At 38.8% G+C, this 65,236-nt stretch overlaps 3 protein-coding genes, 3 long non-coding RNA genes and 2 pseudogenes across 6 annotated transcripts in view; all 8 read left to right on the top strand.

The window, feature by feature from the left end:
- The first annotated feature begins 5,318 nt into the window (after positions 1 to 5,318).
- Positions 5,319 to 9,179, top strand: LOC111346202 (neurexin-4). The gene is made up of 4 exons (XM_088758193.1): positions 5,319 to 5,807; positions 6,143 to 6,396; positions 6,767 to 6,878; positions 7,413 to 9,179. Exons 1-4 carry the CDS (start codon positions 5,708 to 5,710, stop codon positions 8,051 to 8,053), a joined length of 1,107 nt encoding a protein of 368 aa, XP_088614319.1. The 5' UTR covers positions 5,319 to 5,707; the 3' UTR covers positions 8,054 to 9,179.
- Positions 9,180 to 18,702: 9,523 nt separating this feature from the next.
- LOC148733074 (uncharacterized) lies at positions 18,703 to 19,479 on the top strand. The gene is made up of 3 exons (XR_015999542.1): positions 18,703 to 18,804; positions 18,995 to 19,164; positions 19,275 to 19,479. It is a non-coding gene; the product is annotated as an uncharacterized LOC148733074 (long non-coding RNA).
- Positions 19,480 to 19,873: 394 nt separating this feature from the next.
- LOC148733073 (uncharacterized) lies at positions 19,874 to 21,252 on the top strand. Its single transcript, XR_016000369.1, has 3 exons — positions 19,874 to 19,888; positions 20,367 to 20,450; positions 21,087 to 21,252. It is a non-coding gene; the product is annotated as an uncharacterized LOC148733073 (long non-coding RNA).
- Positions 21,253 to 27,902: 6,650 nt separating this feature from the next.
- On the top strand, positions 27,903 to 29,642 carry LOC148733072 (uncharacterized; annotated as a pseudogene).
- Positions 29,643 to 30,431: 789 nt separating this feature from the next.
- LOC148733071 (uncharacterized) lies at positions 30,432 to 32,793 on the top strand (annotated as a pseudogene).
- Positions 32,794 to 36,445: 3,652 nt separating this feature from the next.
- On the top strand, positions 36,446 to 40,810 carry LOC148733070 (neurexin-4-like). Its single transcript, XM_088758982.1, has 4 exons — positions 36,446 to 37,034; positions 37,401 to 37,654; positions 38,022 to 38,133; positions 39,269 to 40,810. The coding sequence occupies exons 1-4, from the start codon at positions 36,935 to 36,937 to the stop codon at positions 39,898 to 39,900; spliced, it is 1,098 nt and encodes a 365-aa protein (XP_088615108.1). The 5' UTR covers positions 36,446 to 36,934; the 3' UTR covers positions 39,901 to 40,810.
- Positions 40,811 to 48,903: 8,093 nt separating this feature from the next.
- On the top strand, positions 48,904 to 49,470 carry LOC148733069 (uncharacterized). Its single transcript, XR_016000368.1, has 3 exons — positions 48,904 to 48,918; positions 49,056 to 49,235; positions 49,327 to 49,470. It is a non-coding gene; the product is annotated as an uncharacterized LOC148733069 (long non-coding RNA).
- A 15,024-nt stretch (positions 49,471 to 64,494) lies between these two features.
- LOC111345848 (neurexin-4-like) overlaps positions 64,495 to 65,236 on the top strand; it is a 5,537-nt gene continuing 4,795 nt past the window's right edge. Inside the window, exon 1 of the mRNA XM_088758981.1 lies at positions 64,495 to 65,089. Within this exon, the coding sequence (XP_088615107.1) occupies positions 64,990 to 65,089 (100 nt within the window). The 5' untranslated portion in view covers positions 64,495 to 64,989. The remainder of the gene's footprint in view (positions 65,090 to 65,236) is intronic.

Raw genomic sequence — 65,236 nt, 5'->3', positions numbered from 1 at the left:
ACGGCAGGTTTGCCCATAGGCAGGGCATTGGCGATTTACATGATGATACCCACAGAATAGGCATTCTGGCCACTTTCTTGAGTTTAGTCCTTGATTGTTCTTCCTTTCTGTTTTAACCGCGCCAACTGTCTCCTCTGTTCTGCTGGTAATCATCTTTAATTGCTGACTGGTCTGCTCTCCGGCTTTGCATATATCGATTGCGTTAGACGAAGTCAAATCGTTTACTCGTAAAAGGCGTTCTCGTACTTTGTCATCTCGGAGCCCAAGGATCAAGCGGTCGCGTAGAATCTCTTCCGGTGTGATTTCGTTATGAGAACAGTTCTTGGCAACCACACGCAACTCGGTCACGTACGCACTTATACTTTCGCCTGCCTCTTGTTTGCGATTATTGAAACGATATCGTTCGTAAATTACCTGAGTGCGAGGTTCGCAATATTATTCAAATTTGGTTAACACATCCTTATTACAGTCTTCCTTCTGACCTTCAATCCAAACAAACGTATCAAACACTTTGTCAGCATCTTCTCTGATGACCGATAGCAATGTTGACACTCGAATAAGATCCTCTTGCTTGTAAATTCCCGCTGCAATTTCATATCGTTGCCAAACTTTTTTCCACTGTTTCCAATTACTAGCCAGATTGTCATCCACTATCAGCGGTTTTGGTGGCGGCAAATTCACCGGAGGCAGCATGAACGGAGTAACAGCCGCGGGTGGCGTTTCTTCAGCTTCAGCCATCACGAAAAGGCAAGATGGTGGCCAAATATGTTTTACCCTTCAGTCGAGTGTTCACTCACCAACACTTCTAGTTTTTTTTTCTCTTAAATCGCCCTCAAGCGAAGCTCGATCCCACTCCTGACACCATGTTGAGTTGTGACGACCATAAAACCACAGAGCTCTGGGTTAAAAACTGCAACAAGACTTTTAAATGACGAGTTGGGGTTTTTTCGAGTTACATCAGTGTGAGGTGCCGCGTGGCACGACGGATTATGTGACTTTCTGATCACATGACTACAGTCACGCGTGTCACGCCACAATGCAGTGTTGGAATACTTGTTTATTTCAAAGGCGCTGTATTAGAGTTAAAACTGGAAAACCACAACCTTTACTGAAAATTTTGTATTAGCCAACGTTCAACAGATTCATATTTACACTACTTCTTTCCCAGAGCTTATCATGCCATGTCAAGTTACTCGTGCCGCTATTAAGAGTGCATTCTCATATTCACATTCATGTATTACTCGTAGCGGTCCAAAAGCTCACCTCTGGTACTAAGACCATTCATTCTGCGTATCTCGAAGCTCAAGAAAAGCCTAGAGTAATCACTGCACCGGTTGGGATTTATTGGGTGGACTGCTCGCATGATTCGCATATATTCCGTTCTAGTCCTACTCTACTGCGGTAATGCAATGAAAATGGGTAGAAAGATAGAAACACCTCTAGGGAATATTCGCGGCAATTTCAAGTTATGTGCCCGTTTTGTTTACAGCGTGCATTTAACAAGGTTCACACATGGAAGTTCTCTGCTAGAGTACAAAAAACATAGATCAAAGTTAGAGAGGAGTCCTTGGGCAAAGAAAAAGAAAAAAACAGGCCAAGAGAAGAGAGAAATGGCACCATCTTGTCAGGAAAAAACAGTCCAGGCTGGCATCCAAATTGCTAACAAAGAAGGCGCCATCAACTCTCATTTGTCGCAGAGAGGGTTAAAAACGAAGTTTCCTGTCAATAAGCAAGTACTGGCCTTGATACAAAAACATAGGCAATCGCTTCGAATCGTATGAAATCATGAATATAACTTCTCGAGGCAACTCATTTCATTGATTAGGATATTCCTTAAGCTGTCTGTCGATTCGCTGTTTTGCTTTTCAGCAGTTTCCTCAGTTACCTTTTTGCCGCGTGTTTTTCCTCTACTAACTTTGCCCATTACTTAACGTTCAACAGAGCGAGATAAAAAAAAAACAAAAACAAAAACAAAAGACAAAAACAAAAACAAACAAACAAACAAAAAAAAAAAAACAAAAACAAAACGAAGGGGACTGTTATGCGATACTTTTCACGGGAAAATCTTGATCCATTGTCATTGACGCTAGGAGGTCCCGTTTTCCCATTGGAGGCGAGATAATCTCCTTGTGTGGCGCCAGTTGCTTACAAACCTTTAAGGCGATAGCAAACGACTGCAACATTTGCTTCAACATCCTTTCGATTTTGTTTAATGGCAATTTTGAAAGCGTTTGTTACCCCCTTTCCACCGCTTCGAAACGTATTAAAACGATATTGAATCGATGTTGAAAGAGTTTAAAAGCCTTTAAACTTTGCTTCAACATCCGTTCAACATTTCTTTTGTTTTCTGGAATGTTCGGAATGTTGAAGCGAAGTTGAAGTCAGTCTTTATATACCGCTGTGTCTTCGATCGCCAATTCCTTCACCATGTTGTTGAAATATAATAATAATGGTAATAATAACAATAATAATAATAATAACTTTATTTAAGGAGGGTAGCACATGACAGTAATTCAACTGATGAACTAGTCGCACTCGATAAACAACTGAAACAAATAATTCAAATTGAACATAACATTATTAAGAATCCTAACTGGCCGGAGGCAAACCAGTTGGCTATTTTACAAGCAGGGCCGAGGATTTGAACACGGAGCTACCGTGAAACAAATTCGAAAGTGGTCAGGGCGGGACTCGAACTCGGGAGCGCCGCCGGATTGCGAGTCCGACACGCTGACCACTCGGCCGCGCTGCCTCCAAATAGCCCCTTTCATCCCTTCTTCTGATCCATTGCCTTGTCTTTTCCCTTCGGGGATTTTTATCCTAATCATTCAAAACTTCGAAAGCTACAAAAACCGCTAATGACGAGCGAACTTTGTTGTAAACTTACGCGCGATCCATTGTTTCATTTCAAAATGGCGCCCTTGGATGTGTCTCAGGCGTGCAAAGAACTGGGGCATGAAACTAATTACCAGGCCACTCGCTAAGTTTTTTTGAACGAATTGTTGACACCGTTTGCCCATCCCACCGTTCAACATCATTCAACCACTTTTCAACAGCGTTCAACAAAATCGAATGGATGTTGAAACCGTTTGCTAGGGCCTTTCTAAAATCTTGATTTGATTTTGAGAGGAATACATTCACTCTGAGCGAATTTAAAGGGTAAGTAGATTTGACGAAATTTCGTGAAATTTCGCCAAAACATTACAGGGATAATAACGAACGAAAGTGTGTCAAGGAATAAGATATTTGACATATTGTTCACATGGTGTCCATTTACGTAGCAAGTTTTACATATTTTTCGCTGCTACAACTTTAAATGCGGATATCCAGACAAATAAGGTTAATGCCTTTTTTATGCGTATTTTACAAAGACTTAGCGCCAGTCTCCCCAGGCTGGTTTACTATCAACCCTGGCTGTTTACTATCAACCCCCTCCCCTTCCCCCCTCCCTCTCGCTTTGTCACTCGTCACAAATCTTCCATCCGTTCAGTATGGCGACCGAATGTTCGCTGCGCTGAATCTCGCGCTTGAAAACACAAACTACCGTCTGCAAGTAGGCCAGATCTAAGCTTAGTCTGTCGTCCTTACTTTTCGAGCGCCTCATTCACGGAGCTCCCGCGGTGCATCGACGTGCCTTCACTTCATGGAGCTAGTCCCGCGGCGCGGTAACATCAAGTTTATTTTTCACTGACTTATTTTGACTCGCGCAACGCAACCCGACGCAAGAAGGCGGGAATGCTCTTAGTCTAGATTTACCCGTATTATAAGTTACATCAGTCGAAATTTTGACTGAGCAGTGACATATTTCAAACTGCTGTGTATGTAAACCATTTTCGTAAGAAAAGGATGAACAGAAAAACGAACAAAATGAAGGTTGGATTTTTCGAACCTAGTCATTATGAAGAGAATATTCTCTTGTCATTACTTAATGATTCCATGAAATCTATAGGCTCTTTGTTGCACTTGCAAAGCCGGGCAGCCAAGTAAAAAAAATAAAATATGAAAATCTTGCCATGAAAAGGTTGTGAGGAGACCTCAAGAAATTGTAGATATTACGTCGCCTACAATTTGAGCAGGTGCGAGTGAGAAGCCTCGGGGATTAGAGCGGTTGCGGAAAGGCCTGAGCAAAGACTGCAGTTTTAAAGCTCACCAGAGAACTGAATTAGCGAAACTGAAAAAAAATTGGAATGGAAAATGGGAACTGTAGGGACCCTCATTTTACATTTTTAGCTTTTAAAATCCAACTCCCATGGTTGCTTCATGTGTATCTACTTTTTTTTTTATATATATATATATATATTCAACTTCATTTCATTATATTGTTACAGGATGACGAGGCTTAGGGAAAGAAGACATGTCAAGAACTGTATTATCCCTTAGTGACCTGTAATGCAAATTTGAGTAATTAATATCTTTTCTGTTTTTTAATGAAATAAAGCTATTGAAATGTGAAAATGTATTCGTCTTTAATGTTGCAAATCGCGAATTAAACCAGAACATTGAAACAATTAAAACCTACGTTTGTATCTATGTTGGTACCTCAGTTTAACTTCCAACAATGATCGCTATTTAAAGCTTTTCTTAATATTTCAACTGACACTCTGGAGTCAATAAGTAAAGAATGATTAACGCTAAGTTCTCAGTGCTAGCCAGCAAAGAAATATGTTAGAGAAAATGGCAAAATTGAGATTCAAAGAGTTAAATACTCCCGTCATGGATGCTATTTTACTTTTTCTTGCGCGAAATTTATTCAGTAAAGCTAAGTGGTTTACTCATTTCTGGGCTCGCTTTAATTGCACCTGCTAAGATCGTTTATTCACCTGTAAAAGAGCAAATAATCGACAGTTTTCAAAACACTCCTAAGATTGACGAAATAACACAGACTGCAATTGTTGTTCGAAAACGGTAGAGATTTTCCTGGGATGTGAAGCTTGATAGACATTTTTGGTATACACCTGTCGTAGTTTTTTGAAGTATAGGTGGTTTATTGCTTTTTACAACGTTGTAATCGAATATTCTTGCATATTTCTTTTGAGGAATGTCTCCTCTATATAACTTTGAGCTCGATATCGTGACTGCAGTTTCTTTCCTCTAAGTTTTATCTGGAGTTGTATTTCCATCTTGCCATGGTTGTTCTGGTAAGTGTCTATTTTTCCTTTTCTTTGCGCTATTCCTAAGGCAACTTTGTGACAACAGTTCTTAGCTTTTTTCAGTTCCTCCAAATAGATATCAAACGAAGTTTCTTTACAATTTTAACGGATCTCCACCTACTACTAGGCCATGACCATTAGGCTCCGGTTCCAAATTCCGGCATTCCTTATTTTCCAAACTACCAGTGGCATATGATAAAAAGATTTAAACTTCGGAAGAAGCGGAAATTGCTTGTGGGGCTTCACCAAAATAACAAAAGTAGTCCGGCAATCTGTCAGGTATTGTCATTATTCGTGTGAGAAGGAAGCTAAAAGTCTCATTTACGTCGGCACTTTCAAGATGTTTTGGTTATATCAATTAATTTGAAATTGTAAATTGGCCACCGCGTAAAGAGTTCAAAAGCTGACGTTTCGAGAGTTAGCCCTTCGTCAGAGCGAAAGACGAAGGGCTTGTTACCCTCACCGACGCAGCACCACAGTTTATTAAGAATAAAACTTTCACCCTTTATTCATTTTGCTTTCAAGATGTGACTGATTCAACATAAGAAAATGTGGAAATGATGTCTTTGCATAAATTTGACCCTGAGACGCCGTTAATCTTCTCTATCTTTGTCATTTTCTCCGGAATCGTGTTTCCCTTTTGTGGAGGATGCACAGGTAGGGACCTACCGTGGAAGCAGTGCCATATTAGCATATTTTTTTAATTGTTTTGGTTTAATTTCTTTAGCTTATTTCACTCCTCGTCGACAAATCCTTCGCGAGTTTTTCATATTTTTGAATTGGCTCGTCTTATTTTTACGCTCGTAAACTCCAAGCTGAAAATCGAAATTCATATGCATTCTGTATTTCAAACCTGCAAATAATACTTTTTGCGAATGTTCATTGTTAATTATATGATAGAAAATGAAATCAACAGCCAATACACACGTTTGGAAACCTTGGTTGTAAGTTTTCTTTAATTTTGTCTTTTTGTTTTTTGTATTTTTTTTCAGCTGACGAGTGTCGCATCATCCTGTTTGAGGAACCGATAGCAAATAGGGCAATTAAGGGGCATGTGATTAGGAGAAGTGAGGTCCTCAGTGAGGGGAGCTGTCGCACGATGTGTTATATGGAGCCAAACTGTGTCTCCATAAATGTGAAACCTATAGACGCAGGAAAGTACAACTGTGAGTTGAATAACGCCACGGTTGATGAAAGTAAATTGACCTTCTTTAAAGAAGTGGATGCTTACTACCTGGCGATTGAGGTACATGCTTTGCTTAAAGTTAAAGTTATGTTTGACATCAGAAGAATTCAAAGTCGTGCTCTTGCTCAGCACTTTACAATTTTAGACTAGGATTTTTTTTGTTTCTTCTTCATTCTTCGCCTTGATCCGAACTTGACCTCAAACTTTCACGTCTTATTCGATATTATATATCGAAAATAATTTTTGCTTTTTTTTCGGAGGAAACTCAACCATATAGATGTATAAGCCTGGCCATACACATTATTGTGTATGCAGTTTATCGTGCTTCATTAGCTTGTAAATTTTTATTTTTGTGTGGCGAATATAAGTAAATGAAAAAACATGCTTTTCCTCTTTTTTGATCAATGCGTTTTTTTTTTATTTTGAACAGAATCCCTGTAGTAGCAGCCCTTGTGTCAATAACGGAACTTGCCAAGTTGGTTTCACCAGCAAAGGGTTTCGATGTGTTTGTGTTCCCGGTTACGCTGGAGCAAACTGCAGTGGTACTACACTGATTTCGCGATTTTGAAAATTTAGTTGTCCCTGATCCGTGATCAACATTTATTCCCAAAACAGAAGAAAAAATCTGTTGGTGGACACAAAAAGTCACCTACATGTGAGCCTTCATAGCTCAAACCACGAAGAAAGTCGATTCAACCACCATAGTCACTTGACAGCAAATTGAAAATATGAACCCTGTCAAATGGAGTCTGCTGGCCTTTGTCACTGAAAAATAGAAAACGTATTTTCAATTGCAACCATACAATGGGCTTTTAATGAGAATCACTTTTAGGCTCAAGTTTGTTTCTACGAGATTGGGTGTACTGTGGCCTCTCCTGCTAGTTCATAACGCGTAATCCCCCATCCCAGGAATATGTTTCCCTGGCATTTTCTGATACCCACCTAAGCTCCAAAGTGGAACTGTGAAAGTTCAGATAGCTGAATCGAAGTCTTCCGTGTTATTTTAACTAAAAACCTCCTTAGACAGCTCAGGCGACTTGTTACTCATCTCATCAGGGTTTCATTTCTTTTCACAGTATTATCAAGATCTTGCAGTGACTTAAAGAGGCTCGATCCTAAAGCGAAAAGTGGAATCTGTCTGATAGATCCTGATGGTGAAGGAGTATTGCTGCCTTTCCTCGTCACCTGTGACATGACTGACAAAGACGGAGTTGGTGTGACTGTCATAAGTCATGACAGCGAAAAAAGGACTTTCGTGGATGGTTCTGAAGACCTGGGGTCCTACTCGCGAAGTATATTCTACAAAGGAGCGAACATATCTCAACTGGTGAGTCTCATCAACGTTTCCCAGGGTTGTGAGCAGTTCATTAAGTACGAGTGCCTTGGTTCTACATTGAGGGATGGCTTTTGGGTTTCACGCGATTCTGTGGTGGAATGGACCTACTGGAGTGGTGCAGCACCTAAAAGTCAAATGTGCGCATGTGGAAGGAATGACACATGTGCACAACCAAGTAGAGAAGAAGATTCCCGCCGGGCCTACTGTAACTGTCACGTGAATGACGGTAAATGGCGTGAAGATAGTGGTGTCCTTACTAACAAGACACATCTGCCAGTTAAGCAGCTGAGGTTTGGGGATACAGGTGAAGACAAAAGCGAAAATTTTGACGAGCAGGGCTACCATACCTTGGGAAAGTTTAAGTGTCATGGAATCGCCTGATTGTATGGATTAACAAAAGCTTTAACTAATACTAATAGTCGGATCCAATCGAAAACTTAAAATGAAGATTGAGAGACACTGCTATTGAGAAAAGAAACTCACGTGTGACATTAAATTTTGACGAGCAGGGATACCATACCTGGGGAATTTAAAGTTTAAGTGTCATGGAATCGCCTGGTTTTAAGGAATAGCGAAATCTATATGTGCACGATCCTTCGCAGTAAAGCACTATTTGAGTAATAGTGAAAATCAGACCTGAAAAAAATAGGTCTGATTTTCACTATTGCTCAAATAGTGCTTTACTGCGAAGGATCGTGCACATATACGTTTCTTAACAGCATTTCATACATATGTTTCATATGTTTGTTGTTGTTTGAATAGCGAAATCGTTAACTAATTTTAATTGTTCCGTCTAACAGAAAACTTAATGACAACAATTGCAAGACAGTCAGTGATTCTTATGAAAGGTTTATTTAGTAATTTTTTTAAACTTATTTTGCGTTGCAATATTTCAAGAGGAATATCACAACGATGATTTGAGAAAAATAACTCACAGTACCCCTTTCAGTTATTTTATTTATTTACTCAGCGGCAATATTTAACCAGGCTGGCCCAGTTCAGTTGCAAGCTGGTTTGAATGGGGCTTGTATAAAGAATGTAAATGACAAAATATGTATTGAAATGTATCACTGAACTGTCAAGGGATTATAAACTTATAGTGCTGGTGTAAAACTTCTGCACCGTAATCGCGATGAATTCTGTTAAGACTGACTGCGCAGCGATTTTATGTGTTACTGAATATGTATCTCACGGTAGGTAAATAGGCAGTGCTATTGGTGTTACGAATAATTCTAGCGGCTGCATATATTTCAGTTTTTTAGATCTAGTTTTCAAGACTAGAATATTACTCTTATCATCGTAGATTTAAAGTTATAAATAATTGAGCAGGAGGACATACAATTCAGCAACTTTTTGAAAAGTTCTTGAATACGCTAAAATGTTGACTTGCAAGGCAGCATGTTGGCTTTTTATAACACTATAACACTGACTGCAGTATTGATATGTAATGGCTGACATTTGTAAAAGCTGAGCAAAAAGTTTACCAATCAAACTTTTGGTGTCGCATGGGGGGGGGGGGGGAGGGTGGGGATATTGCTATTTCCTTGATTAAATACCAAACTTTCAGGACATGATAACTCACAAAGAAAACTATAGTCATCATTTGAGACAATTGACGTAGATCTTGGGAGCCACAAGATAGCTAAGCTTCGGTATCCACTTCTGAAGGTTAATGTTCTAATACTTCTTAAACTCTTTCTTTATATTTGCTTCTTATCTTCTGGACCAGTTTTTTCGAAAGGGGGTTAACGTAAATGTGGGATTAAAAGATGACTCTGGCTTTAATTTCTCGTATAGCAGAGTGCGTATAGGAGCCAAAGCTTTGTTGAATCTTCTCTCGATGACTCAAAACTAACAGGAAAAAGATACAAAAGAAAAAACCACTGACCAGAGCTATTATATTAGATTAAAAATTTACACTAACCCCGGGTTAGTCGTGTTTTGAACAACCCGGTCCTGGTGTATAAATTCCACTTACATGAGATATTAATTTAACTTCAGTTAATTAATCCTTTGATCATGAATCTCATCTAAAAATTATTATAAGGACTTAGACGACTCTCGGTCTCGATTTAAGATAGGACCAAAAAAAACTAATCTTCCCTATCGACTTCTATTGTAATATTTTGAGTAGATCCAGTTGTTTTAAAGGCCGTTTACACGGCAGAAAAATCGTGTACCGACGTGTCAAAAAAGTAGTACGGACCGCATAATTTTAGCCGTTTACACGGATGATGTTTTACCACGGGTCGGACAAAAAGAGGCATAAGGATCAAGTTAGCAAGGTTGCGTTTACACTGCAGTTTTTGGGGGACCGGACCAATTTCTTGCATGGGACTACAGTATTTGGTACAGCTGTGTGCTGTTATCTAACATGCATATCATATTTACTCGAATGAGCGCTGCGGCGCTTATTTAAAAATTGTACCACACAAATTTACTTTTTCTATATTTTTATTCAACGGTACACTTTCTATCTGTCAATTTTCCAATGGACTGATGCTAAACTGATAGTAAATCTAGAATTACGAGGGAAATTCATCCGGTGAAAAAACCCCGAGCGTTTCATAACCCGAGCAGAGAAATACAGTCACTTTGAAGTAAAGAATATCACATTTAAAGAATATAAATTGCTGATGCTGTGTTAAAATTGTTTTATAGTGTTTTTCCTGGTTATACGGAATTCCTCGAATAAGCGCTGCATCGGGGGTACGGCGCTTATTCGAGTAGATACGGTAATTCTTGTAAACAAAATGGCGACGCGTGATGCAAGAAATTTGTCCAGACCCGTACCCATCCCCCAAAAAATGGTACGGATTGTTTACACGGGCAAAAATGTCAGGTCCGTACTCCTTTTTTGACAAGTCCGTACCCGATTTTTCTGCCGTGTAAACTGCCTTTTAGTTTCGGTTGAATTAATTATCATCACAGGCAACTTTAGAGCTATCGATCTAATGACAAAGAAATTCCAATTCTGTTAAGCTCTAATTTTGCGATAACTTAATTGAAAAGCTGAAAGCATTCTTATGAGCGAATACTTTGGAAAGGAACTTAAAGTTCTTACGCAACGTGGGAAGAAGACTTTGTGTTAGTAGACAAGAATTACAAAGAAGATAACATGCCATGATTTTACTGATAACTTTTCACAAAAGATTATTCACGCTTCGGCTTTGAACAAGCATTACCTGCTGGACTACAGTCGGAGCCTGCGTCATCATATTTTGGGTTCTTCAAAGAGTCATGGTCATCGCAAGAGACCTGCCTTCAAATGATGTTTTGCTAAGCTCTAAAAAAGTTATAACAATAAAAAGTCGGCAGGGAATCAAATTAGCCCAGTGAATAAATGGAGTAAGTTTCTATAGAAACTGTAGTGCTGCATCGGTAGAGGTATTACAAGATAAAGTGGTTTTATCAACTAAGTTGATAATGTGGATTGGCGTCCGTAAAGAGTCTCAAAAGCCGCCGTTTCAAGCGTTAGCCCTTCGTAACAGCTAATGAATCGCTTAGGCTGCCTCGCCGTTGGAAATAAGAAACTTGAAGTTGTGGGCTACATTTGTTCAAGTATTTACGCCCAGTGATGTAGGTCACTAACAGGAGGGGAATTAAATGGTCCCATTCAATTTACAAGTGCTCGTAAAATTTGGCTTTTGCTCGAATTGCTCGCAAAAATTACACGGGTGCTCGCTTGCTCGTGCTCGCAAAATTTTTGCAACTGCTCGCATGCTCGCATTCTCGTTAACGAGTGCTCGATTGCCCGAAATTTCGTTAATCCTGCTTTGTATTTATTTTTTATTCATATATAAACGATAAATCAGTTAAAGCAAGAGGTTTGAAACATCCTTACCTCCGGCTTCAGTCTTTCTTCAAAAGTTCAGCCTGTAACTGTTTTGGAGGCGCTGTGTGTATTATCGGAAAAACGCCGCGAAGCTCCATGAAAAGCATTTCGCTTATTGATTTATTCTTTATCATAATTTATTGTCGCAGGCTTTCTGCTCGAGAGGGATACAGATTCGCAGTTCAACTATATGATCATTTATCTGTTGACTTGTTTCTTTGGTTATTAACAAGTACCCAAAAGATTTTATTTCTGTTAATACTGGTTTTGCTTTTTCCCTCAGTAGATTCGCTTTCATTGCTTGAAGCTAACCTTACAACTGTTGTTTCTTTGACCAGTTTCCTTGATATTTTACCTAATGACTTAAACCTTCTTTCGCTTGAACAAGAAAACGAGATTGCAACATGATCTATTTACTAGGAAATTCTGATAGGAAGCTCGACGCAACGGGGGTGACATAATCTCCTGTGGAGACAACATTACTTGCGAACCTTTGTTGATCTAAATTCCCATTTATTTGAGCAAATTATCAGGGTTTGTAGCCTTGATGGATTTTCCAGTGTGTAATGGAAAATATAATGGAAGGAGTCATAATATTTTGAAACAGTGTACTCGGACCGCATTTTGTAGCGGTTTTTTCAACCTTGGAAGCTTCCTAGCCACTAGTAATAATAACTATCAAAATCTGATGCCAAACGGTGGCATATGAAACCCGATTAAACAAAACAACATTAATAACAACCCTCGGTCGTTTGGGGTTTACCAGAAATTCTTTAATGAAATGTTGCTTTAATCATTTTGATTACAAATTAAAGGCCTAGCTAAACGAGGAGACATGTATAGAAACTTAATGTCTCCATGTCGCCCGGAAACACGAAATGTAAGAATTCTTCTCGAAAGGCACCCGCGAAGGTAGAAAGTAATCTAGAGAAATACTACTATTACAAGTACTATTTGACCTTCAGAGCTACTACTAGAGCTTGTCAGATCTGTACGGTTGTAATTGTTTAGGACTAGAAGCCTCCAAATAAATAAAGCTTCATTGCCATTGAATCTTTTTCAGTCGATCAGCGGGAAACCAGTTTGCCGATCATCGAAACCGAAGCGGGAGTAACACTAAATGATGAACTTAGTTTCAGTACTTATATAAGTGATATATGTAAAATGGCATGTAGGGAAGTTGGTGTTCTAGTACTTCTCAGAAAAATGATTACCGGAGAAGCGAAGTTACAATTGTACAAATCAGCAACTCTACCTAACTTAACATATTGTCACATAGTGTGGCATTTTTGCAAAGGGTACAAGAACGGGCATTACGTGCTGTATATAATGATAGAAACGCTACGTATGAGGAACTCCTAGAGAAGGGAAGACTCTCTAGTCTTGAGAACAGACGGTTACAAGACATACTAATTTAAATCTATAAGGTTAAAAATTCACTAGCTCCAGAGCATGTATGTAATATGTTTTTAGCAAGTTAAGCATTATAACTTACGAAGTGATTTTCCTGCTCCCAGATATAATACTGTTAATTTGGATATATCAACAAAGTTGAAATGGTAAATTGGCCACCGTAATGATTACAAAAGCTGACGTTTTGAGCGTTAGCCCTTCGTCTATTCGCTCGGACGAAGGGCTAACGCTCGAAACGTTAGCTTTTGTAATCATTATGGTGGCCAATTTACCATTTCAAGTTTGTTGATATATCCAAATTATTTCGTTACTCCCACCGACGCAGCCCCAAACAGTTTCTTTCGAAACTATCAGCCTATATTCATTTATAATACTGTTAAGTTCATGCTCATCTTAAAGAGGTGGGTATGCATAGTGGCTTTTGCTGTGTGGCTGCCTGGTGTATTGGGAGTGTGCTCCCCTACCCTCTATTAAATTCGTCTTATTTAAATTTTCTAGACGTTTAACTTTCTAAATTCTGTATATACATGCTATTGCTGCTTATATGATTGTCTGTAACAGTTTTATATATTGATGCTTTTTATATATATTAATGATATTTTGAGAATATATCCTTAATATTTTTACATATACACTATTTAATCTTATATTATACTCATGTTATTCATTTATAGTGTCCACGATTAGCTTTTAGCTAAATACCTTGACACGTAAATAAAGTTTATGTATGTATGTAAGCCCAAAATGCTTGTTAGACCGAATGTCACGTTATTTACATTTCATAAGAACTATATAACCGAAAAAGCATACCATCCATTTTAGCGTCGGGTTAGAGAGAGATGAAAAACTTTAGATCGCAGGCTTTGGATCTAGTACATCTTCTTAAGAGCTCTTGAAGTTCCAGAACGTCCACCCTGACTGACTCACGTGAAGCGACGTGACGTAATTTGGCATCAAGTAGGTCACAGTTAGCAGTAAGATGCTGGGACTGGTTAACCCGCCCTAGCTTTGCACCTATTCTTCTGTTTTGGAAGTGTCGGCCAGATTATTAGCTACTACTTGGCGCAAAACAACGTACCCTATTAATAAAAGAGAGATTCCGGCTTGCGGAAAATTTACGAAGTATTCGAAGTGCTCTCTGCTCGCCATCTGTATTTTCTAAAGTGTTTGCTGCTCGAAAGAAAAATTTGTCAACTGCTCGTCCTCGCATAAATAAACACACTGCTCACATGCTCGCAAATGCTCGCAAAGACCATTCGATACCCCTAACAGGTGCCCCTTGTTCTCTGTTTGTGCCAAGACAAGGCCACATTGCAGGAATTACATGGCAATGTAGAGAGCGCTTAGTTTATTCCATTTATAGGCAATTTCTTACAAAATGTAAATACCCAGACTTCCGCTAGATACGCATGCACTGAGTATAGGGCCTGTGCCATCGTGGTTACCTTATTGAAGTCATTCCTATTCCGCGTGGACTTGTCAGTGAAGCGCTAAGAGCACTGCATTGTTATGATAATGACTGTTTATGAATAATGGCTTTTTCAGAAAATTTAGAACGTTTTCCAATTCTTTTGATATGTCATAGATGATGACATATCATTGTCCGACGATGGCATAACAGCAATAATGAATGGTGTATAAAAGTTTTCATGGCATTAGCAGAAATGCAATGGCGCCTCTATATCTTCCTCTTCAAAAATAATGGTCATTTCCTTAATCACACACCATTGATTGCCACGGAAATTATGTGATAAATGAAATGCCTTTGAAAAACCAAGATCTTTCCAAAAAGGACCTGTCCATCAAAAATTAAGACTGTCATATGGGTTCATTGACCTAACAGTTGGTACGTGCATGACGTTGTAATTATTTTTCAAAAGTTTTCAGCCTTGAGCCAAAAATACACCCTCTCTTTCTGTATTTTTTGTGTTTGGCACACTGGAGGTACGTCACTCCGATCACTTTTCATCGGGAACTCTGGGAGGATACTGATAAGTATTTAGAAAACCTCTTTGAATTAACATTCCGTATCGGGGATATATATTACACCTACTGAAATTTAAACAGGTTGTTTCCTTTGCCGTAAACCAGTTTCCACTTATAACAAAGATGAATTCTTCGGTATATTTCAAGATTGCAGCCGCAACTTTCCCTTTCATCATTTCTATCCTATTCGGAATCAGAGCGATATCAGTTTTCGCTTGTTCTGGTGAGTTTGAATCTAAATGTTGCGAATGATTGCTGTTCTGTGTAGTTTCTTATTTTTCATTAATTTCTTTACTTTTAATAATCTAAAAAGAATGTGATGAGGCATTCAACTCATAACTGGAAAAATATCACTTCCGAGGTTCTTAAGACTCCAAAATCACTCAAGGCGGAAATACTATGATTATCTTCCTGCGTTCAGGAGACTGATTGTCTCAACCAATCCTTGATGATTGATGATGGATTTTTTATTGCGTGAATCTTTTAGTTCTTTTTTCACTGAAGACAATTCCGACCTCATTTTACTCCCCGTTGTCTCTACACCAGGATGCAAACTTCTGGACAAAGTTGTTGGAACAACCTTGGTAGAACAGTCTTAACAGCGCATATATTCGTGAATCTTCCAATAGTCGATTATTACTTTTAAGGCCAATTTAAAGTTTTACCACACACATGAATAAAATGTTTCAAATTAAGACTGCAAAAAGCAAAGAAGAGCCCCTCAGTGACATCTCTGACGACGACAGAATTTAATTCACACAATTCAACAAATAGATGTAGAAAACGTGTTACTGAAAATTTGTTTATCCAACAAAGACCTGTCAAATGCGTGAAGAAGGGTTTAGAAAAACGCAGAAGCTCTAAGCTAGACGAAAAGATGACGGTTTCGAATGGAGTTTTTTTCAAATTTTGTCTCCAGTCATTTGGCAGAATCTTCTTCAGTATCAGTCACGAGAACTATGTACGTATAAGTCATAAGACTTTCTTTCAAGTAGGATCTTCATATCACGATAAAAACGGTTTCTACTTTAAAGACTGACAAATTCTCAAAAAAAATCTTCAGCAAAACAAGCAATAGCATGGACTTATGGAAGGTTGTAAGACAAAACACAAGCTACAGGAAAGGGGTAAGACTCTTCAAAGCAACTCTGTTGGAAGTGCTTCGAACACAGACGTGAGTCTTTGGGCAAGGATGTCCTTCCAACTGCATGAATCCAAGCTCGTCGAATCGCTGCATCATTCGAAAAATTGTGGAAACGAATTTCGGGATAGTTTTTCCTGTTTTTAGCTTGAATACTACACTCAAAAGCAACGCAATGCGGCATTTTGCTACCAATTTTACCGAGGGCAAGGGGATTGAGCAAGCATTTTACGTCATCACCCCAGAGAGCCTTGCACGCCGATCAAAATGGCGACCGCGGGACGTTCTAGCTGGTCATGAACGCCTCTTTTGAGAGGCCAAAACAAAAAATCTAAGGGGAGAGAACATTGTTCTGTCTGAAAACTCTACTTTTGGACACTTAAAGAGCATTTTAAGCGATATTTTCGAAAACAGTGGAGGATCTTTTTAAAAACGTGAAATTTTGATCTATAGGGCATCCTACTTACACAATCTAAATGGCTAACACCCACCTAATCTAACTTTAGATCAGTGGGTTCAAGCCGTTTTAAATGATCATCTCAGTCTTTCCAGTAGCTTAATAAATATGCATAAACATTTCGACCAATCAAATCCCTCACTCATCGGTGAACAAGCCAAGGTGATCGCTGCGAAATGCTTCGGTTAAAGTTCCTCTTCCTTGATGTGAAGAATATTGGGCGCGATGGAAAGAAAACCACTGTATCGATTCCGCTGAGAGTGGATCTTGGGAAGCAGCCTCATAAGAGTACGGAGGAAAATAGTCAGGACACCAACAGTCCAGTAGAACAAGATGTCCCTTTTGACCATCTCGAGAAGCAGAAACTCTCAACTCAACAGTAAAATCGTGTTTTGAGTATCTGTACTAACTGGGAAAAGGTACGAGAAAAGTTGCTGAATTCGTACATTGAAGAACAGCATCTTCCAGACAATACTAACTGTGTGAACTGTCAAAAGAGTATCGCTACAACACGATGTAAATACTGTGGCCCTCGCCAGTACTTCTGTGTTGAATGTGCGCGAGCTCTACATGTCAATCGAAACAAGTTTCATGTACTTGAGCAATGGAAGGTGTGTATGAATATTTTGGGCCGGTTGTATTCTAGCTACTTTTAGTGTAACATATCTGGTTAAACTGTACTTTTATCTACTTCTTACTTTCTTTATTTTAATAGGATGGGGTATTTTCTCCTTTGTATGCAGATGAGGCAACTGTTAGCTATATGGCCATACGTGCAGAACCGCAACAGTAAAGCTCTTCAGACTTCTGGATGCCTCAGGTCAGCTCATTTCATTTATAGTAGTTAGAAAATACTAGAATGGTTTTAAAACGAAGCGTTCTTTTTCAATTTAATATGTTCCTTTGTCACATTCTCCTGCGGCTTCCCTAAAATCAAGAACGCTGATGATAATGATACGATATTTAAATTCTCTCAATACGTCAGGGCCAATAATTGGCTGTCCAATAATTTCTAAGTATTGGACCGAGTAATGTCCTGAACGATCCCACGTGCAAGTAAGTTTTGTAATAATATGGCTTGCCCTTAAGTCCAAAGAGAAACAATAAACTTGGCTTGCATCTATCTGTAAGAGCCTTTTCTGACGTGCTGGGAGAATATTGGCCCTTGGAATTTTCTGTAGAGACCTCGCTGCACTTGGTTTCTACTTTCAAGACCTCGGGCCAATATTCTCCCAGTATGGCCCTCGCAGTTGGTTAATAAGGTGTCTACATGGCCCTCAACAAAGTAAGAGGTATGTAAAGCTGTATGTAATGTTGTTTTTTTTTCGTTTTGTTTACTTAACTTCATAAGTTGTTCATTTTATATTTTTATGAATGTCAGGAAATCATCACCTCAGATATGTATAAGTGTGTGATTGTCAGCCGCATGCTGTCACACTCTCTAAATGTCAGTTCTGGCCAGGGTCACCAGCAAATCCCACCACAGGATTCAGCTTCAAACTGACGGAGTTTGTGGAGAAGGTCTTTCTTCATTGTCAAGTGTCCCTGCTAAACATCACAGAAGTGATCACAGAACTCAATCCTCAGCTACAACCAACACATGTAGGTTTGCTTGCAAAGAGTCTTTTTCAGACATATGACCAGACTTTTTTTAATTGATTGATTTTGGTTGGACGGTCTGTTTTTTTCTTAGGTGAGCTCAATTTACAGTATCCTTAATTCAGAATGCTTTGAAGAATTCAGGTATGTGTGGTTATAGGTTGAGAGTATCAAAGCTGCTAATTTGTGGACGTACAAGGTCTACTAAGGTATTATTGATATTAGAATAAATATAATTATTACTACTATTATTACTGTTGTTGTTCTTGTTATATTATTATTATTATTAATATTATTATTATTATTTTTAGTAGTAGTAGTAGTAGTAATAGTAATAGTAGAGGCAGTCACATGAATTACAAGTGCTTCTTTTTATAATTATTATATTTATTTATTTATTATCTAGTTGCCCCGCTTAAATATATAGATGTCAAACTCATGCTTTGCTTTTGTCGCTTTTGTGTTCATATGATTCAAAGATACATTGATTGTTTGTTTTAAGGTGAAGATTCCATTTACATTAATTTACAAGACATATGTCTTGCTGTACATGTACATCTACTGACTTGCTGTAAGAAAATAATTAGTCCTAATTGACATTTGTTGTTTTCACGTGAAGGTATTTCATGCATGAGTTCAAGCATTGTACAAACTACAATGGAAATTTGTACAATGGAGCTTGGTGTCCTATATGTCCAAGGGTAACTATACATTGTAATTTGTTCTGAATAGTAGCTTGCACTTGAGGAATATTATTATGGCATTCATTTTGGGGCACACAAAATGCACTCATCTTTACACTAGTCCTGTAGTTCTGCAGTATTCATTTTAAGTTGTTATTGCTGTTCTGTTTTATATCTATTTTTCTCTTTTCCCCTCTCTTTTGAATAGGATGAGGGTGTACTCATTGAAAGCATGGATGGGTGCTTTGGATTGTGTAGAAAAAGGACAAAGGGCATGTTTTAGGAACACCCAAACATGGAACACTCCTATTTGCAGACCAGGATGATGTTGACAATTTTGTCAACAGTTATGGCAAAGCTGGAGCAGACATGGAACAGGTCTGTATATAAGATGATGCAATGCTCAGATGTTAATTTGAGAACTGTATGATTTTCCTTTTGGCCCTTTGAATTCAAGATCTCTTGTTTTTGTCCCTTTTTTATCAAAGAACTGCAGTAAGCTCCATGCTGGAGAGGTTCTTTCAGCTTTAAGATCAAAAGGCAAAAACAAACTCTTTGACGAGAAAGGTGTCTTTGGGCGAGTATGCAGACATGACTTTCCTAAAGGATTCCCTAACATAAAGCATGGTGAAAGGTATGGAGTATAATTATGTAAATACATTTTACCTTATGTTGTGCTCAATCCTACATGTATTGTTTGTTAGAGAATTACATGATAGAGCCATGATTATTATGAATTTGTTATGCTGACAATTAGCACACTTGTATATACATTATGCAGGAGCGTCCCATGATTCTTTACACTAGTAGCATCACCATTGTATAACTTTGTTATTAATTTGAATGTCATATTATAGGAAATATATTCAATTTGTCTTAGATTTTGTGTAAAAAGATACAAAAGAAAAAACTGGTTATTGATTGACCTTTTCAATAATCTTTTCTCTCTACAGAATATCATACTCTGTTAATGAGCTTAAGAGGCTTAATGAGAAGTCTTAATAAGAGCACCAGAAGCAGAGTAATCATCATGTATGACATCGCTTGTTATTAGCAAACCCTTTGAAGGTAAGTAAATTTTTTGAACATGTATGTGCAGGAGGTTAAATGGTAATTCTAAAGTGGTATTTGATTTTGTAGAACTGTCCAAAGTATAATCTATTAAATTTGGGATGAAATAAAATAATTTATTGGAACAGTCTGGAGTTATGTGAATTGTGGAAATTAAATGAAGATGTAATCGTCAGAGTTATGAACTGAATTTTGAGCAGTTGGTTAATCAAATAAAACTTCATTTTTGCAGCTCACGTTCAAGTCCATTGCCTGTTTCATCACTTCCTCTCGTGGATACTGGCTTGCTCCCAACATATGGGGGTTCATAGCTCAGTGGGTAGAGCATTTTAACGACAATGTCATGGGTTGAAATCCCAATGGGGCCAGATTCGTTTCTTCTTTGTGCGTGGTTAAATTCCCATTATTGCTTACATTTAAATTGCATGCATATCTGTGAGATCACATCTTAACTCCAGAATAGTTTGTTACTTCGGACACAATTTCATTTAGATGATTATATTTCTTAGTGTTCATCTCAGGAAAGCCTCTTGGAAGGTGTTGATGTTGCCATACCCATATTCCATTGCTATGGGCACAAGGCATCATGCCAGGTTAGTAATTATATATCAGTTTAACGGTAAATGGCCTGGTGACAATGTGAAGAAATGTGTGGCAATACCGCGACATTGGTTAAATACAGTTGTAATTATAATAAACATCCCACGCTTACCAATGGATGAACAGTGTGGGATCAGAAATCTGACAGCAGTTTCCAAAATCAAAAGCAAATGATCTCCAAGCGTCAGCTTAGCAAGCGAGGTAAAATATTTAAGCACATGTACATGTTCCCTTTAAAAGAGTGGCCACCCTACATAAACCTATCAGCTTCGGAAAAGACCACCGGCCAGTGAGCCTTTACTCAAGGTTAATTTTACCTAAATTGAAAATTAAATTAGGTGGTTTTAGTGGTTGTTATCTTTTGAGTGTTTGTTTTACTGGAAAGTTGGGGCGAGAATGCAATGTGGGAGGAGGTCTCACGCCTACTGGCTTGGTAAACATATTTCTGCGCTAACTCTCCACTGTTTTCCTAATTCAAGATGGTGCTTTGAACACTCGATTTGGAAATATTCATTCACACTGCTAAAATCTGCCTGCACTGCAGGCTAGTACATGTATTGGCTAACTATCTCATGCAAGGTCCATGCCATATTGATTCTTAGGTTTATCTTCAATGTGATTGTCTGTAGATCCAATACAGTCCAAGAAGGATCAAGGGAACTGGATTGACAGATGGAGAAGGGGTGGAAAGGTTATGGTCCTTTCTGCGTAGGTTTTCCTCTGTCACTAAAGAAATGACGTGCTCACAAGATGACAGATGTTTTGACTGATGGGCTTCTTCACTATGCCCAATATTTGTATCGCAAATTTGGTATGGTTAATTTTATTGAACACATAACTTTCACGTTTCTGTAGGTTTTGCTTAAAAGTAAAAGATATATCAACTATTGACCAGAACGTTTGCTGGACAGCTTTATCTACCCTGTGTTTTCTGTCGTATAAGTTGCAATTCTTCATTTTTTCAATAAGGACGTGTGTTAAGATGTAAGTCGAGGTTGATTACTCTCATGAACACACATTAAACTGATTCCTTTCAATGTTCACAGGTGTTACTCTAAAAGCAAAGTTTGCTAGGGCAGAAACTCTTCTAGATGATGTAAGTGCAAAGCTTGAGGAACTCACTGAAAAACTTCCAGGTATGCATTTTAAACTTTTTTTTTTACTCATTGCATTGAAAAACAGCACAATGAGTTACATGCGTGCGTTTCTGCCCGATTATTGCAATACAATTTGTATTTACTTGTACTAGGTTGTGATGATGATGTGATACAACAGTGGCAAAAGGAAGAAGTGGAAGCGCTGAAACCAAAAGAACACGGTAGTTTTATTCCTCAGCATTTATTATTGGGAAGGAGCCATCGCTGGTGCCTCCGCTGTTACTGCCGGTGTTGCGTCATGCTTTTGATCCTGAGCTGAATCTGTTTCAGCTGATACACTTTCTTGGGCATCCGGTGGTATCTGGAGTTGTCCAGAAATATCCGACCTGACCGGAATAGCCCATGGAACCTCCAAGGACTGGTCCTGATACTCTCTCTCTCTGCACCTGGTTCTGATGCCGACCTGCCCATGCCGTCCCGTCTCACGTGATCGATGTGACGTTTCCACACTCTGCCGTCATTTAATACTACTATGTATGACTTGGGTCCACTCCGCTCAGCTATCGAACCTTGCCACCAGATTTTCACCCAGAAAGTAGAATCGCCCGGTAGAAAATGAGCTTTCCATCCTTGTCTCCTTCTTATACAGTAAAGTAACAGTCAACGCAAAATCTACCAAATCGCTCAAGTTTACGATATTACGACTCTCCAATGTTTTCCCAAAAATTTCTTTATATTTCGAACAAACGACCAGACACGCCGCTTGTGTGGGCCCCCTGTGCTTGCACGTGAGTTTTTCCCCGACTTCTGGCTTCCAGACTTTTTAAATAAATGTGATGACCACGAGCAACAGATTCAAATTTGCAAGAGTAGAGCTGGACAAAGGATACTCCCTGAACTCTTGCCATTTTAAATTACAGCTTAGGTATATCTTACTACGATCAGCGAGGATCAGCAGATGCTAGATGATCCTTGTCGCACAGCGTGTATTTGTTCGAAGGTGTCAGTTATGTTGTCATCAAGAACATTCCTTTTGTATCACATCACTGTGAGCGGCTTATACCGGCACAGCAGACTTGCCACGTGTGTTCAATAACTGTTGCTTTATTCATAAAGTTCTGTTTTTGTTATTTTTTACAATGGAGGAGTGTAAGTTAAAATCATTTTCCTATAAAGGTGAGAAGGTGCGTTCGTATTCAAGTTAGAAGTCATCCGCTATGCTGAAAGAAACTCAAATCCCGGTGCCGTGAAAAATTATACAATTGATCGAAACAGTATTCGTGACTGGAGGAAAAAGCGAGACAAAATAGAAGAATTAAAGTTTAAGAGGTCTGGTGGTGCTAAACGGCAACGGCTAGACTGATGGAGGTGGAAGACATCTTACCTCTAAAGAAATAGAAGAAAATTTGTTAGAGTGGATATTTGATAGCCGTGTCTCAAGAAAAATTATCATGCTTAAAGCTGCAAAGTTCCAGGAAGAAAAGGAGAGAGAAGATCTCAACATTACCAAATTGACGTTTAGCCAAGCCTGGCTTGAGAAGTTCATGAATAGAAATGGAATGAGTGTGAAGTGTCGCACAACTGAATCCCAGAAAAGCCAAGATCAATTGATTGACAAGCTCTGTGCGTATATCCTGAAATTAAGACGACTCCGTATGAAGATGAACTAGGAGTTGAAAAATATTTTTGCCATGGATGAGACAGCCGTGTGGAATGACATGATGTCTAACACAACAGTGGAGAAACATAGTGCTCACTCAGTAAACCTGAAGTTGAAACTCAATACGTAGGCCCTGAACCATTGACGATATCTCTTGGTCAGAACTGATCAATTTCTAATTTCCGCTTTGGTATTCATCTTCTCATCATGAGAAGATGAATACCAAAGCGGTTAAGTACGGGTGTGTAAACAGCGCATGGAAATATGAAAGGGCCGTCACGGCAGCAAATGATTGAATGGGTACTACTGTAGAAGCCTGGAAAAGTTACCCGCAGAGGTCATTAAGAGGTCATTTAAGGTTTGCGCTTTATCGTCTCACCTTCATGGGTCGGAGGATGATCAAATAACGTGTATCAAGCATGGTCCATGCCAAAGTCTATTACCTACATTGCAAGCGTTTCCCCAAGAGGAGGAAGAGACCGATCCTTTCGAGTGCACTACTGTTTCAGAAGAAGAGATGGCTCAAGAAGACGTCGCACACCTTATTTTGGATGAGGTTGATGAGAATGAAGAGGAGGAAATCCTTGACTTTGACATTGAATCTTGACCATAAAGTTTCTAACTTTTCAATTTCACTTTCCGCTGTTTTGTTTAGATTATCAAATTACGAAATACCATAGAATTATAGTATCATAAATTTCAAGGCTTTTTATAGAAAATATTTAAATGCAAGAGATAAAAAATGTAAATATAAGAGGAGTTTTCCAGAGATTTTCGTTTGTAAGTTATGTACGACAAATCAATATAAGTAACCATTCTCATAAAAATTACCGATGACCATGAGACCGAAAGCACATTTTTGAAGAATAAGAATGTTTTCTTTGTTACCCTTAGGCTCCCACAAGTGAATTAAATACTTTTGACAGTGACTTTAATTGTACAACACGTAAGTCTACTCTGTCTCACACCACGGTATTTTTGCTACAGGTGATGCATTTTGCTAAATTAAATACTGTGTAAGCCCCCCCTCTCTTTTAAGCCCCCTACAAGTGTCTCTATTAAGCCCCTCCTCAAACGTGATTGAAAAATATAAGCCCCCAGGGGGCTTAATAGAGGATTTACGGTATTTAATGCTGTTATTTTAATATTTAATAATTGGCTCCGTGGTAGATGATCTACTTAAAGGGCTTTATAAGGTTGATGTATAAACAGAAGGTGACTAAATTGGGATCATGACGATTACGTTTGTCATAATTGGCCACAGAATACACTATGACGATTTGGGGTTCTGAGAGGCCAACAGCACTCCAAGTACCACCCCTTTTAGATATTCTCCTTTGCCCAGGTTTAGCATCTACATGAAGTTGCATTATTTGTATATACAATAGGCTGAGTCCAATTTGGCTGTTGGAGGAATTTTTTGCATCCGATCATTTCCAAAATTGGATAAGCATGTAGTCCTGTTTCTCATACCTAGTCGGTCGTAATTGGACACCACTCAGTTAAGCTGTTATTCTTTAATATTTTAAAAATGTCCAGTCAAGGACTAACTTGGATACTTTAACTATCCAAATTAATCTTCAATTGGACAGTCTTAAAGAATTAAAGAATATAAATATGCTGACAATTTCGGATTAACTATCAGCTATAAAGTCATTTCTCAAATAGTGCCGACTAACGAATGTCGATGACATAAGCTGAAAAACAAACAGGAAATGTGTTTAGCCCGATTGAGAACCTTGTGCTGCAAACTCAGCTCCTTGGTAGAGTTATACGTACATGGCTTGAATATCCAGAAAAACATTTAAAATTGTGCCAAAAGTATTAAAAATATCAGAATAATTCGAAAATATTTCAGGCTTGCTTCGCAACTAAGAATAACAGGAAGCAGAGAAAAAAATGATTCAATATATCTGTCAAGCCATGTTAAAGGTCAGTAAAAGTTTGTCTTACCGGTTGACATGAACGGATCTCACGTGGTCTCCAGTTAAGAGTTAAACCGCTTTCCAAGTCACATTTTTCATTCAAGCTCCATAAACAGCAGATGACATAAACTGGAAGTTACAAGACCTCTTAAATACCATTTTTCCTCCTGCTGTGGTATTAGAATAAGCAGTTCTTTCCATCTTCGAACAACAGTGTAACTCAGAAAGGCCGCCATATTGTGTTTACTTTCTTCCAGATCCCAGTGATTTTTGTGTCTGGTGCGTTAGCACGCAGACACAATGGAAGAGCGTACGGAATTCGAAAAGCACTTTATATGCGCCACATTTGAGCACGAAATATGATGTTTTACTGGTAGTTTACCTTACGTGACTGATAACATGAATTGTACACTGATTTTCAAACAGTGGAATGTGTAACCATGTCTATATGTTATAGTTATAATTTCGGAAACTGTCGGTTGACCAATTGGATTCAAGTAGAAAACCGCAAGAAAGAGTCGGGAGCAATTGAATTCGGGGAAGAAAATATGACGATGACTCAGATCTTTTGATCACCATTTGCTTTTACCCTGGTCTCCTTCGCAGCCGTTGTTTGGGCTCGTCACGCAACGCTCCCTTCCCCACCAACCGGCTGCTTAAACCCGAGCCACATTCCTTTCCCTTTGTTTAGATTTCACGATGACTGCACGTGACAATGCGCGTTTGCACCAATCACACGTCGCCTTTGGTTTCACGATAAAATCAATCAAATTTCAATGTCGTAAGTTCCCCGCGTAAATTCATCGGCGCTTTCTAGAGTTGCTAGTCATCTCAAAAATTTCCCATGGATTTAACTCCGATGAAATTGGTAGAAAGTAGTTCAAGATGCTTCATTTGTTCCTTGATTTCACTCACAAAAGATAAAATTTACATTTCCGGTAAAAGTTCATTTGACAAGAGACAAAAAAGGGGCAAAGACTGCTGCGAACGGACGAGGAGGATAATGTCGGTGAACAAGAGCTCTTTGACAGGACTGTGAACACGATAACACCTTTGTAAATCAAGCTTACGTCTATCACATCTGCTTTGGAAATGCCCTCGAGAAAGTGAGCATTCCTATTGTTAACCACTTGACTTAATTGTAAAAGGAAAATATATAAACTTAAATAACATAAGGCGAAGCTAAAATGGCATGTTAAGAGAAGTAAGGAATTGGTTCTTGACTTACCACTGTCTTATAACATGTGCTTCATTGATAACCACAGCACATAACCTCGCACGGTATAGATCATTTCCTAGCATCGATCGCCAACGATCATTCTTGAGACACGCTTCTGGTGAGCCGAAAACTAACGAATATCTCCCATACTCAATACTAGGGCAGTCAATCTCTGCTTGGGAACTAACTTTTACCGCGCTGACTTCAATACTTTGCAGGTAATTGACCTGATCCTCCATAAGACTTACGAGCGGAGAAACAATAACAACGATATGCCCAGCAAGATTGTTGATGTGATCGCACACGAGTGGAAGAGCCTGATAAATCAAGGATTTTCCAAACCCTGTAGGCAGGTTTACAAATACATCTTTTTTTTTTTTGCAAAAGAATTTTCTCAATGCCAGCTTCTGGGGATCATTTAAACCAGGAATTTGAATTTGGAAGCGGTCGAAACAAAAGCTTCTTTGAGATTAGCCATTTTCTTTGCTCAATGAGCCGCTGATAGAAAAAGAGTTTTGATTGGACGACTAGTCTTGGCGGGACTTACTTAGAATTATATGAGCGAAGTCGTGATTGGCTAAAACCAGGGAAGGGAATGTGGCTCGGGTTTAAGCAGCCGGTTGGTGGGGGAGGGAGGGTTGTGTGACGAACCCAAACAACGGCTGTGAAGGAGACTACTTTTGCCCGTGCTTTGAGGAAAGGAGGAATTTCACACTTGTGGATCACACTTTGGAAAGTTAGTTAGTGTCCTTTTGCTCTTGTAAACTTTATGATCAACTTCTATAACGTAGTTTTTTAAGTATGCCACAGCTTTCGAAGTTTGAGTCAATGTGGTGGAGTAAAAGACTTTAAAGGATGTTTTCAAGTGTTCGATCGATGCTCTCCACGCCAACAGAATAGTCATGCTGCGTATCACTGGGTATACCCTATTTAGAAATGACAGTCAACATGACGTTTTCAATACAAGACCTTATGGTGGAACCACAGTGTACAGTAAAATTCCTTTTCTACCTGGATATCCAGTTTTGCAACAACACTGGTGGTGTTGAAATAACTATAATTAAGGTTACAACAGTTCCACATATTACCATAATAGGCATATATCGGTCACCAAGAGTGTCAATTAGACAAATGTGTGTAACATTGATAGGACTTCTTACCCTTGATATTTTAAGTTTCAAAGTTTTCATTGGCGATTTCAAAATCAATTGGTTAAATGAAAAAGACAAGATTTCTCTTTATAAATCTATTTATAAGAGATCACAGTTACAGACAACTGGTATCATGTTCTACTACTGATAACAGCACCACTATAGACCATGTCTACACTAATTTACCTGAGTCACAAAATCCATGTACACATTTTAAATACTTATTTTTCTGATCACAAAGCAATCTGTGCATTGATTCAAAAATAGACCTTCAAGGTTTTCTTGTCACCTTCACTGTAACTTCCATGTGTTTTTCTTTTTTTCTTAAAAGAGAAAATTCAAAGTTAATGAGTACAAAAAAATTAAATAAACTCAAATGTACACGTTAGATACCAATCATGCACCGTGATTGACATCTAAGGGGTAATCTGCAGATATGTGATATGCAACACATATCCATGTATGTTTATTTTATGATTATTGCTTTTGTGCCCTGTAGTACAAACAGATTGCAGTTTTCTTTGATACCTTTTGTACAACCCACAGTTACTCATACCATTTATTTCTCTTCGCTCTCCAGGTAGACACACCTCAGTTGTAATAGGACTTGAACGACAATGGACAACCAAACAGGATAAATTGATAACGTATCCCCAGTTAAGCACTCTAATAAGACTCGCTATTTTGACATGATTTTTTCAAACAGAAGCGACCAAAGTACGTGGAGTCTGTTTCTCTTCAAGCAAACATCTCGACTTTGAAAGATACAGCAAACAAAAGTTCCCAGTAAAGATTAGCAACGTCACTATTAAAAATGACAGTGTTCTCATGAATGCAAGATTCCAAATAGAGGAACTGAAGGAGGTCACTTTTCTACGAGAAGAGATTCCCTCGACTCTAAACATCTCGATGCTCTCGAATGTCACCAATAACCAACTTATCAATCGCAAAGCCAAAGTGGTCCACTTATCTGGAGTGAAGAAAATAATCACAAGAGATGGCACGAAGTCGAAAGCTGATTGTTGCCTCCTAGATCCATCTGGATCAATCAAACTAACCCTGTGGGAAGACCTGATGTTGCAGACGACAACACATATAACTTCTGTAACCTTAAAGTGAGGAAGGATAATGACAACTACTCCATTTACCTTACTACACCAAAGCATGACTGTTCCATTTCACCAGCTGATCCCTTCCAAGAGGAAGTAGCTTCACCAGGTGATTTGCCAGACTACTTCACCCAAACATCAACAAATGCTGAAGTCCTTGGTGTTCAAAATTTCATGTGCTATCGCCAATGTTGCAAATGTAACAAAAAGCTTCCAGCAACATCAGGGAATGTAGTAAAGCGTGAAACATGTTGCCTCAGGCAGAAAGTGTCTGCTTGCAGCAGTCAGTACCACTTGCAAGCATTGCTGAGACATGATGACATTAATACCACTGTGACATTTTTTAATGATACTTTGCTCAGTGCCTTACAGTAGTTTAAATTTGACACTAAGCAGTCATTAAGTGAAGATATTGTTGTTGAAGCATCCCTAAATACGCCAATGCTCTTTGTTACCTTTGATAAGAAAACTAAAGTTGTGGCTGCAGTCAGTGTTGCAGAGAACTAAACTGCAGCAAGAACCAAAATAATGGTAAAGATCAGAATGCATCCTCTCTATATTACCATTTAACAGGATACCAAAGCCATTGTTGTATCTTTCACTAAAGACAAAAATGTTCATGTTATTATCACTGGGACAATGCTCTGTTATAGCATTCCCCTTCTCCCAGGTGACTTTTTGTATTAAAAAGTATATAGATATATATTTTGTTGAGTTTGTGCATTCAATTGAAAACTGCAACTGAAGTACATTTATGAACAGTATTTTTAATGCTTATATATTGAGAAGAGAAAGTTTCAACAGGAACTCAAGGGTTTTAATGCAGATTACTGATGTTGCCACTTATAATTTTCAATTACAACAGTAACCCGTCTCAGTTGAAACCTTCAGTAATTATCAAGTAGTAGAGCTGTTTGCATTTCTTCATACTCTCCTGTTGTTAAACTTTCTATTTATTTTTTATATTACAGTTATATGTTCATTAAATTTTCTGGTGTAAAAGAAAACAAAACCACAATTCCTAACTTGAATCATGTTTTGTTCTTACTTATTGTGTCAAATACAAAGCGGAAGCGATCGAAACCAGAAAAGAAACAAAAATAAAAAGGTTACACGGAGGGTTCAAAACGTGGAATGCCAAAAGGAAGCTCCAGTATGATAACATATCCAAGAAAAACGAACCCCCAGCAAAACGAATGACACGAGCACGTGAGGTCAGTACATTTTTCTTTATTCGGAAGTCTTAATTTTTGGTAAGATTTTCCTGTCAAGCTTGTCCTAATTATCGGCCTACCTGTTCTGTTGACTCCAACCCTGATTCCCATCAGCAGAATAAAGCTAAGAGGGAGGCCAACCTGCCACAAGGATCCAGACTGGTGGACTTAGAAACCCTTACAGATGGTCTGAAGGAATGCTTATTTTGTCATTACGGTAAACTCTCACTATTTTTAACTGCACTATAGCATATTTAACACCATTATCATATAAAAGAACATAACAAATATTGTGGATGGAGTCTTTTTTTCCTGTTTGTTTACAGTGTATTTTACAATATTTATAGGCCCTTTTTCTCTTGGCAATGTTATTGAAGAACAGCACAGTGGCATGGCAAGCACGTTTACTGTTATATTTAGCCAATGCAAGGCGGAAAACACCATTAAAACATCAAAAGAGCACAGATCTGGTGCACGCGGTCCATTGACCTTTGATGTGAACACGAGAACTGCCTTTGGCTGTTTACACACAGGAGTGGGGAACACCCATTTAAAAAATTTACTTTCAATCCTCAATGTGCCTGCATTGAACTCATCAACTTTTCAAAATCGGGAAAGGGAAGCTGGAAAGGCAATAGAGCTAGTAGCAAAAATAGTTGCCAGCAATTCCTAAACCTTGAACGAGAGAAGGCAATTGAAAATGGTAACAAGCCTGACCAGAACAATTTGGTACCTATTGCCTGTTCTTACGACATGGGGTGGCAGAAACGGGGTCGAGGTTTCAACTCTAAGACCGGACATGCTGCAGTCATGGGCCTTTCAACTGATAAGGTCCTTGACTACACGACAGAGAATAAAATGTGCCACTCCTGTGATGAAGCTAAAAAGGCAGGAAAACAACCAAATGACCACGACTGTAGAAAAATTCATTCAGGCTCTTGAGAGTCAATGGAGCCTTTAGCTGCAGTTGAACTTTTCAATAAGGTAACTAAATCAAATGTCAAATTTTCAATTTACACTGGGGATGATGATTCAATGATTGAATCTCACCTGAAGCAAAAGGTACCCTATGGTGTGGAAAAATGGAGTGATACAGTTCACATAAAAAGATCCCTTACAACACGCCTATACAACTTGAGCCAACGAAGTAAGTTCCCCAACAGTTCAGTGTTGTCACAGAAAGTTGTAAATTACCTTGTCAAATCCTTTACATACTGTATTGCACAAAATAAGGGGGATGCTACAAACATGAAATCTGCAATTCAAAGCACTGTACCTCATGCATTTGGTGACCATACTGGTTGTAGAAAAACACGGTGTCGATACAAGAAAGACCCTTCTCATTATTGTCACAGAGATCTTCCCTATGGCAACGACCTCCAAGGAGATAGCCTTCAATCAGCCCTGAAATCTCTCTTTGATGAATATAGCACAGACATTGTTATAAACAAACTTGCACCTGCAGCAAATTCTCAACATAACGAGTCTCTGAACAGTGTGGTGGGCTCGAAGAACCCCAAAATTCGCTTTTACGGGGGAAGTGAAAGCAATGATTATTGAGTGTCCTGCAGTGTCTCTCAAGTAAATTTAGGTTACAGGTACATTCCTCAAACTCTAGCGTCACTTAACATAGAGCCAGGTCTTTTCTGTGTAGACCATAATACGAAAATGGACATGAAAAGTTCGAAGGACAAACAAAGGGAATCAACAGTTGCATTCAAGCGACGTCGATCGCAATTACACAAACACCAGATTTCAGAAACCTCGAAAAACGAGGGCAAAGAAGGTACCATGTATGAAAGTGGCATTGGGCTGAACCTAAACTCTTCTGCGACAACATTGGAGTTGAACAATTCTGAACTTTCAATCACTGATCTTTATGATATAACCGCTGCTGTCACGAAACAACAACAAGAACAGTACGAAAATGCAGTTCCGAAATACACTTCGAGACCCACAGTTCAAAAGGAAAAATTTGATGACAGTGGATTTGATCACTTTGTTTTATTTGACATCGAGACAAATTCAACGGGAAAATCAGCAGAAGTATGTCAGCTCGTTGCCGTGGACAGGTCAGGTAAACAATTCTCATGCTATATTCTACCAACCAGAGACATTAGATTCTCACGCGTCAAGGTCAACAAACTTACAGTTAAAACTGTCAATGGAATCCGCCGACTTTTCAGAGATAATCGACTAGTAGAAGCCTTTGAGTTATCGCAAGTACTTAGGCAGTTCTTAACTTTTTTGAGGGCCAGCATAGATGCAGCTTCAACTCGATCCACAAAGCCTGTTTGCACAATCTTGGCTGGACACAACGCCGCCACATTTGATATTCCAATACTTCTTCGAAACGGTGGCGAAAATTTTATCGCGGAGCTCAGTTCCATCAGTTCCATCCGGTTTGCAGACACTCTGACACTGATGAAATCACTCATCAAAAGCAAGCACTCTTCCATCCCAAACGCAGAAGGTAAATTTCCAAAGCCTGGGTAGAGTTCTGTTTACGAACATTTATTTCAAACCACCTCCGATGCCCACGACGCCCTAGAGGACGGGATCGCTCTTCGAAGAATCTTGCTTTCGCCTAGGTTGGCTTTGTCTGATGAAATGCAAGTGAAAAGAAGTTCTGTAATCTCTGTCAAGGACGCCGCCGAAGACCTGAAATATCTTATCAACCGTCATCGGAGACTCCTGTCTTTTCGAGGAAAGCTGTACAACCCAGGTCATGCGGATAGCCCAATAAAGCAAAGTATGGCCGAAAAAATTACTGGCAGTAGCCTAAGATATGAGGATTTAAATAATTTGTACCAATGATTTAGATGGAAAGGTCTTGTGTGAATTTTGACGAGACCGCCATTGTCCAGTCACTCATCGCTTCCAAGGGTCACAAACACGACGAGAATAGTCTCCGCAATTTTGAAACACTTCGATGAGATTTCCAAGGATTCTGTGGCATAGTGAATTAAGGTATGTTCTCGACTGACTTTCAGGTCAAAAGCAGTTTGTACAAAAACGTCAAAGATTATGACCGCCCGTGTTTACACATTCGTCCTCGACAAAACCGCGTGGTTCGAAAGTTCACGCATGCTCAAATAGCGATCTTGGCGAGTTCCTTTTCTGATGATGTGATTGTCATTGAGGTGAGAAAATAGAGAGTTCCCCCTCAGATTTCTCGTATCTCCTTCAGTGAAATTCCTTAAAATTTGGCAGAGAAGTTATACCCTTTTAGCTTTCCTTGCTGTGAATTTATTAGAAAAATTTGTACGACAAGTTTTTCGCTCAGTCAAAAAACAAAAAAAAATATTAAAAGCGAAAAAACTACGTTGACAACCCCTATTTTTTTCGATTTTAAAAGTTTCGTCTTGTCAGACTCTACCCGGTCGGAGAATAATAGAAAATTTTTACCGAACGAAATTGAAGAAAATTGAAATCAAAGTCAAACAGACGTCAAAAAATGGCGATATTTGAGTAGTTTTAATTTGGGACTAAAAGCCTTGACTTCAGACGTGACTGTTGTACAGCAAATTTAGGCCCTTGTTTTTTATGTTTCAGTAGCTTTGATTTAAAAAATAGCAAAAACAACGAGAATATTAACTTTCGATTGATGTCACTGGCGCGCGCTTCGTGATCTTACATAACCCTACTGAACCACCTAAAGCGCCTCTCTGGAATTTCAGTAAATCAATTTTATCAGCCCTATTTTCTTCATTTTAGTTCTCGGAAGAGCTAAAACAATTGTGAAAAGAACAGGAAAGTACTCCCATCGTAAATTTGAACTTAGTCGAGGGCGGAAAACAACTAAGTGTTTCCACCATCATAAATTCATTGTCTACATGCATGTTAAGCCAGAATATAACGACAAAGACATAACCCTGAACAATAAACCCGATCGTAAATACTTAATACGGTATTATGCATGATAACTTACGTCAAAACGATGTTTCGTATTTCTAGACAAATTACAACCTTATGTTTCCTGTCATTCCAGCTGTAAACTAGTTGCAAACTGAGAGATTGAAGTTATCAAACCTTTAAAAGAATCACAGGCAAGCTAATGGAGGCAAGAATTCAGTAAGAAAAGATATAGTGAGGACTTTTGGAAATTTGTAGGGACAACCACTCAAAAAAGAGACTTCAAAGATGCACAAGGTAACATTATTGTTGATGATCAAGCTAAGGCCGAGCCTATGAATGATTTCTTTGTTGCTGTAGGTACAGATTTGACCTTCAGTATCATAGCCAAGATGCTGCGGCACTATTTTTATTGCCCAACTTAATGATAATACCTTTTTTATGCGTACTTTACCAAGACTTGGCGCCAGTCTCCCCAGGCATGTTTACTATCAACCCTCTACCCTTCCCCCTCCCTCTCACTTTGTCACTCGTCACAAATCTTCCACCCGTTCAGTATGGCAACCGAATGTTCACCGCGCTGGATCCCGCGCTTGAAACACAAACTACCGTCTGCAAGCAGGCTAGGTCTAGACTTGGTGCATAGTCCTTACTTTTCGAGCGCCTCCCTTATGGAGCTCTCGCGGCGCATCGACGTCACTTCACTTCACGAGGCTAGTCTCGCGGCGCGGTAATTAACATCAAGTTTATTTTTCACTGACTTATTTTGACTCGCCCGACGCGACGTAAGAAGGCGGGGATGCTTTTAGTCTAGATTTACCCGTATTATAAGTTACATCAGTCGATATTTTGACTGAGCAGTGACGTATTTCATACTGCTGCGTATGTAAACGATTTTCGTAAGAAAATGATGAACAGAAAAAACGAACAAAATGAAGGTTGGCTTTTTTAAAACCAGTCATTATCAAGAGATATTCTCTTGTCATCACTTAATGATTCCAAGATGTCACAGTACCCGTAAAAACAATCGGCTGCTATGTAATTGTAATTGCAAATATCTTTCCGCTCAGAACTTTGAATATAAAAAAAAAAAATGCTCTAAGCTTAGTTAATAGTGAATTGAAATCTGTAAGCTCTTCGTTGTTCTTTCAAAGCTGGGCAGCTAAGTGAAAAAAAAATAACATGAAAATCTTGCCAGGAAAAGGTTGTAAGGAGACCTCAAGAAATTGTAGATATCACCTCGCCAGCAATTTGAGCAGGTGCGAGTGATCATGAGAAGCCTCAGCGATTAGATTTGTTGCGGAAAAGCCTGAGCAAAGACTGCAGTTTTAAAGCTCACCAGAGAATTGAATTAGCGAAATTAAAAAAAAAAAATGAATGCATAATGAGAACTGTAGGGACTCTCATTTTACATTTTTAGCTTTTGAAATTCAACTCCTATGGTTGCTTCATGTGTATCTACTTTTTTTTTTTTTAATATATTCAACTTCCGTTTATTGTTACAGGATGACGAGAGTTATGGAAGGAAGACATGTCAAAAATTGGCAATATTCTTTAGTGACCTGTTATACAAATTTGAGTAATTAATATCTTTTCTGCTTTTAATGAAATAAAGCTATTGAAATGTGAAAATGTATTCGTCTTGATGTTTTGCATACTCATAAAGTTGTAAATCGCGAATAAAACCCGAACATTGAAAAAATTAAAAACTACGTTTGTAGCTCAGTTTGACTCCCAGCAGTGATCACTATTCAAAGCTTTTCTCGATATTTCAACTGATACTCTGAGCTAAATAGATAAAGAACGGTTTCACGAAAAAATGAAAAAAAAAGATACAAAATGCTGAATGTAACACTAAGTTCTCAGTGAAGAAATATGCTAGAGAAAACTGGAAACTTGAGATTCAAAGATTTAAATACTCCTGTCATGGATGCTGTTTTATTTTTCATCGCGCGAAAGTTATTTTGTAAAGCTTAGTGGTTTACTCAGTTCTGGACTTGCTTTAATTACACCTGCTAAGACCGTTTATTCACCTGTTAAAAGAGCGAATAATAGATCAGTTTACAAAAACCTCTTAAAATTGACGAAATAACACAGACTTCAATTGCTGTTCGAAAATGGCAGAGTTTTGTCCGTGTTGTGAAGTTTGATAAATATTTTTTGGTATACACCTGTCGTAGTTTTACGAAGTTTAGTTGGTTTATTGCTTTGTACACCGTTGTAATCGACTATTCTTGCATCTTTATTTTGAGGAAAGTCTCCTCTATATAACTTTGAGCTCGATATCGTGACTGCGGTTTCTTTCCTCTGCTTTTTACCTGGAGTTGTATTTCCATCTTGTCGTGGTTGTTCTGTCGGTGTCTATTTTTTTTTTTTTTTTTTTTTTTGCGTTATTCTGAAAGCAACTTTGTGACAACATTTTGTAGTTTTCAGTTCCTCCAAATAGATATCAAGGTTAGTTACGTTGAAAATGATGGTCACAATTTGTTTATCACCTGCTTCTTTCATTTAGTTGAAGAGTCTAAGGAAAAGATGCAAAATAGTTGAGGAGTCGAACTTTCCTGCGCAACAAACAGGTTGCTTTTTCCTAGCTTTGTAAATGACACCTTAATACAAATTGAGATAAATGGAAAAAAGTCACTTTTCAAAATTTATTGAGACAGCAATATTCAGGACATTCAGCCTGGAGGCATATGTGAAAGACATGTATTTGTAAAATGTTTGGATGCGAACGTGCACGCAATAAAAATTATAATCACATGGATTGTTTCGATCGTGGGAGGCCGTTTTCCTTTGGAAAGGAAATTTACGGCCATGAAGCAAAATTTTCAACCGTCTTACAAGTGATAATCGCGTTTCAGCATCCGTACCACTCGTCACCCACTCCGTTTAGGAAAGTTCTAGCTAGGTGCTCGACAGGAAATTTGATCCAGTAATTCATTGATAATTTACCGAGGCAACGTAACGCATATCTTCTCTTGTTTTAGTAGCATCAAAATTGAAACCGATCAACTAGTTTGAATCTGGAGAAGATGAATACCAAAGCCGTTAAGTGTGGGTGTGCATACATCTGTCCATAACCCAGTGGCTACTTTAATTCAAATGAACAAACAGGAACTCTATATACGTGTTTGCGGGGCTTCACCAAAACAATATCAGTTTTCCGCCAGTCTGTTAGTTGTCATTACGTCATTATTGGTGCGGAAAGGAAGCTGAAACCTTCATTTCAACCTTAAAAAAGGTTGAAATGGCGTCTTTGTATAAATTTGACCGAGAGACGCCGTTAATCGTCTCTGTTTTTGTCATTTTCTCCGGAATCATGTTCGCCTTTTGTGGAGGCTGCACAGGTAGGGACAAACCATTGGAAGCAATGTCATATTAGCAATTTTGTTTATTAGGTAATGGTTTCTTTCGCTTATTTGACTCGTCGTCGAGAAATCCTTTGCGAATTTCCATTTTCTTTTTAATTGGCTCGTCTTTTTCTTTCTTTCGTTCGTATGCTCTGGGCTAAAAATTGAGAGTTATAATTCATGCCCATGCTGTATTTTAAACGTACAAAATTAATAATACTTCCTGCAAATGTTCATTGTTGATTGTTCGAGAGAAAAGAATAAACAACGGCTACTACAGACGTTTCGTCGGTGGTTTAAAACCTTGGTTGTAAGTTTTCTTTAATTTTTTTTTGTCTTTTTTTTTTAATCTGATTTTTGCAGAGGACGAGTGTCGCATCATCCTGTTTGAAGAACCGATAGCAAATAAGGCAATTAAGGGGCATGTGATAAGGAGTAGTGAGGTCCTTAGTGAGGGGAGCTGTCGTACGATGTGTTATATGGAGCCAAACTGTGTCTCCATAAATGTGAAACCTTTAGACGGAGGAAAGTACAACTGTGAGTTGAATAACGCCACGGTTGATAAAAGTGAACTAACCTTCTTTGAAGAAGTGGATGCTTACTACCTGGCGATTGAGGTAAATGCTTCACGTAAACTTAAAGTTTTGTTTGGAATCAGAAGAATTTAAAGTCGTACACTTGCTCTTCGCTTTAAAATTTTAGACAAGAATTTTTATTTGTTGCTTCTTCGTCCCCACCTTGATCTGAATCTGACCTCGCACCCACACCTCTTGTTCGATGTTGTACATTAATAAGAGTTTTTGTTCTTTTGGGAGGAAAGCCAACCTTATAAATATACAAGCCTGGCCATTAGCACTATTGTAATTCAACGTGGTTTATCATGTTTACTTGTAAATTTTTATTTTAGTGTGGTGACTATAAATAAATGAGAAAAATGTTCTCTCCTTTTTTAATCAGTGCGTTGTTTTTTTCCCTTTTGAACAGAATCCTTGTAGTAGCAGCCCTTGTGTCAATAACGGAACTTGCCAAGTTGGCTTTACCAGCAAAGGGTTTCGATGCGTTTGTGTTCCTGGATATGCTGGAGCAAACTGCAGTGGTACTGTAAAAAAAGTTCTGTGATTTTGAAAATTTAGTTGTCCCTGATCTGTGATCAACATATATTTTCAAAACAGAAGAAAATTTTGTTGATGGACACAAAAAGTCATCTACCTATAAGTCCTCCTCGCTAAAACCCCGAAGAAAGTTGTTTTAACCTCCATAGGCGCTTGAAATCAATTGAAAATGATGAGCATATCAAATAGAATCGGCTGGCATTTGTCACTGACGCGTGACTATATATTTGCTTTATTAACCAAGCTCGCGGTCAAGATGGCTAGATGTTTGCCGAGTTCTCAGTTCTGCATTTTTATGGACCGAGACAAAGTTTAGGTCCATAAAAATGCAAAAAAAGAACGAAGCTAATATCCAGCCATCTTGACCGAACAAGCTTGGTTAATAAAGGATTTATTATATTGCAAAAAGATCAATTCGCTTTATTAAGAGCAAGAATGACTTGCTTACTTCGAGAGCCGAGAATGAAAGCCAACTGTGTTTGTAACACATCAAACTCTCGAGAGTCGTTCTCTTCTACTACTTTGACTATCCTCTGCCACTTTTTGCGTTTCCATCACCGCAATTGTCCAAGGATTACAAACGTAGTTCTAGTTGCATGTTTTTGTAGCGCGGGATTAATGCGATCAATTCCTAGCAGGCAAAATAGGCCCATCTTGCCCGCTCGAGCAGCCAATCAGAACACAGGATTCGCTTTATCTTGCTCACGGGCGCTGTGAGCAATGTAATAACGTGACTTAATCGTGCTTTAATTGGAGACAAGAGATAGCAATTCATTACAAATCTGAGATAGTTGTTGAATCTATCACTTCGCCGTCAATAGAAAAAGCATATTCGTTTGCAACGATAAAATGGGCTCTTTAAGAGGAACTTTTTCAGGCTCAAGTTTGTTCCTACGAGATAGGGTGCACTATGGCCCCTCTTGCTAGCTCATAATACGTAATCCCCCATCCCAGGGATATGTTCTCCAGTTTTCTGATACTAACCAACAATCCAAAGGATAGAGAGGAACTGTGAGAGTTCAGATGGCTGGGTCGATATCTTTCTAGATCTTTTTAACTAAAACCTTCCTCAGACGGCTTGGGCAGGTTCGCACGCTAAGGTTTTATTTCTTTTCACAGTATTATCAAGATCTTGCAGTGACTTAAAGAGGCTCGATCCCAAAGCGAAAAGTGGAATCCGTCTGATAGATCCTGATGGTGAAGGAGAACTGTTGCCCTACCTCGTCACCTGTGACATGAGTGACAAAGACGGAGTTGGTGTGACTGTCATAAGTCATGACAGCGAAAAAAGGACTTTGGTGGATGGTTATGAAGACCGGGGGTCCTACTCGCGAAGTATATTCTACAAAGAAGCGAACATATCTCAACTGGTGAGTCTCATCAACGTTTCCCAACATTGTGAGCAGTTCATTAAGTACGAGTGCCGTGGTTCTACATTGAATGATGGCTTTTGGGTTTCACGCGATTCTGTGGCGGAATGGACCTACTGGAGTGGTGCAGTACCTACAAGTCAAATGTGCGCATGCGGAAGGAATAACACATGTGCACAACCCAGTGGAGAAACAAATTCCTACTGTAACTGTCACGTGAATGACAATGTATGGCGTGAAGATAGTGGTGTCCTTACTAACAAGACACATCTGCCAGTTAAGCAGCTGAGGTTTGGGGATACAGGTAAAGACGAAAGCAAAAATTTTGACGAGCAGGGCTACCATACCTTGGGAAAGTTTAAGTGTCATGGAATCGCCTGATTGTATGAATTAACAAAAGCTTTAACTAATACTAATAGTCGGATCCAATCGAAAACTTAAAATGAAGATTGAGAGACACTGCTATTGAGAAAAGAAACTCACGTGTGACATTTAATTTTGACGAGCAGGGATACCATACCTGGGGAATTTAAAGTTTAAGTGTCATGGAATCGCCTGATTTTAAGGAATAGCGAAATCGTTAACTAATTTTAATCGTCCCGTCTAACAGAAAACTTAATGACAACAATTGCAAGACAGTCAGTGATTCTTATGAAAGGTTTATTTAGTAATTTTTTTAAACTTATTTTGCGTTGCAATATTCCAAGAGGAATCTCACAACGATGATTTGATAATGAGAAAAATAACTCACAGTACCCTTTTCAGTTATGTTATTCATTTACTCGGCGGCAATATTTAACCAAGCTGGCCCAGTTCAGCTGCAAGCTGGTTTGAATGGGGCTTGTATAAAGAATGTAAATGACAAAATATGTATTGAAAAGCATCACTGAACTGTCAAGAGATTATAAACTTATAGAACTGGTGTAAAACGTCTGCACCGTAATCGCGATGAATTCTGTTACGACTAACTGCGCTGCGATTTTATGTGTTACTGAATATGTATCTCACGGTAGGTAAATAGGCAGTGCTATTGGTGTTTCGAATAATTCTAGCGGCTGCATTTATTTCAGTTGTTTAGATCTAGTTTTCAAGACTAGAATATTACTCTTATCACCATAGATTTAAAGTTATAAATAATTGAGAAGGAGGACATACAATTCGGCAAATTTTTGAAAAGTTCTTGAATACGCTAAAATGTTGACTTGCAAGGCAGCATGTTGGCTTTTTATAACACTGACTGCAGTATTGATATGTAATGGCTGACATTTGTAAAAGCTGAGCAAAAAGTTTACCAATCAAACTTTTGGTGTCGCATGGGGGGAAGGGTGGGGGATATTGCTATTGCCTTGATTAAATACCAAACTTTCAGGACATGATAACTCACAAAGAAAACTATTAAATTAAATTAAAAATTTACACTAACCCCGGGTTAGTCGCGTTTTGAACAACCCGGTCTCGGTGTATAAATTCCACTTACACGAGATATTAATTTAACTTCAGTTAATTAATCCTTTGATCATGAATCTCATCTAAAAATTATTAGGAGGACTTAGACGACTCTCGGTCTCGATTTAAGATAGGACCAAAAAAAAAACTAATCTTCCCTATCGACTTCTATTGTAATATTTTGAGTAGATCCAGTTGTTTTAAAGGCCGTTTACACGGCAGAAAAATCGGGTACGGACGTGTCAAAAAAGTAGTACGGACCGCATAATTTTAGCCGATTACACGGATGATGTTTTACCATGGGTCGGATAAAAAGAGGCATAAGGATCAAGTTAGCAAGGTTGCGTTTACACTGCAGTTTTTGGGGGACCGGACCAATTTCTTGCATGGGACTACAGTATTTGGTACAGCTGTGTGCTGTTATCGAACATGCGTACCGTATTTACTCGAATAAGCGCCGCGGCGCTTATTTAAAAATTGTACTAGACAAATTGACTTTTTCTATATTTTTATTCAACGGTACACTTTCTATCTGTCAATTTTCCAATGGACTGATGCTAAACTGATAGTGAATCTAGAGTTACTAGAGAAATTCATGCGGTGAAAAAACCCCGAGCGTTTCATAACCCGAGCAGAGAAATACAGTCACTTTGAACTAAAATAATATCGCATTTAAAGAATATAAATTGCCGATGCTGTGGCAAAATTGTTTTATTGTGTTTTTCCTTGTTATACGGAATTCCTCGAATAAGCGCTGCATCGGGGGTGCGGCACTTTTAGTTTCGGTTGAATTAATTATCATCACAGGCAACTTTAGAGCTATCGATCTAATGACAAAGAAATTCCAATTCTGTTAAGCTCTAATTTTGCGATAACTTAATTGAAAAGCTGAAAGCATTCTTATGAGCGAATACTTTGGAAAGGAACTTAAAGTTCTTACGCAACGTGGGAAGAAGACTTTGTGTTAGTACACAAGAATTACAAAGAAGATAACATGCCATGACTTTAATGATAACTTTTCACAAGAGATTATTTACGCTTTGACTTTGAACAAGCATTACCTGCTGGACTACAGTCGGAGCCTGCGTTATCATATTTTGGGTTCTTCAAAGAGTCATGGTCATCGCGAGAGAGCTGCCTTCAAATGATGTTTTGCTAAGCTCTAAAAAAGTTATAATATTAAAAAGTCGGCAGGGAATCAAATTAGCCCAGTGAATAAATGGAGTAAGTTTCTATAGAAACTGTAGTGCTGCATCGGTAGAGGTATTACAAGATAAAGTGGTTTTATCAACTGAGTTGATAATGTGGATTGGCGTCCGTAAAGAGTCTCAAAAGCCGACGTTTCAAGCGTTAGCCCTTCGTAACAGCTAATGAATCACTTAGGCTGCCTCGCCGTTGGAAATAAGAAACTTGAAGTTGTGGGCTACATTTGTTCAAGTATTTACGCCCCGTGATGTAGGTCACTAACAGGAGGGGAATCAAATGGTCCCATTCAATTTACAAGTGCTCGTAAAATTTGGCTTTTGCGCGAATGGCTCGCAAAAATTACACGGGTGCTCGCTTGCTCGTGCTCGCAAATTTTTGCAACTGCTCGCATGCTCGCATTCTCGTTAACACGTGCTCGATTGCTCGAAATTTCGTTAATCCTGCTTTGTATTTATTTTTTATTCATACATAAACGATAAATCAGTTATGATATGGTTAAAACAAGAAGTTTGAAACATCCTTACCTGCGGCTTCAGTCTTTCTTCAAAAGTTCAGCCTGTAACTGTTTTGGAGGCGCTGTGTGTATTAGCGGGAAAAACGCCGCGAAGCTCCATGAAAAGCATTTCGCTTATTGATTTATTCTTTATCATAATTTATTGTCGCAGGCTTTCTGCTTGAGAGGGATACAGTTTCGCAATTCAACTATATGATCATTTATCTGCTCACTTGTTTCTCTGGTTATTAACAAGTACCCAAAAGATTTCATTTCTGTTAATACTGGTTTTGCATTTTCCCTCTGTAGATTCGCTTTCATTACTTGAAGCTAACCTTACAAGTGTTGTTTCTTTGACCAGTTTCCCGGGTATTTTACCCAATGACTTAAACCTTCTTTCGCTTGAACAAGAAAACGAGATTGCAACATGATCTATTTACTAGGAAATTCTGATAGGAAGCTCGACACGACGGGAGGTGACACAATCTCCTGTGGTTCGTAGACATGATGGATTTTCCAGTGTGTAATGGAAAATATAATGGACGGAGTCATCATATTTTGAAACAGTGTACTCGGATCGCATTTAGTAGCGGTTTTTTCAACCTTGGAAGCTTCCTAGCCACTATTAATAATAACTATTAAAATCTGATGCCAAACGGTGGCATATGAAACCCGATTAAAGAAAACAACATTAATAACAACCCTCGGTCGTTTGGGGTTTACCAGAAATTCTTTAATGAAATGTTGCTTTAATCATTTTGATTACAAATTAAAGGCCTAGCTAAACGAGGAGACATGTAGAGAAACGTTATGTCTCCATGTCGCCCGGAAACACGAAATGTAAGAATTCTTCTCGAAAGGCACCCGCGAAGGTAGAAAGTAATCTAGAGAAATACTACTATTACAAGTACTATTTGACCTTCAGAGCTACTACTAGAGCTTGTCAGATCTGTTCGGCTGTAATTGGTTAGGACTAGAAGCCTCCAAATAAATAAAGCTTCATTGCCATTGAATCTTGTTCAGTCGATCAGCGGGAAACCAGTTTGCCGATCATCGAAACCGAAGCGGGAGTAACACTAAATGATGAACTTAGTTTCAGTACTTATATAAGTGATATATGTAAAATGGCATGTAGGAAAGTTGGTGTTCTAGTACGTCTCAGAAAAATGATTACCGGAGAAGCGAAGTTACAATTGTACAAATCAGCAACTCTACCTAACTTAACATATTGTCACATAGTGTGGCATTTTTGCAAAGGGTACAAGAACGGGCATTACGTGCTGTATATAATGATAGAAACGCTACGTATGAGGAACTCCTAGAGAAGGGAAGACTCTCTAGTCTTGAGAACAGACGGTTACAAGACATACTAATTTAAATCTATAAGGTTAAAAATTCACTAGCTCCAGAGCATGTATGTAATATGTTTTTTAGCAAGTTAAGCATTATAACTTACGAAGTGATTTTCCTGCTCCCAGATATAATACTGTTAATTTGGATATATCAACAAAGTTGAAATGGTAAATTGGCCACCGTAATGATTACAAAAGCTGACGTTTTGAGCGTTAGCCCTTCGTCTATTCGCTCGGACGAAGGGCTAACGCTCGAAACGTCAGCTTTTGTAATCATTATGGTGGCCAATTTACCATTTCAAGTTTGTTGATATATCCAAATTATTTCGTTACTCCCACCGACGCAGCCCCAAACAGTTTCTTTCGAAACTATCAGCCTATATTCATTTATAATACTGTTAAGTTCATGCTCATCTTAAAGAGGTGGGTATGCATAGTGGCTTTTGCTGTGTGGCTGCCTGGTGTATTGGGAGTGTGCTCCCCTACCCTCTATTAAATTCGTCTTATTTAAATTTTCTAGACGTTTAACTTTCTAAATTCTGTATATACATGCTATTGCTGCTTATATGATTGTCTGTAACAGTTTTATATATTGATGCTTTTTATATATATTAATGATATTTTGAGAATATATCCTTAATATTTTTACATATACACTATTTAATCTTATATTATACTCATGTTATTCATTTATAGTGTCCACGATTAGCTTTTAGCTAAATACCTTGACACGTAAATAAATTTTATGTATGTATGTAAACCCAAAATGCTTGTTAGACCGAATGTCACGTTATTTACATTTCATAAGAACTATATAACCGAAAAAGCATACCATCCATTTTAGCGTCGGGTTAGAGAGAGATGAAGAACTTTAGATCGCAGGCTTTGGATCTAGTACATCTTCTTAAGAGCTCTTGAAGTTCCAGAACGTCCACCCTGACTGACTCACGTGAAGCTACGTGACGTAATTTGGCATCAAGTAGGGCACAGTTGGCAGTAAGATGCTGGGACTGGTTAACCCGCCCTAGCTTTGCACCTATTCTTCTGTTTTGGAAGTGTCGGCCAGATTATTAGCTACTACTTGGCGCAAAACAACGTGCCCTATTAATAAAAGAGAGATTCCGGCTTGCGGAAAATTTATGAAGTAGTCGAAGTGCTCTCTGCTCGCCATCTGTATTTTCTAAAGTGTTTGCTGCTCGAAAGAAAAATTTGTCAACTGCTCGTCCTCGCAAAAATAAATACACTGCTCACATGCTCGCAAATGCTCGCAAAGACCATTCGATACCCCTAACAGGTGCCCCTTGTTCTCTGTTTGTGTCAAGACATGGCCACATTGCAGGAATTACATGGCAATGTAGAGAGCGCTTAGTTTATTCCATTTATAAGCAATTTCTTACAAAATGTAAATACCCAGACTTCCGCTAGATACACATGCACTGAGTATAGGGCCTGTACCATCGTGGTTACCTTATTGAAGTCATTCCTATTCCGCGTGGACTTGTCAGTGAAGCGCCAAGAGCACTGCATTGTTATGATAATGACTGTTTATGAATAATGGCTTTTTCAAAAAATTTAGAACGTTTTCCAATTCTTTTGAATAACCTGCTGGCAAGAAATTCGATCAGTCATTGATGATGACATATCATTGTCCGACGATGGCATAACAGCAATAATGAATGGTGTATAAAAGTTTTCATGGCATTAGCAGAAATACAATGGCGCTTCTATATCTTCCTCTTCAAAAATAATGGTCATTTCCTTAATCACACACCATTGATTGCCACGGAAAATATGTGATAAATGAAATGCCTTTGAAAAACCAAGATCTTTCCAAAAAGGACCTGTCCATCAAAAATTAAGACTGTCATATGGGTTCATTGACCTAACAGTTGGTACGTGCATGACGTTGTAATTATTTTTCAAAAGTTTTCAGCCGTGAGCCAAAAATCCACCCTCTCTTTCTGTATTTTTTGTGTTTGGCACACTGGAGGTACGTCACTCCGATCACTTTTCATCGGGAACTCTGGGAGGATACTGATAAGTATTTAGAAAACCTCTTTGAATTAACATTCTGTATCGGGGATATATATTACACCCACTGAAATTTAAACAGGTTGTTTCCTTTGCCGTAAACCAGTTTCCACTTATAACAAAGATGAATTCTTCGGTATATTTCAAGATTGCATCCGCAACTTTCCCTTTCATCATTTCTATCCTATTCGGAATCAGAGCGATATCAGTTTTCGCTTGTTCTGGTGAGTTTGAATCTAAATGTTGCAAATGATTGCTGTTCTGTGTAGTTTATTTTTTTCATTAATTTCTTTACTTTTAATAATCTAAAAAGAATGTGATGATGCATTCAACTCATAACTGGAAAAATATCACTTCCGAGGTTCTTAAGACTCCAAAATCACTCAAGGCGGAAATACTATGATTATCTTCCTGCGTTCAGGAGACTGATTGTCTCAACCAATCTTTGATGATTGATGCTGGATTTTTTATTGCGTGAATCTTTTAGTTCTTTTTTCACTGAAGACAATTCCGACCTCATTTTACTCCCCGTTGTCTCTACACCAGGATGCAAACTTCTGGACAAAGTTGTTGGAACAACCCTGGTAGAACAGTCTTAACAGCGCATATTTTCGTGAATCTTCCAATAGTCGATTATTACTTTTAAGGCCAATTTAAAGTTTTACCACACACATGAATAAAATGTTTCAAATTAAGACTGCAAAAAGCAAAGAAGAGCCCCTCAGTGACATCTCTGACGACGACAGAATTTAATTCACACAATTCAACAAATAGATGTAGAAAACGTGTTACTGAAAATTTGTTTATCCAACAAAGACCTGTCAAATGCGTGAAGAAGGGTTTAGAAAAACGCAGAAGCTCTAAGCTAGACGAAAAGATGACGGTTTCGAATGGAGTTTTTTTCAAATTTTGTCTCCAGTCATTTGGCAGAATCCTCTTCAGTATCAGTCACGAGAACTATGTACGTATAAGTCATAAGACTTTCTTTCAAGTAGGATCTTCATATCACGATAAAAACGGTTTCTACTTTAAAGACTGACAAATTCTCAAAAAAAATCTTCAGCAAAACAAGCAATAGCATGGACTTATGGAAGGTTGTAAGACAAAACACAAGCTACAGGAAAGGGGTAAGACTCTTCAAAGCAACGCTGTTGGAAGTGCTTCGAACACAGACGTGAGTCTTTGGGCAAAGATGTCCTTCCAACTGCATGAATCCAAGCTCGTCGAATCGCTGCATCATTCGAAAAATTGTGGAAACGAATTTCGGGATAGTTTTTCCTGTTTTTAGCTTGAATACTACACTCAAAAGCAACGCAATGCGGCATTTTGCTACCAATTTTACCGAGGGCAAGGGGATTGAGCAAGCATTTTACGTCATCACCCCAGAGAGCCTTGCACGCCGATCAAAATGGCGACCGCGGGACGTTCTAGCTGGTCATGAACGCCTCTTTTGAGAGGCCAAAACAAAAAATCTAAGGGGAGAGAACATTGTTCTGTCTGAAAACTCTACTTTTGGACACTTAAAGAGCATTTTCGAAAACAGTGGAGGATCTTTTTAAAAACGTGAAATTTTGATCTATAGGGCATCCTACTTACACAATCTAAATGGCTAACACCCACCTAATCTAACTTTAGATCAGTGGGTTCAAGCCGTTTTAAATGATCATCTCAGTCTTTCCAGTAGCTTAATAAATATGCATAAACATTTCGACCAATCAAATCCCTCACTCATCGGTGAACAAGCCAAGGTGATCGCTGCGAAATGCGTCGGTTAAAGTTCCTCTTCCTTGATGTGAAGAATATTGGGCGCGATGGAAAGAAAACCACTGTATCGATTCCGCTGAGAGTGGATCTTGGGAAGCAGCCTCATAAGAGTACGGAGGAAAATAGTCAGGACACCAACAGTCCAGTAGAACAAGATGTCCCTTTTGACCATCTCGAGAAGCAGAAACTCTCAACTCAACAGTAAAATCGTGTTTTGAGTATCTGTACTAACTGGGAAAAGGTACGGGAAAAGTTGCTGAATTCGTACATTGAAGAACAGCATCTTCCAGACAATACTAACTGTGTGAACTGTCAAAAGAGTATCGCTACAACACGATGTAAATACTGTGGCCCTCGCCAGTACTTCTGTGTTGAATGTGCGCGAGCTCTACATGTCAATCGAAACAAGTTTCATGTACTTGAGCAATGGAAGGTGTGTATGAATATTTTGGGCCGGTTGTATTCTAGCTACTTTTAGTGTAACATATCTGGTTAAACTGTACTTTTATCTACTTCTTACTTTCTTTATTTTAATAGGATGGGGTATTTTCTCCTTTGTATGCAGATGAGGCAACTGTTAGCTATATGGCCATACGTGCAGAACCGCAACAGTAAAGCTCTTCAGACTTCTGGATGCCTCAGGTCAGCTCATTTCATTTACAGTAGTTAGAAAATACTAGAATGGTTTTAAAACGAAGCGTTCTTTTTCAATTTAATATGTTCCTTTGTCACATTTTCCTGCCGCTTGCCTAAAATCAAGAACGCTGATGATAATGATACGATATTTAAATTCTCTCAATACGTCAGGGCCAATAATTGGCTGTCCAATAATTTCTAAGTATTGGATCGAGTAATGTCCTGAACGATCCCACGTGCAAGTAAGTTTTGTAATAATATGGCTTGCCCTTAAGTCCAAAGAGAAACAATAAACTTGGCTTGCATCTATCTGTAAGAGCCTTTTCTGACGTGCTGGGAGAATATTGGCCCTTGGAATTTTCTGTAGAGACCTCGCTGCACTTGGTTTCTACTTTCAAGACCTCGGGCCAATATTCTCCCAGTATGGCCCTCGCAGTTGGTTAATAAGGTGTCTACATGGCCCTCAACAAAGTAAGAGGTATGTAAAGCTGTATGTAATGTTATTTTTTTTTCGTTTTGTTTACTTAACTTCATAAGTTGTTCATTTTATATTTTTATGAATGTCAGGAAATCATCACCTCAAATATGTATAAGTGTGTGATTGTCAGCCGCATGCTGTCACACTCTCTAAATGTCAGTTCTGGCCAGGGTCACCAGCAAATCCCACCACAGGATTCAGCTTCAAACTGATGGAGTTTGTGGAGAAGGTCTTTCTTCATTGTCAAGTGTCCCTGCTAAACATCACAGAAGTGATCACAGAACTCAATCCTCAGCTACAACCAACACATGTAGGTTTGCTTGCAAAGAGTCTTTTTCAGACATATGACCAGACTTTTTTTAATTGATTGATTTTGGTTGGACGGTCTGTTTTTTTCTTAGGTGAGCTCAATTTACAGTATCCTTAATTCAGAATGCTTTGAAGAATTCAGGTATGTGTGGTTATAGGTTGAGAGTATCAAAGCTGCTAATTTGTGGACGTACAAGGTCTACTAAGGTATTATTGATATTAGAATAAATATAATTATTACTACTATTATTACTGTTGTTGTTCTTGTTATATTATTATTATTATTAATATTATTATTATTATTATTTTTAGTAGTAGTAGTATTAATAGTAATAGTAGAGGCAGTCACATGAATTACAAGTGCTTCTTTTTATAATTATTATATTTCTTTATTTATTATCTAGTTGCCCCGCTTAAATATATAGATGTCAAACTCATGCTTTGCTTTTGTCGCTTTTGTGTTCATATGATTCAAAGATACATTGATTGTTTGTTTTAAGGTGAAGATTCCATTTACATTAATTTACAAGACATATTTCTTGCTGTACATGTACATCTACTGACTTGCTGTAAGAAAATAATTAGTCCTAATTGACATTTGTTGTTTTCACGTGAAGGTATTTCATGCATGAGTTCAAGCATTGTACAAACTACAATGGAAATTTGTACAATGGAGCTTGGTGTCCTATATGTCCAAGGGTAACTATACATTGTAATTTGTTCTGAATAGTAGCTTGCACTTGAGGAATATTATTATGGCATTCATTTTGGGGCACACAAAATGCACTCATCTTTACACTAGTCCTGTAGTTCTGCAGTATTCATTTTAAGTTGTTATTGCTGTTCTGTTTTATATCTATTTTTCTCTTTTCCCCTCTCTTTTGAATAGGATGAGGGTGTACTCATTGAAAGCATGGTTGGGTGCTTTGGATTGTGTAGAAAAAGGACAAAGGGCATGTTTTAGGAACACCCAAACATGGAACACTCCTATTTGCAGACCAGGATGATGTTGACAATTTTGTCAACAGTTATGGCAAAGCTGGAGCAGACATGGAACAGGTCTGTATATAAGATGATGCAATGCTCAGATGTTAATTTGAGAACTGTATGATTTTCCTTTTGGCCCTTTGAATTCAAGATCTCTTGTTTTTGTCCCTTTTTTATCAAAGAACTGCAGTAAGCTCCATGCTGGAGAGGTTCTTTCAGCTTTAAGATCAAAAGGCAAAAACAAACTCTTTGACGAGAAAGGTGTCTTTGGGCGAGTATGCAGACATGACTTTCCTAAAGGATTCCCTAACATAAAGCATGGTGAAAGGTATGGAGTATAATTATGTAAATACATTTTACCTTATGTTGTGCTCAATCCTACATGTATTGTTTGTTAGAGAATTACATGATTGAGCCATGATTATTATGAATTTGTTATGCTGACAATTAGCACACTTGTATATACAGTATGCAGGAGCGTCCCATGATTCTTTACACTAGTAGCATCACCATTGTATAACTTTGTTATTAATTTGAATGTCATATTATAGGAAATATATTCAACTTGTCTTAGATTTTGTGTAAAAAGATACAAAAGAAAAAATTGGCTATTGATTGACCTTTTCAATAATCTTTTCTCTCTACAGAATATCATACTCTGTTAATGAGCTTAAGAGGCTTAATGAGAAGTCTTAATGAGAGCACCAGAAGCAGAGTAATAATCATGTATGACATCGCTTGTTATTAGCAAACCCTTTGAAGGTAAGTAAATTTTTTGAACATGTATGTGCAGGAGGTTAAATGGTAATTCTAAAGTGGTATTTGATTTTGTAGAACTGTCCAAAGTATAATCTATTAAATTTGGGATGAAATAAAATAATTTATTGGAACAGTCTGGAATTATGTGAATTGTGGAAATTAAATGAAGATGTAATCGTCAGAGTTATGAACTGAATTTTGAGCAGTTGGTTAATCAAATAAAACTTCATTTTTGCAGCTCACGTTCAAGTCCATTGCCTGTTTCATCACTTCCTCTCGTGGATACTGGCTTGCTCCCAACATATGGGGGTTCATAGCTCAGTGGGTAGAGCATTTTAACGACAATGTCATGGGTTGAAATCCCAATAGGGCCAGATTCGTTTCTTCTTTGTGCGTGGTTAAATTCCCATTATTGCTTACATTTAAATTGCATGCATATCTGTGAGATCACATCTTAACTCCAGAATAGTTTGTTACTTTGGACACAATTTCATTTAGATGATTATATTTGTTAGTGTTCATCTCAGGAAAGCCTCTTGGAAGGTGTTGATGTTGCCATACCCATATTCCATTGCTATGGGCACAAGGCATCATGCCAGGTTAGTAATTATATATCAGTTTAACGGTAAATGGCCTGGTGACAATGTGAAGAAATGTGTGGCAATACCGCGACATTGGTTAAATACAGTTGTAATTATAATAAACATCCCACGCTTACCAATGGATGAACAGTGTGGGATCAGAAATCTGACAACAGTTTCCAAAATCAAAAGCAAATGATCTCCAAGCGTCAGCTTAGCAAGCGAGGTAAAATATTTAAGCACATGTACATGTTCCCTTTAAAAGAGTGGCCACTCTACATAAACCTATCAGCTTCGGAAAAGACCACCGGCCAGTGAGCCTTTACTCAAGGTTAATTTTACCTAAATTGAAAATTAAATTAGGTGGTTTTAGTGGTTGTTATCTTTTGAGTGTTTGTTTTACTGGAAAGTTGGGGCGAGAATGCAATGTGGGAGGAGGTCTCACGCCTACTGGCTTGGTAAACATATTTCTGCGCTAACTCTCCACTGTTTTCCTAATTCAAGATGGTGCTTTGAACACTCGATTTGGAAATATTCATTCACACTGCTAAAATCTGCCTGCACTGCAGGCTAGTACATGTATTGGCTAACTATCTCATGCAAGGTCCATGCCATATTGATTCTTAGGTTTATCTTCAATGTGATTGTCTGTAGATCCAATACAGTCCAAGAAGGATTAAGGGAACTGGATTGACAGATGGAGAAGGGGTGGAAAGGTTATGGTCCTTTCTGCGTAGGTTTTCCTCTGTCACTAAAGAAATGACGTGCTCACAAGATGACAGATGTTTTGACTGATGGGCTTCTTCACTATGCCCAATATTTGTATCGCAAATTTGGTATGGTTAATTTTATTGAACACATAACTTTCACGTTTCTGTAGGTTTTGCTTAAAAGTAAAAGATATATCAACTATTGACCAGAACGTTTGCTAGACAGCTTTATCTACCCTGTGTTTTCTGTCGTATAAGTTGCAATTCTTCATTTTTTCAATAAGGACGTGTGTTAAGATGTAAGTCGAGGTTGATTACTCTCATGAACACACATTAAACTGATTCCTTTCAATGTTCACAGGTGTTACTCTAAAAGCAAAGTTTGCTAGGGCAGAAACTCTTTTACATGATGTAAGTGCAAAGCTTGAGGAACTCACTGAAAAACTTCCAGGTATGCATTTTAAACTTTTTTTTTTACTCATTGCATTGAAAAACAGCACAATGAGTTACATGCGTGCGTTTCTGCCCGATTATTGCAATACAATTTGTATTTACTTGTACTAGGTTGTGATGATGATGTGATACAACAGTGGCAAAAGGAAGAAGTGGAAGCGCTGAAACCAAAAGAACACGGTAGTTTTATTCCTCAGCATTTATTATTGGGAAGGAGCCGTCGCTGGTGCCTCCGCTGTTACTGCCGGTGTTACGTCCTGCTTTTGATCCTGAGCTGAATCTGTTTCAGCTGATACACTTTCTTGGGCATCCGGTGGTACCTGGAGTTGTCCGGAAATATCCGACCTGACCGGAATAGCCCATGGAACCTCCAAGGACTGGTCCTGATACTCTCTCTCTCCACCTGGTTCTGATGCCGACCTGCCCGTGCCGTCCCGTCTCGCGTGATCGATGTGACGTTTCCACAATCTGCCGTCATTTAATACTACTATGTATGACTTGGGTCCATTTCGCTCAGCTATCGAACCTTGCCACCAGGTGTCCTCCTTTCTGAGGTCTTTCACTGAAACTCTGTCTCCGGGGTAAAATTCTCTGAACCTGGCATGTTCGTCGTGCGTGGCCTTCTGCTTTGCTTGGGAATCCATGACCGTCTCTTCTAAGTTTGGGCGGAGGAGAGTTAGCCGCGTTCGTAGTTCGCGACCCAGGAACAGGCTAATGGGTGTTCTGCCAGTCGTGGGGTGTCTTGATGACCGATAGGATAAGAGGAAGTTCGCAATACGTTGCTGAATGGAAAGTTTGCTGCCCTTGCAAGCCTTTAGTTGGTTCTTGAACTATTGCACCATACGCTCCGCTAACTCATTGCTCGCTGCGTGATAAGGTGCTACACGTACGTGTTTCACACCGTTCACTTTTAAGAAATGAGCAAATTCTTCACTGCGAAACTGCGGCCCATTATGGCTAACGCAGTGAACTGGTATTCCGTATCTGGCAAATAGTTCCTGTAAGATCGCGATTGTCGCTGTTGCTGTCGTGTTTTGTGGCATGTAGAAAATCTCGGGCCAACGAGAATGCGCGTCAACAACAATGAGATAATGTTTCTTTTCGTACTCAGCAAAGTCAATGTGAATACGGTGCCAGGGGTTGCTAGGCCACAACCATGGCGCAAGTGGAGCTACAGCGGGTGATTTCCGAACCCGCTGGCAACTACCACAGCTTCTCACCGTTTGCTCAATTTCCAGATGAAAGTTAGGCCACCATATATAGCTACGAGCTAACTCTTTCATACGGCCGATGCCCGGGTGCCCTGTATGTAATTCCTCCAACATATCATTCTGTTACCGCGTAGGAATGATAACCCGTACTCCCCACAGCAAACAATCCTGCTCGATAGACAAATGGAAACGACAATTGAAGAAAGGTTTTAGGCGCAAGTCGTCAGTGTGCTGAGACCAACCATGTCTCACGAGTCCCAGCACCTTGGACAGCACAGGGTCTACCCGTGTCGCATGACTGATTTCCTTGTGCGTGACGGGCAATGAATCAATCAAACGCTCTTCAACTCTAAACACTGCGTGTTCGCCTCCTGCTGTTCACGACAAAGGTAGGCGTGATAAGGCGTCGCCGACCGCATTCTGTTGGGATGGAACAAATCTAGTGTTGTAATCAAAAGCTGCGAGCATTATTGCCCAACTTTGTAGCCGCATAGCCGCCAGGGATGGAATTGCCGTTTTTGGCCCGAAAATCTGCTCTAAAGGCTTGTGGTCGGTAAGGATCGTAAAATGTCGACCATAAAGGTATAGATGGAACCACTTTAATCCAAATACAATTGCCAGAGCCTCTTTATCAATCTGACCGTACCGTTGTTCGTGTTCGTTAAGCGTTCGCGATGCGTAAGCGATGGGACGACGTATGCCATTGGAATAGGCGTGCATTATAACCGCGCCCAGACCATAAGGCGAGGCGTCGACGTATAGTTCTACAGGGAGTTCTGGGTTGTAATGCGTCAAGGCAGTTTCTGATGTGAGCGTAACCCATGGAACGAACGATTGACTGGTTGTATTGCTAGGTATTTGAAGTTCCGCTCGTAATCCGCGTAACTCATAACAGACGCTGTTGCCCCAGTATCCACTTCCATGATAACTTCAACATCCTCAATCCTGACTGGGACCTTAATAGCGGGGGTTGAGATCTCTGAGCCCTGTATTTTAGCCTGGGACTATTCATTTACGCCGAAAATAGAACCGAGGAATTCATCTCCAGTTCCCTCTGGATCCTGATCTGTGTGGCGGACGTGCTGATTTTCTACCCCTTTTCTGTAAGAAGGCCCCGTACTACGACATTCCGATTGTAAGTGACCCATTTTATGACATTTATAACACTCTGCGTTTTTGTATCTACAATGCTCCTGTGTGTGATTCGTTAGACCGGAACGATTACACCTTTTTTGGCTTTGTTCCGCCTTGGGCGTTTGCACCGCGATGTCCACTCGGTCTTGCCCCGAGACTGCGTGACAGAAAATTGTCACGCTGGACTGTGTTGACACGTTCGTCGGATTCTTCTCCGTGTGAACCACCAAGATTACGAACGTCCTTGTGTGCAGCTTCTTGTGGAATAGCAGTGTCCACCGCCTCTTGGAACGTAAAGTTTCGCGATAAAAGTTTCTGCTTGATTTGTTCCGAGTGCAATCCACAAATAAATCGATCGCGTAAACTTTCATTCAGTTGCTCATTTGTGAATTCGCACGTCCCTGCGAGTTTTTTTAAAGTTCGCACATACTGAGAGATTGACTGACTTGGTTTTTGACAAGCTGAGTGGAACCGATATCTTTCTACTACCTTCAAACGCGTAGGCCTAAAATGTCCACAAAGGAGTGTCGCCACCTGATCAAATGTTTTCCTGTTGGGGGTAAATCTTTAACGCTAACTCTTTAACGCTAAATCTTTCAATACTCTGTACGAAGTACCCCCAATCGACGTCAGTATAATCGCCCTACGTTTGGCTGCGTTATCCTCATCATCATTGATGTCATAAGCCGTGAAGTACTCTTGAAGACGTTCCAAATAACTCTCGATGTCTTCGGTTTCAGCGTCGAACTCGTTGAAGGGAGGTCTGCCTGCCATTCTCCCGACACTTTCTTCAGTGAACTGTAGTCGTTTTGGACTTCTCGAACGTATTTCCGAATAGCTCTACGCTGGACAGAGTTGCCTTTAAAGCCCACGCGTGGGTTTTGGGAATCCACGTCGCCACTGAAGCGTATTCAACGAGGAAAAAGGTTTAATTATATTTTCGACTCCGAGCACATGGCATTCTTGACAACCTAAACACCGAACGTAGAGGGAGACTGGAACGAACAGTGCCCAGTCTCTACAAATACACCACAAAGATCTATTCAGCGCAGCAAGACAGTTCTGTTTCCAAAATAGTTTTCGCACTCTTCTCCTTTTTTGTTGTTGACCAGGTCTTAGCATCCCAGAGGTCAAAACTGAGGAAGAGACTTTGTGGGTGAAGCCAACTCCATTGTGGGTCAGTTTTTAGTCACCCATCTCTTATACACAATTCAAAATCTGTTCAGTGCAGCAAGACAGTCCTCTTTCCAAATTATTTTTCACACCTTTCTCCTGTTTTTTTTCGATGGAACAAGTTTTCACATAGCAGAGATTAAGACTGAGGAAGAGACTTTGGGGGTGAAGCCAACTCCATTGTTGGTCAGCTTTTAGTCTGCCATCTCTTGTGTACCGTTCAAGATCTGTTTCGAGCAGTAAGACATTCCTGTCTCCAGAATTAGTTTTTGCACTCTTCTCCTTTCTTCTGCGGACCAAGGTATACCAGAAATCAAGACTGGGGAAGAGACTTTGTGGGTGAAGCCAACTCCATTATAGGTCAACTTTTAGTCACCCATCTCTAGAGCAAAGTTTAAAATCTGTTCAGCGCAGCACGACAGTCCTGTTTCTGAAATAGTTTTCACATTCCTCTCCTTTTTTCGTTGGATCAAGTCTTAGCATACCAGAGATCAAGACTTAGAAAGAGCCTCTGTTGGTGAAACTGACTCCATTGCAGGTCAGCAATTAGTCACTCATCTCTTGTGCACCGTTTAAGATCTGTTCAGTGCAAGGGGTCAAGGATAACTACAAAATAAAGAATGCACATACTGGTTTAATGTAAACCAAAATAGTTATTTTCACCAGAATCTCTTCTGTGTTTTGTAAAAGCACACAAGAAATTGAAAAGGATCATTTGAATGGTTTATCTAAATCTAATCTATGACAGGTATTTATATAAGGATGAATTCAAACATTTCAAACAGTTGTGGTTCAAATATTCTTCATCTGAAAATTTTGATTCATTCTAAAAAAATCCAGCTTTGCTTCACAAAACACTGTTCATAATTTGACTTTTAGTCAAAGCCTATTAGGTCTGAAAGCTTAAATAAATTTCCTTCATCCTTTAAAATAATGCTATAACTTAAAAGTTAGGATGCCATTGTGTATTCCTTGGGACAGTTAACTCATTTAGTAAACATGCCCACCCTGGATATATTTCAAGGCTTGACACTAACTGTAGCCCACTAGCCACAGACTAATAGAAATTCAGCTTTGGCTAGTGGCTTTCGATTTTCATTCGCCAGTTTGGCTATTAAACAAACTGACCTTGTCATAACATCTAAGATGTCACTAACCACTTGGCTAGTGAGTTGAAAAGTTAGTGTCAAGCCCTGTATTTGCAGATTTCCTTTTTTAGGTTTTTTGTTAAAAAGAAAAAAGGATATAGGCTAAGCCTAATAGCGGGGCTCCCACGCGCGCGAAGCGCGCGTGCAGCAGAGCCCCATTCCCATGGAATATGGTCAACCTACTTTCGTTTGGTTGTCACGTGACTGACCGAGCGTACGTGCATAGGTTCGTATGTGCCCTCTGTCATGTATGCTATCACGAAAATACTATATAATCAAATTTGAAAATATGGCGTCCGCGCGGCCGACCCTTAGAATTTTCAGGTTGGAATTTTCGTTCATTTGCGATCGAGTTAGACCTTGTGGAACTCAGAATATAAAGTGACAATGATATAAAATACTCTACTTGGAAAATAATGGATATCAATGTCTTAAAGGTGACAGAATAAGCTCTCGAGTGAACGACACTACGATTCTCTAAGACGATGCGAATATTATGGACGTAAAGTGAAAACCGAACTTTCGGACTTCAAGCGGGGCCTAGCGACAATTCGACGATTCGATGGCCCGGTAAATATTATGTTCGACTAACAATGTATTAAAAAAGTTTTGTTTAATAGAAGATTTTGCGTCAAATCGAAGTTTTATCAGAATTTTCAACATAACGCTGCGCAATTTCTGGCCTTGAAGGGAAGTAAACAACGATCTAAGCATGATGAGTTTTACCGCGTGGGTTTTGTACAGGTAGGAAATTCCTACGTTTTTCGCTTATAACAGCAAATCAGAAACTGTTTTGAATAAATATATCGTCCCGAAATATTTCTTGGCCATTTTAGTCTTGCTTCCCACTGATAGATTCCATGGAACTCGTGGCCTCTTCACTCACGGAGAAATTCGCATATTCCATTTTGAAATATGATCCTCAATTTGCGATGGCCACAAGTGCACATCGAATTCTAAATCTTCACACCAAATTCTAAATCTCCACACCGAATTCTAAATCTCCACACCGAATTCTACATCTCCGAGAAGGAGACAAGGGTGGAAAGGTCATTTTCTAGCGCTCCAGCGCGAAGCAGATTTTCACCCAGAAATAAGAATCGCCCGGTAGAAAATGAGCTTTCCACCCTTGTCTCCTTCTTATACAGTAAAGTAACAGTCAACGCAAAGTCTACCAAATCGCTAAAATTTACGATATTACAACTCTCCAATGTTCTACCATACATTTCTTTATATTTGGAACAAACGACCAGACACGCCGCATGTGTGGGCCCCCTGTGCTTGCACGTGAGTTTTTCCCCGACTTCTGGCTTCCAGACTTTTTAAATAAATGTGATGACCACGAGCAACAGATTCAAAGTTGCAACAGTAGAGCTGGACAAAGGATACTCCCTGAACTCTTGCTATTTTAAATTACAGCTTAGGTATATCTTACTACGATCAGCGAGGACCAGCAGATGCTAGATGATCCTTGTCGCATAGCGTGTATTTGTTTGAAGGTGTCAGATATGCTGTCATCAAGAACATTCCTTTTGTATCACATCACTGTGAGCGGCTTATACCGGCACAGCAGACTTGCCACGTGTGTTCAATAACTGTTGCTTTATTCATAGAGTTCTGTTCTTGTTATTTTTTACGATGGAGGAGTATAAGTTAAAATCATTTTCCTATAAAGGTGAGAAGGTGCGTTCGTATTCAAGTTAGAAGTCATCCGCTATGCTGAAAGAAACTCAAATCCCGCTGCCGCGAAAAAATATACAATTGATCGAAACAGCATTCGTGACTGGAGGAAAAAGCGAGACAAAATAGAAGAATTAAAGTTTAAGAGGTCTGGTGGTGCTAAACGGCAACGGCTAGACTGATGGAGGTGGAAGACATCTTACCTCTGAAGAAATAGAAGAAAATTTGTTAGAGTGGATATTTGATAGCCGTGTCTCAAGAAAAATTATCATGCTTAAAGCTGCAAAGTTCCAGGAAGAAAAGGAGAAAGAAGATCTGAACATTACCAAATTGACATTTAGCCAAGGCTGGCTTGAGAAGTTCATGAGTAGAAAAGGAATGAGTGTGAAGTGTCGCACAACTGAAGCCCAGAAAAGCCCAGATCAATTGATCGACAAGCTCTGTGCGTATATCCTGAAATTAAGACGACTCCGTATGAAGATGAACTATGAGTTGAAAAATATTTTTGCCATGGATGAGACAGCCGTGTGGAATGACATGATGTCTAACACAACAGTGGAGAAACGTAGTGCTCACTCAGTAAACCTGAAGTTGAAATTCAATACGTAGGCCCTGAACCATTGACAATATCTCTTGGTCAGAACTGATCAATTTCTAATTTGCGCTTTGGTATTCATCTTCTCATCATGAGAAGATGAATACCAAAGCGGTTAAGTAGGGGTGTGTAAACAGCGCATGGAAATATGAAAGGGCCGTCACGGCAGCAAATGATTGAATGGGTACTACTGTAGAAACCTTGAAAAAGTTACCCGCAGAGGTCATTAAGAAGTCATTTAAGGTTTGCGCATTATCGTCTCACCTTCATGGGTCGGAGGATGATCAAATAACGTGTATCAAGCATGGTCCATGCCAAAGTCTATTACCTACATTGCAAGCGTTTCACCAAGAGGAGGAAGAGACCGATCCTTTCGAGTGCACTACTGTTTCAGAAGAAGAGATGGTTCAAGAAGACGTCGCACACCATATTTTGGATGAGGATGATGAGAATGAAGAGGAGGAAATCCTTGACTTTGACATTGAATCTTGACCATAAAGTTTCTAACTTTTCAATTTCACTTTCCGATGTTTTGTTTAGATTATCAAATTACGAAATACCATAGAATTATAGTATCATAAATTTCAAGGCTGTTTATATAAAATATTTAAATGCAAGAGATAAAAAATGTAAATATAAGAGGAGTTTTCCAATGATTTTCGTTTGCAAGTTATGTACGACAAATCGATACAAGTAACCATTCTCATAAAAATTACCGAAGAACATGAGACCGAAAGCACATTTTTGAAGAATAAGAATTGTGTCTTTATTACTTTTAGACTCCCACAAGGGAATTAAATACTTTTGATAGTGACTTTAATTGTACAACACGTAAGTCTACTCTGTCTCACACCACGGTATTTTTGCTACAGGTGATGCATTTTGCTAAATTAAATACTGTGTAAGCCCCCCCTCTCTTTTAAGCCCCCTACAGGTGTCTCTATTAAGCCCCTCCTCAAACGTGATTTAAAAATATAAGCCCCCAGGGGGCTTAATAGAGGATTTACGGTATTGAATGCTGTTGTTTTAATATTTAATAATTGGCTCCGTGGTAGATGATCTACTTAAAGGGCTTTATAAGGTTGATGTATAAACAGAAGGTGACTAAGTTGGGATCATGACGATTACGTTTGTCATAATTGGCCACAGAATACACTATGACGATTTGGGGTTCTGAGAGGCTAACAGCACTCCAAGTACCACCCCTTTTAGATATTCTCCTTTGCCCAAGTTTAGCATATACATGAAGTTGCATTATTTGTATATACAATAGGCTGAGTCCAATTTGGCTGTCGGAGGAATTTTTTGCATCCAATCATTTCCAAAATTGGATAAGCATGTAGTCCTGTTTCTCATACCTAGTCGGTCGTAATTGGACACCACTCAGTTATGCTATTATTCTTTAATATTTTAAAACTGTCCAATCAAGGACTAACTTGGATACTTTAACTATCCAAATTAATCTTCAATTGGACAGTCTTAAAGAATTAAAGAATATAAATATGCTGACAATTTCGGATTAACTATCAGCTATAAAGTTATTTCTCAAATAGTGCCGACTAACGAATGTCGATGACATAAGCTAAAAAACAAACAAGAAATGTGTTTAGCCCGATTGAGAACCTTGTGCTGCAAACTCAGCTCCTTGGTAGAGTTATACGTACATGGCTTGAATATCCCGCAAAACATTTAAAATTGTGCCAAAAGTATTAAAAATATCAGAATAATTCGAAAATATTTCAGGCTTGCTTCGCAACTAAGAATAACAGGAGGCAGAGAAAAAAATGATTCAATGTATCTGTCAAGCCATGTTAAAAGTCAGTAAAAGTTTACCTTACCGGTTGACATGAACGGATCTCACGTGGTCTCCAGTTAAGAGTTAAACCGCTTTCCAAGTCACATTTTTCATTCAAGCTCCATAAACAGCAGATGACATAAACTGGAAGTTACAAGACCTCTTAAATACCATTTTTACTCCTGCTGTGGTATTAGAATAAGCAGTTCTTTCCATCTTTGAACAACAGTGTAACTCAGAAAGGCCGCCATATTGTGTTCACTTTCTTCCAGATCCCAGTGATTTTTGTGTCTAGTGCGTTAGCACGCAGACACAATGGAAGAGCGTACGGAATTCGAAAAGCACTTTATATAAGCCACATTTGAGCACGAAATATGATGTTTTACTGATAGTTTACCTTACGTGACTGATAACATGAAGTGTACACTGATTTTCCAAACAGTGGAATGTGTAACCATGTCTATATGTTATCGTTATAATTTCGGAAACTATCGGTTGACCAATTGGATTCAAGTAGAAAACCGCAAGGAAGAGTCGGGAGCAATTGAATTCGGGGACGAAAATATGACGATGACTCAGATCTTTTGATCACCATTTGCTTTTACCCTGGTCTCCATCGCAGCCGTTGTTTGGGTTCGTCACGCAACCCATCCTACCCCACCAACCGGCTGCTTAAACCCGAGCCACATTCCTTTCCCTTTGTTTAGATTTCACGATGAATGCACGTGATAATACGCGTTTGCACCAATCACACGTCGCCTTTGGTTTCACGATAAAACCAATCAAATTTCAATGTCGTAAGTTCCCCGCGTAAATTCATCGGCGCTTTCTAGAGTTGCTAGTCATCTCAAAAATTTCCCATGGATTTAACTCCGATGAAATTGGTAGAAAGTAGTTCAAGATGCTTTATTTGTTCCTCGATTTCACTCACAAAAGATAAAATTTACATTTCCGGTAAAAGTTCATTTGACAAGAGTCACTTCACTTCCTGAAGCTAGTCTCGCGGCGCGGTAATTAACATCAAGTCATTTTTTCACAGACTTTTTTTGACTCGCGCGACGCGACGCAAGAAGGCGGGAATGCTTTTAGTCTTGATTTACCCGTATGATAAGTTACATCAGTCGATATTTTGACTGAGCAGTGACATATTTCATACTACTGCGTATGTAAACAATTTTCGTAAGAAAATGATGAACAGAAAAAACGAACAAAATAAAGGTTGGCTTTTTCCAAACCAGTCATTATCAAGAGATATTCTCTTGTCATTACTTAATGATTCCAAGATGTGACAGTACCCGTCAAAACAATCGGCTGCTATGTAATTGTAATTGCAAATATGTTTCCGCTCAGAACTTTGAATGTAAAAAAAAAAATGCTCTCAGCATATTTAATAGCGCGTTGAAATCTCTAGGCTCTTTGTTGTTCTTTCAAAGCTGGGCAGCTAAGTGAAAAAAAAAATAACATGAAAATCTTGCCAGGAAAAGGTTGTAAGGAGACCTCAAGAAATTGTAGATATCAGCTCGCCAACAGTTTGAGGAGGTGCGAGTGATCATGAGAAGCCTCAGCGATTAGACTTGTTGCGGAAAAGCCTGAGCAAAGAATGCAGTTTTAAAGCTCACCAGAGAACTGAATTAGCGAAATTACATAAAAAAAAAATGGAATGCAAAATGGGAACTGTAGGGACTCTCATTTTGCATTTTTAGCTTTTGAAATTCAACTCCGATGGTTGCTTCATGTGTATCTACTTTTTCTTTTTTAAATATATTCAACTTCCGTTCATTGTTACAGGATGACGAGACTCATGGAAGGAAGACATGTCAAAACTTGGCAATATTCTTGAGTGACCTGTTCTACAAATTTGAGCGATTAATATCTTTTCTGTTTTTAATGAAATAAAGCTATTGAAATGTGAAAATGTATTCGTCTTGATGTTTTGCATACTCATAAAGTTGCAAATTGCGAATAAAACCCGAACATTGAAAAAAATTAAAAACTACGTTTCTAGCTCAGTTTGACTCCCAACAGTGATCGCTATTCAAAGCTTTTCTCGATATTTCAACTGATACTCTGAGTTAAATAGGTAAAGAACGATTTCACGAAAAAATTAAAAAAAAAGAGACAAAATGCTGAATGGAACACTAAGTTCTCAGCGAAGAAATATGCTAGAGAAAACTGGAAACTTGAGATTCAAAGATTTAAATACTCCTGTCATGGATACTGTTTTAATTTTTATCGCGCGAAAGTTATTCTGTAAAGCTTAGTGGTTTACTCAATTCTGGACTCGCTTTAATTACACCTGCTAAGACTGTTTATTCACCTGTAAAAAGAGCGAATAATAGATCAGTTTACAAAAACCTCTTAAAATTGACGAAATAACACAGACTTCAATTGTTGTTCGAAAATGGAAGATTTTTGTCCGTGATGTGAAGTTTGATAAATATTTTTTGGTATACACCTGTCGTAGTTTTACGAAGTTTAGTTGGTTTATTGCTTTCTACACCGTTGTAATCGACTATTCTTGCATCTTTATTTTGAGGAAAGTCTCCTCTATATAACTTTGATCTCAATATCGTGACTGCGGTTTCTTTCCTCTGCTTTTTACCTGGAGTTGTATTTCCATCTTGTCGTGGTTGTTCTGTCGGTGTCTATTTTTTTTTCATTTTTTTTTTGCGCTATTCTGAAAGCAACATTGTGACAACATTTCGTAGTTTTCAGTTCCTCCAAATAGATATCAAGGTTAGTTACGTTAAAAATGATGGTCACAATTTGTTTATCACCTGCTTCTTTCGTTTAGTTGAAGATTCGAATGAAAAGATGCAAAAAAATTGAAGAGTCGAACTTTCCTGCGCAACAAACAGGTTGCTTTTTCCTAGCTTTGTAAATGACACCTTAACACAAATTGAGATAAATGGAAAAAATTCACTTTTCAAAATTTATTGAGACTGCAATGTTCAGGACATTCAGCCCGAAGGCATATGTGAAAGACATGTATTTGTAAAATGTTTGGATGCGAACGTGCACGCAATAAAAATTATAATCACATGGATTGTTTCGATCGTGGGAGGCCGTTTTCCTTTGGAAAGGAAATTTACGGCCATGAAGCAAAATTTTCAACCGTCTTACAAGTGATAATCGCGTTTCAGCATCCGTACCACTCGTCACCCACTCCGTTTAGGAAAGTTCTAGCTAGGTGCTCGACAGGAAATTTGATCCAGTAATTCATTGATAATTTACCGAGGCAACGTAACGCATATCTTCTCTTATTTGAGTAGCATCAAAATTGAAACCGATCAACTAGTTCGAATCAGGAGAAGATGAATACCAAAGCGGTTAAGTGTGGGTGTGCATACATCTGTCCATAACCCAGTGGCTACTTTAATTCAAATGAACAAACAGGAACTCTGTATACCTGTTTGCGGGGCTTCACCAAAACAATATCAGTTGTCCGCCAGTCTGTTAGTTGTTATTACGTCATTATTGGTGCGGAAAGGAAGCTGAAACCTTTATTTCAACCTTACAAAAGATTGAAATGGCGTCTTTGTATAAATTTGACCGAGAGACGCCGTTAATCGTCTCTGTTTTTGTCATTTTCTCCGGAATCGTGTTCGCTTTTTGTGGAGGCTGCACAGGTAGGGACAAACCATTGGAAGCAATGCCATATTAGCAATTTTGTTTATTAGGTAATGGTTTCTTTCGCTTATTTGACTCGTCGTCGAGAAATCCTTTGCGAATTTCCATTTTCTTTTTAATTGGCTCGTCTTTTTTTTTCTTTCCTT

Source organism: Stylophora pistillata, chromosome 4 (genome assembly GCF_964205215.1).
Source record: "Stylophora pistillata chromosome 4, jaStyPist1.2, whole genome shotgun sequence".
NCBI lineage: Eukaryota > Metazoa > Cnidaria > Anthozoa > Scleractinia > Pocilloporidae > Stylophora > Stylophora pistillata.
This window is presented reverse-complemented; position numbering and strand designations above follow the sequence as displayed.

Bases quoted from the DNA above. Each gene is read 5' to 3' on its own strand.
- LOC148733070 (XM_088758982.1), top strand. From the start codon at position 36,935: ATGGCGTCTTTGTATAAATTTGACCGAGAGACGCCGTTAATCGTCTCT. The intron at 37,035-37,400 runs GTAGGGACAAAC...TGATTTTTGCAG, and splicing joins CTTTTGTGGAGGCTGCACAG to AGGACGAGTGTCGCATCATC. The intron at 38,134-39,268 runs GTACTGTAAAAA...TTCTTTTCACAG, and splicing joins TGCTGGAGCAAACTGCAGTG to TATTATCAAGATCTTGCAGT.
- LOC111346202 (XM_088758193.1), top strand. From the start codon at position 5,708: ATGATGTCTTTGCATAAATTTGACCCTGAGACGCCGTTAATCTTCTCT. The intron at 6,397-6,766 runs GTACATGCTTTG...TATTTTGAACAG, and splicing joins CTTACTACCTGGCGATTGAG to AATCCCTGTAGTAGCAGCCC. The intron at 6,879-7,412 runs GTACTACACTGA...TTCTTTTCACAG, and splicing joins CGCTGGAGCAAACTGCAGTG to TATTATCAAGATCTTGCAGT.